Source organism: Chelonoidis abingdonii, chromosome 1 (assembly GCF_003597395.2).
Source record: "Chelonoidis abingdonii isolate Lonesome George chromosome 1, CheloAbing_2.0, whole genome shotgun sequence".
Classification (NCBI taxonomy): Eukaryota; Metazoa; Chordata; order Testudines; family Testudinidae; genus Chelonoidis; species Chelonoidis abingdonii.
Window position 1 is genome coordinate 136,380,017 of NC_133769.1, and position 71,966 is coordinate 136,451,982.

A 71,966-nucleotide genomic window follows, 5' to 3' on the forward strand; every position below is an offset into this window, starting at 1 on the left:
GGCCTCATCCTCCCTGATTGAACTAACCTCGTTATCTCTAGCTTGCTTGCTAGCATATATATACCTGCCCCTGGAAATTTCCACTACATGCATCTGACAAAGTGGATATTCACCCACGAAAGCTCATGCTCCAAAACGTCTGTTAGTCTCTAAGGTGCCACAGGATTCTCTGCTGCTTTTTCTGAGTTTTCTCCATGGATCTTTTCACCACTGTGGGGAAAGCTGGGCGGAGGAAGGAGCACAACATACACATAGAGCGTCACTCAGTTGTCACTTCAAATACTTCAAATGGCCAACTTAAGTGGATTGCCACCAGTCAGATGGGTATTTTGCAGTCAGAAATACAAGTAGTTGTTTTCTCTTTTTCAGTTCTTTTCTCGAATTAGCTATTTATTAACCAGCCACCACACCGCTACAATGTCCAGTATATAAACATTAACCAAGGAAGTGATGAACAGTTGCATAGTTGAATGCTGACTTTTCGGCTTGAAATGTTCATCATTCATACTGTATCTGCTAGGTGAAGATATACAGTATCTTCATCCTACCAAAATAAGAGCCAACCACGTAGAGTGGCAGACTTTTCCATTTTCAGTGGAACTATTCCCCTTTTTTTCTCTATAAACTTCCTAGAAAATCCTGTCTATTTTAGACAGGGAAGGTCCCATTGCTAAATCTCTAGCAGTGCTGCTATGGAAAATTCTCCTCTGACCCTCTCAGAAATGTCATTCAGAGTCTCTCAGATAGCTTTCAGCATTCTTAAGGGGGACACATTTCACCCTTTTTCCCCCTTGTAATATTTAAAGCAGACAGGTGGCAACCCAACTGGTGGCAAATTCCAAAGTATTTATATCTTTTAACTCATAAATGAAATGAAGATGTAATTGGAAATGTCATGCATTGAGTGCATGAGTAATGTGCCCACAAATCAATCATCCAAAATAAACTGGGTTATTATGTGCATTTGTTTGTAGTACACAGTAGCTATTTGCAGACAGACTAGCTGAAATCACTCGCCTGATTCTCCATTGCCCTGCTCCTTGTGTAGAGATTTAGAGCCAGATTCTTTGGTCTGCCTAGTTCACTTTGTGCCACTTACACTTTGCTCAGGCACAGTCGAAAATCTAACCCTTACACCAAACTGGGGATAAAAAGCTTCCAAGTCAGAATTCTGTACTCTATTATATCAGCATTTTACACCCACTTTGGACTCAATATAAGTGTAAATGACTATGCTAGCTACAGTGGAGAATCAGTTCCAGTGGGCCAGCTGGTGTAAACTAGCATAGCATCTGGTCCAACCTGCTTAAAGAGAGTCACGATTTTAAAAATGAAATAAAAACAAAAACAAAAAAAAAGCAACCCATGCTTGTGTTGCTAATTTAATGTTAAATTATTAAAGTAAAAAGAATTCACCAGGTGGTTTACTATTCTGCACCTCCTCAGCTTGGATAATGAAACAAGAGTTGTCAGTTGATTTTATTTCTAGTCTCTTTCACTTCCTGCACTAGGAAAGTGCCATTGCTTTGATGTTCAAAACATCAGGAATATTTTTTAAAAAATGTTTTCATTGACAATTTTAAAATATATATGCAAACATTCCTATTTATATGATGTTTTGCAAAATCCTCTTTTGTTTTCTTTTGAAACCCAAATTTGAAGTCCTTGGCCCTGTTCCCACAAACATGTACGTGCTTCACTTTAAGTACATGAGTACTGCCATTGGAAATAAATACTTAAAGTAAGTGTTTGCAGGATTGGGGCCTAAAATTGCTAGCTAATGGCTCTTTAAAACATGTAGAACAGGCTAAGTGTCTTACAAAAATCATCTTCGTTTTACATAAATATATTATTTTGTTGCTTCATGTTTAAATGTATTTAGCTTACAAAGCACACCAATAGACTGAACTCTCATTGTAAAACACTAAAGAAAGGAGCCATTTTCTAATTTTCACTAAGGCTCTTTTACACCATTCCAGCAGTGCCTTAAAGTGAATGTAAATATATAAGAATTTTATAACCATTTTAAAGCCCCTTTATACTGCCAGAGCGGTATAAAGGGGCCTTGATGTAAATGAAAATTAGGCCCAGAAACTCTTTAGATATGCTAATGATGTCTATATATTAGACTCAGTCCACTTTATACCTCTCAAACAGGGCCCTTAAAGAGGACATAAATATAATTTACTACCACTATAAGGCCCAATTATAGAACATAAGAAGTTATATTGGTCCAAAAAACCCCAGGAACTACACTACATGGTAGAGATGCCACAAAGGAAAAAAATATGGAAAAAAAAAATCTAATGTGTTTTTAAAAATCAATTTAATCTGGAACCACTAATACTAAAATGGTTCATCATTTTATGATTATTGCATAATTCACTTCACTACAGAGTTAAGGTTGTCTAGCTGGGCCTTTCTTACCTTAACTTGTTTGAATTCCATTTATGTATAGATTTAACTTTGCGCTTTCTGAGTTTATAATGCTTGGTTTGGGGATAACAACACCATCCCTCCCATATTTTTTATTGTTAAGTTACTGGTACATACCCCCAACCTTAACTCCATCTTAACATTGTTTTTTGTCTGGAGAATATGTATATATCTCCTGTAACACTGCTTTAACATTTGGTAGGTAAATATTATTCCATTTTCAGGTGGAGAAACTGAGGCATAGAGTAAAGGACTTGTCAGAGGTCACTGAGTGAGTTGGTGTCAAACGCAGGAATAGACTCAGGAATCCAGACTCCCAGTCCCCTGCTGAAATCATTAGATAAAACTTTGTTTAGGATGCCAAACTCAGTTATAACAATGAATGATTTTTTAAACTTGAAAATATGACATTGTTTGACCGTAGTTCCTTCTATAAAAACAATAAGTGATTCAACATGCACTTACTTGAAACTAATAATTAGATGAGACCACCCCAGACATTTCCATTAGAGAATTCTTTTTCCATTTACATTTTGGGAGCCAAATTATATTTACCTGACATTTACATTACTATTACTTTACCAAGTAAACTACATTTACTTTATTATTCCAACTGATTCTTACACAAACAGGATTTATCCTTATATGGGTATTCTTTGGTGCATCTGCTGACTGAGTCTAATTTTTTCAATGTCCACAGTCCCCAGTAAACACCTTAAAAAGTCCTGTTGCTCCAGCTAGAATGTCCAACCTCGCAAACTTCCCATTCCCAGTTGATTTCATAGTACTTTAATTAGGATTTTTGATAATCACAGGGATATTAGTCAACATATTTTTATCTGGAACTCATCCTCATATGGTCAGTGGGCTGAAATTAATTCTCAGTGACTGGAGAGTCAATGCGACAAATTCAGATCTGAGGTAAGCATGTGTAACCCCAGTAAAGTAATTGGAAGTCTGTGGAAGATCCAGAAATAGAAGATAGAGCTCCTAACTTCCAGTCCTGTACTTTAACCTTAGGGACATTCTTTCTCTTCTCTTTACACCCAAAACTCAAGCCAACCCTTTATAAGGGCTTTAAAATAAATAAATAAATAAATAAAGATCTACTTTTGTACCCCACTGTTTTTCATTTTTTAACACCTCTTCACTTTTTGGTTCTAGCCAGAGATGAAAATACAAGTATCAATATAAAACCAGAAAGACTTCTTTTGATATATAGATATATAGTCTAACTGGAAACAGGGAGTACTGAAAATCTCTTGATAAAGTCCATTCTTGTGGGATTTCCAACCCAGCTTTCTAGCCACTAGATAAGAGTATCTGTCTTTAATACAGAGGAGTAAAATAGTTCCTGCACATCTGAATGGCAATCAAGAAAAGAGAGTAAAAATAGATGGTCAGTCCTTCACCCCACCTCCACCTTAGATTTTTGAACTCTTGAATGTTTCTAAAATAGGCATGAGTTAGCCTTGCACCCTGACAAAAAAAATTCCAGGCTCCAAAATCTTCACAAGCTTTTTTTCCATGTAATCTGATATTTTCACCTGTCTTTCCTGACGTGCTCTACGGTCTGTTATTAGCAATTGGTCTGGCACCAAATTGAAAATGTTCTTGCTGGTACATTCACACAATGAGGTGCTCTTCAGAGAGAATAGTGACCTTTTCTTATTGTGTTTTTGCTGCTGAGGTCATAATACTGATTTTTGGGTGTTCTCTCCTTTATTGTTTATACAAATGAAAGCAAGTTACTGTTCAGAGGAATTCATGCCTTTCTTTCCCACATTAACTATGAACAGTAACTCTTTCTTTTTTTTAAAATAGATCTGAGGTTAAGTCTACACTACAAGCACTGCAGTTGCACAGCGCTCTTGTTACGGGGCTGTAGTGTGGACACTTACTACAGTAACAGAAGGGAGTTTTCCCTCACTGTAGTAAATCCACTTCCTCAAGAGGTGGTAGCTAGACTGATGGAAGAATTCTTGTATTGACCCAGTAGTGTCTCCACCAGGGCTTAGGTCTGCTTAACTATGTCTCTCAGAAATGTTAATATATTTATCAGGTGACAGTAGATTTATTTCCATAAAGTATTTGTACATGCCGTTTCTTAAGAACAATTCTTTATTATGCTGTTCTTTGTAAATAATGTTTGCTATACTCTCCACCTTCAAATGACTTTTCCAGATGCAGTTGTGCAGTAATACCTACAAGAAACTGTGATGATCAATGATTTGACTGTTCATCAGTCAGAGCAGATGATTATATTTTATTCAATTATTTCAAAATCTAAGATAATAGGGAACCATTAGAAATCCCCATAGTTAACCTATAGAATCACATGATTTTATTTTCTTTAGCCTAATCCTCCCTCCCACCTGGAGTTGTTTGTCACACTTACATGTTGTTTCTTGTCTCAGATTGGGCCCTGATCCTTCAAGTACCTGTTTAAATGTTTCATTTTATTAACAGAAGTAATCCTATCGACTTCAACAGGACTACTCATGCAAGTAAAGTAATTCTTCAGGGCACAGACTGTCTCTTACGGTGCTATAGATGCTGTTAAATATAAGTTGTTATAGTGTTTTAGATTAATGTTATTTTAAATGCCCCCAAAACACTATTAACTTAGGGTTACAGTTGGCTAGTCGTGCCTCATACCCTTCCAGGATGTGGGGAATGGCTAGACTTAAACTTCTGAAAACCAGGAAACACAAAGTTAAGCTATACACTACCTTAATTCCTCTCCTTGGAGCTGGCAGTAACCACTGGGAATGGTTCAGTAAGGAGAGTGCCACAATAAGGAGATAGAGGAAATTCTAAGAGAATGTGCCATTATTTGCATGGTGCTCCATGGGTTTGAATTCCAGTTTATTTACATGCACTCCAACTGCCTTCACTGTGTTAAGTTAGCTGTATGGAAGGGTGGAGGAATTAGTTGAAGCAGCTTATAGAGCTGTTACTGTGACATTGCAAGCAGGGTACGTGCACTTTGAAGGATTGAATATTCCTCGTTTCAGCACTGAGTTTTGTAGATCTGCCGATATGATCTTCTTGCCATGGAGATTGGTGGCAGTCTAATGGCACACAGGACAGTGGTCTTCAGGGTTCAGCGATGGGTAAGTGAAGGCAGTGTCTCAGCAGGAATCCTTTAGGCAAGGGTGAGGGGAGGATAACATTTATCAAGTCTAGGTGCTATGTGAGGAGTAGGCTCAGCATCTGAGTATAGGCCAGGTATAGGTAGCTCTCGTTCGCTATGCCTGACCTAAACCAAAGTTTTGCCTTTGCAAAGAGAAGGTGTTAGACAGTGTCCTACAGGGCTCATGTGCTCTGTTCCCAAAATGTTATGTAACATCTGTGAGAGTAGAGTGCTAGCATGTGTGTTACAGGTGTGTTGGGGACATTGCTCAAAGAGGGCAGAGTTAAGATTGTGTTGTGGAGGTGCTGTGTAAGTTAACTTTGTATTTCTTGGTTTTCAGAGGTTTAAGTTCAGCCACTTTCCACATTCTGGAAGGGCACCAAGCACCACTGGGCAACTTTAACTCTGGTTTAACAGTTTTGGGGCATTTAATTTCCTTGTTTTCTAAAAAATTATCTCTCAGCATCCCCATTTACCACAGCCCAGCTCTCCCCATCCATGGCCTCTGGCTCCTTAGCAATGATTATCCTGGTCACAGAATGAACTGGCTGCATGTAAGTCCCTTCACTCCCTGCATTATCTTCTTGTCTCCCATCTCTTTGCCTGTCAGGCACAGCCTGGTTCTCCCCCGCCCCCAGCGGTCCTCCTCACTGACAGGCAAGTGTCAATGTGGCATCCACAGACTGTGGAGGAGAGGCTGCAGGAATTGTGCAGGAAGTAGCATGGAGTCAGTGGGCACACTTTTTGAAGTGGGTGGGAGCAGACATCACAGGGGCATGAGAAGAAGGATGACCCGTAGGTAGGACCTGGGGCTTGGAAAACCTGGGTTAAATTCCGTGATCTGCAACAGACTTCCTCTGTGACCTCTGGGGATGATGGCACTTCACCTTACAGGGGTGTTGTGAGGATAAATACACTACAGAGTCAGGTGTTCAGCTCCTATGGCACTAGGGGCCAGCTGCCATAGAAAAAAGGAGTAGCTGTCATTGGTTGATGGTTGGATATGTGAGACGCAGGGAGACAGATCTGAAGCCCCTTCAACATCTCTGCACAGCTGTGACGGTACTGCCCATGGGAGCCAGCTGAGGTCACTCAATCAGGGTGAACTGCAAACAAAACAGGGCAGACAAATCCCAAATGCTGGTGGTTATTCCAACACTTAGATTTACCAACCAGACAAAACAGCTTCTATAGTACCTCACTGGTTACTTAGACGTTTAAACCACGCAATTTCCTTAAAGTGCCCACCCTCAGGCCTCCGTCCAGACACACCTGTCAAACATATGATGATGATTCCTGAAAATCTTACTTCATCATATAAAAGAAAAGGTTCTTCCAATCCCAAAGGATCAGCCACATACCCAGGTTCAATTATAACTTAGATCTTACCCACATACCGCCTTATAGACAATTCTTATTGACTAGTAAAATCTTATTAGACAAAAAAAGAGAGAGAGGTTTGGTTAAAGATCATATCCAGCATACAGACTTGATGTCAATTTCTTGAGTTAAGATACATAGCAGAGATGAGCTTGTAGTGCCAAAGTCCCGTTTTAGAAATAGTCCATAGGTTATAGTCCCAATGTCCATATTCTAGGGCGTCCAGTGAATGACTGGATCTCAATCCTGTGCTTAGGATTTCCCCCTCTTGAAATCTGAGATCTGAGATGAAGAAGTGATCGTGTCCCAGGATTCTTACATTATTCCAGCAGCCTCCAAGAGACACATTATTTGTACTGTTGTAGTCTGGAGAGTGTGACTACCCATATAGATTGTCCAGACTGGGTTGATGTGAGGTTGCAGCTGTGTTGATCGTGGATTGGAATTTTTCAAAGTCTCCTTCCATGGGCAGATTGATGAAGATGTCTTCAATGATGTGTAGTAGAGAGAGCGGCTGCTGCGCCACTCATGCCCCTTGTTACTACACTAATTGATGACATCTTCATCATCTGGAAACATGGGAAGAAGACTCTGAAAATTCCACCACGATTGTCAACAGCTTCACCCCACATCAACCTCAGTCTGGACCAATCTGTATGGAGTCCACTTCCATAGACTCCGACGTACAAATCAAGTTGACAGTCACGTTAACACCACTCTATACCGAAACCACTAGACCGCTATGGCCTACCTTATATGCCTCCAGTTCCACCCGGACACACACATGATCATGCTACAGCACAAGCACTGAGGTACACAACTGCATCTGCCCACATCTCAGACAGAGGCCACACCTACAAGATCTCCACCAAGCATTCCTCAAAACCACGATATCCACACAAGGAAATAAAGAAACAAACTCAATAGAGTCCAGAACGTGTACACAGAAGCCTACTGCTAACAAGACAAGAAAGAAGGAAATCAAGCAGAACTCCACAGCCATCACCTACATCCCTCAGCTAATTTCTCCAGGTCATCACAGATACTATACAACCCATCTGACAATGATGCCCTGTTTCCAGTACTCGGGAGGCAGGCGTCTTGCCCACAGACAGCCACAGTCCGCACCTTAAGCATATTCCACAGCAACCACACCGCAACTGTAAAAACTCTACTCAGGAACAATCCATGCAACAAACCCTCGGATGCCAACTCTGCCACATATCTACATCCAGCGACACATCAGCAGGACCCTAACCATATCAGTCACACCATCGACGGTTCATTCATAACTGCACCATCCACAATGTATATATGCCATCATTTGCCGCATGCCCTCTGCCTATAGTACACGGCCAAACTGGACAGTCACTACGGAAAAGGTATAAATGGACACAAATCAATATTAGGATGGAATATTACAAAAAGCTGTAGGAGGCACTTCAACCTCCTGGCCACAACTATGCACGACCTTAAGGTGCCATCTGGAAAAAAACTTCAGACCAGACTTCAAAGAAGAACCGTGCTGCAGCCTTCATTCATCTGCAAATTTGACACCACAGCCGGATGAAACTCAAACGTGAAATGTTGCCAACTACAGCACAGTTTCTCCTCTCTTGGTTTTCACACCTCAGCTGTTAGAACAGGGCCTCATCCTCCCTGATTGAACTAACCTCGTTATCTCTAGCTTGCTTGCTAGCATATATATACCTGCCCCTGGAAATTTCCACTACATGCATCTGACGAAGTGGGTAATCACCCATGAAAGCTCATGCTCCAAAAGGTCTGTTAGTCTCTAAGGTGCCACAGGATTCTCTGCTGCTTTTACAGATCCAGACTAATACAGCTACCCCTCTGATACTTGACACCATGCAAGGAGAAAATTCAGTGAGCTCCATTCATGGAGCATCCCCCAATTTCTGCCATCAGAGTGTGGGAGCATCCTCCAATTTCTTCCACCAGACTGTGGGTCTCAGGGGATTCTCTGGGTAAAGGGGCCATCTATGCACAGGCCCTGTGCCTCTGCACTGTCTCATGGAATCTTTTAGCTTTCTTCCAGTTCCCTATTTCCTTGTGAGGAATAATTCTGGTATTTTCATATGGGATGTGTGGTGGGGGGCAGGGAGGAGGGGCAGAAGAAGACGAGGTATGGGAATATACCATACAGAGGGGGATCCATTCAGGAGTTAGTAAAGCTTCTCCATATGCAGTTCCTGGTCCTGGACCCTCCATGGGATCCAGAGGAAATGCTATAGAGAGCCTCTTCAGCGGACAGATACACAGTGTGCAATTTAACCATGAGTTACCTGGCACACGGTGGGTGGTGTGGGTGTAATGGGCTCTGCATATTTTTGTACTTAAACTTGGACACTTTTAGGAGCTCATAGTAAGATAATTTGATGACTTTTCTGTGCCCCTTCCCACCAATAAAATGTGCCTTTCTTAAATTCTCCTGAAGTAGATGGTAAGACAGCACCAATCAAAAACTAGGCAGTTTTATTCTAATTTACATTAGTTTTTGGCAAAGCCTACTGTCTTCCTTTTGACCAAAGCTTTGGCTGAAATTTCAGTTAGGGGTATTTTAACTTTGAAAAGTCAAAAGTGATTCCACAGTTGACCCTGTGGTTTAAATATGGTCCTTTTAGATATGGAAAGAAGAAAAAAAATCAGATGGTTTATTTCACTGTTGCTTGCAAAAAAATTTTTTAATGTTGAGCGTATACCATAATTACATTTAACTCCCCAAAACTGAAAATACACCTCTAGCAAATTAGTTATGCTTTCAAGGTTCAGACAGTCTGGAGGTTAAAACCAATTAAAAAAAGAAAAAGAGAAGAAAATAAAGTTAACAGATATTTATGCACATTAATACTTCATTTTCCTTGTATCTGACCTTTTCATCTGACAATTTGGGAGCTAGAATTGACTAGTGATTTTAAATGTCAGATGCTACTTGCAATGAAATCAATACATTTTCCGGAGATGGTTGTAATACTGGGTTGATCCTGTATCGTTAAGCATATAAAATTAATCCTTGTTCACATCAGTAGCCCCATTGGTGTCAATGGATTACTCATGTCAGAAAGGCTTAATCCCATGGATGAGGACTCATCTACAATTACAGTCATGTCAGGCGACACAGTTACAGTGGGTTTGACTTCCCAAGGAAATCCTATCAAGCTTAAACATGATTGTAAGGAGTCTAGTTACACAGACCTGATGCCCATTAAGATGGACTAATCAGTGTAGACAAAGACAAGTTACGTTAAGCATAGTCTTGCTTACTCCACTCCTCACAAATAGTACAGAAACATGATAAGATTTCCTAGTGAAGGCATGCCTAATATGGCATGACCTGGTTACAACACAGTTCCATCCTGCAGTGTGGAGGGAGCCTTACTCTGTTTCCAAACTACGTAGAAATCTTGGACGTGTCCTTAGATCGGATTGCAGTATTAGACTCAGGCTTTGTAAATATTGTGAGTGTAAACACAGCCCATGTTACATAAACCGTGTTTGGGAAAACTGTGTTCAAAATAGTTTTAAACATGGTTACAATACAACTACAAGCACTACTACTGAAAGGGCCAGTTACAGACCACAATATTTCTCTGGCACTAATAGGTATGCATATGTAGGCATATTTGTCAGCGTAGGCCAAAGGAGTGAAAGCATGTTGCAAAATATCTCTAGAACAAAAAACACTGAGATGGAGCAGATTTTTAAACCTCTTGAGAATGAACAATATGCTTTTCACAAAACAAGTCACACAGAGAGATCCGTGTACACAATTTTAAAAGTGACTAATACTTCTGCTGTGAGTTCACCTCAAGTATGTCATGAATTTCACATGACCCACCCACTTTTTTCTATACCTCTGCAATTACCATATCAGCCGCAATAATTCTCTGTTGTTTGAGTGCCAGATACACATATCAACATGGCCAGGACGTTCCTGAATGTGGCATATTGTACTGCTCTGCTTGGTTTGTAGTTTCAGCAATGAGATTAATTTTTGTTCCCTTAACTACCTCATTAAGCTTCAGACCACCCTTCCCATCAATGATTTGGTTTATTCTTTGCTTTATCTCGTTATCTTTGAGTAATTTCAATTCTTAACAAAATCGACATTAGTAACATGTCTTTCTCTAACAGCTCCAAAGATGCTGGGTCTCATTCGCCACTGTCTTTTACTCAGAGTGACTGTGGTTTACACCAGCTTCACACTTGTATAAGTAAAAGTGCAAGGCAGTGGAGAGTCTGCCCTTGCTTTTTTGCTTCTGGTAGCTAGTTAGTGAGTGTGAACCAGCTAATTCCTGCTGCAGGATGCAGAGATTTTAATTTACAAGTAATTTCTCTGTTTAACAATCTACAACTTGCAACAGCCCTGTTTTTGTTGTCAGATTATCTGAGTGGACAAGAAGGCCAGCTAGTTGCAGCCCAGAAAAATCACCTCAAATGAGATCAAAGTCGTTTATTATTAAGATCCCTCAGTTTACATCACGGGGATTAAAGCCTTTACAATATACAAGATCTTTGAGCATACAACATGTAAGGCTAATGTCTAAAATTTCTCCCCATCAATAAATCCTGCCCATGAACTGACTCTGCAGGTTTGGGTAGTCAGGCGTTCTCTTAAACCCACTGCAGAACTTCTGCATTTTAGATGCTGCACTTGTTCTTCTTTGAATTTCCTGAAAATTCTCACAGTGCCTAGGGTGACTAGATGTCCCAATTTTATAGGGACATCCCTGATATTTCGGGCTTTTTCTTAAGTGCCTAATAGTGCTACTATCTTCTGGAGGTCACTGATGGTGAAGTCTTGTGGTCCTACCATGTTATTGAGCTGCTCATTCATCCCCTGGGGGATTACTCCAAGTGCTCCAGCAATCACTCGGATTGTCTCTGTTCAAGTTTTCTGTAATTGTTGCACTTCGTGGCAGAGTTCTTCATCCTTCACCATCTTCTTTTCTTGTTTTTTTTTTTTTTTTTTTTTTTTTTTTTTTTTTTTTTTTTTTTTTTTTTTGATTTTTCTGTCTGTTGATATGGCAATATCAATTAACATGGTCTTGTTTGTCTTCATTTCTACCACAACTATGCCTGGCCTGTTTGTCTGCACCATCTGGTCTGTGACAATTGCCAGATGCTATAAATCTTAGCCTTTTCATTCTCTAGAGCACTTTCAATTCAGTGGTCTTAATACCGCATGGTGTATATAAATCCAATCTTGCCATAGATGCTCCAAAGCAGACATTTGGCTACCTCATTGTTTATATATTCTTTCCCAGCCACACCCCTCCAGGTGCTCAAAATATGCTTCCCGATTTCTTCTCCTTCAGAACATGTTCTGTAGTTTGTGGAGCAGTTCTGTTGGTCAATTTTGTTTTGAACGTAATTAAGCCTTAAGGACTGCTTTTGTGAACTCATAATGAGTCTCTCTCTCTTTGAGGTATCCTTCTGCCAGCCATGAGTTTAATTTTTGATCACCAGTGGGGTAGATTTCTCTCCACCACTGTATGTGCATTGACTTCTGTGTAAGTCTTTGTAGATCCGCTTTCTCCTTTCTTTTATGCTTCTTTGGGATGCATGTTCAGCCATCACTTGTTATCGCGATCAGATGATCTTTTAGTCTGGCTATATCCTCATATATTTTGATGTTATATTCTTCACTGTGAATTGCTTCCTTCATAGATAGCAGACCATTTCCCCCATGACATAATCAGATGTACAACCTGTCCACATGTTAATTGCTATTCATTACTCTATGCATCTCCAGGAGTTTTCTTGTTTGGATGTCACATTTTTCTTCTTCTCTTGATTCGATTTGATCACTCCAGCCATGTAATGTACTACCGATATCACCCACATATTAATGACTTGGATAAAATTATTTGAGTTGAGTTTTGTCCTTAGAGTATTTATTCATCTGTAATATTTTCTCCTCACTTCTTCTTTGAATTCCTTATTTGAAATACTGGCAGTTTCCTGATTCCAAAGTATTTCCAGGGCCATGCTAAGAGACATTTTGGAAAGTACCTTTGTTAACTTGTATGCCAGCTGACTGTAGCAACTGGCTCCTTTTTACAGATGCCAGCGTACATTTATCCAAGCCAGGCCATAGCTTTGTATCCTCATCAAACTTTTCTACACATGTTCTCAATCTCTGTATTTCCCTTTGTGGCCATCCATGTATTTTCAGATCATCTATGTATAATAAATGGCTACCTGGTTGTTGCTCTTTGCTGTTATGACAATCACAATTTATCTCAAGGAGCCTCCATGTCAGCAGCAGTATCGCTACCATGAACAGTATTCGTGTTATGAAATCCCCTTGAAACATTCCTCTTCTAATTTGGACCTCAACAACAAGAGTCCCTTCCAGGTAGAGTCCAGTGTTCCAGTTAGTCATAGATTGCTGCATTAAGAAATTGTCTCTGGGTGAATCTCGTGCATTTGCAGTGTCTCAATGATCCACGAACGTGGGAAGGTGTCATATATTTTTTGGTAGTCTGTCCACGCTATCTCTGAATATTTCTTTTGGTTTTTTTTGTTTTGTAACTTCTATGATCCTCCTGTTCAACTTGAGATGATTTTTTTTTTCTGTTTCATGTTTGCTGTGAAGCATTTTTGCTCAGAAGGCACTATTCCATTGTGAGCTAGCACTATCTAGTTCTTCTTTCCCAGAATTGCTGTTAGAAGTTTCGACATAGTTGGTAACCATGTGATCTGTCTATAATTCATAGGCTCACTCTAGCCTTCTTTCTTTTATTTCGTATGAGGACCATTTTCCCTGTCATCATCCACCTTGGACTTCTGTTCTTTAAACATTTATTAAGTTATTCAAGTAAACAATTGTGGGAAGTTGTTAGGCATTTCAGCCAGAATCCCTGCACCCCATTCGGTCTATGTGCTTTCCAATTGTAACTCTATTGCCCTTGTGGGCGAGATGGAGTCTGCTCTGTGGGGCATCTCTGGACAAGAAAAGGCAAACTCAGGAACGCAGCAGGGAAAATCCCCTCGACCCCAGGAGCATCTGTTCCAACCCCCCACAGAATAAACACACATAAACCCCAGAATACTACAAATAATATAGGAGAGATAAATATGAATTTACAGATGGGTGAATGGAGCAAAACAACGGGGGGAGCAGATGGGGGAGTGGTAAAACCAGGCTACATCAACACAAGGACCCACAGGCCCAGTGATTTCACAATATAAAAGGATAGACACCGAGCACTGCATCTAGACTCAGAGTTCAGGAGGCAGAGTTCCAATCTGATAGTGAGTCTTGGGTGCTCCTAGTCATCTTTAGCACCAGTAAACTTTCCCCAGCAAACCCCTCTGGTGCCCTCTTTTGCTGCATTCTGCAAACCCACACAGAGCGACAACCTCCCACTGAGCTAGCTACAGCCTCTCTCCTTATTTCCAATGCAGAGTCACAAGACTCAGTACTCACGGCCCCACAGTTCTGTGTGGTGGTGACAGTGGGTCTAGCTCCAGTTTGTCCTTCTCAGGTGATTCTTTCCTGGCACAGTGCTCCTTCTGGCTCCCATTCTAGGGTGTCCCCCGTGGGTCGCTCTGTCCCTCCCAGGCTTCTAGTTGGTTCTCGGGGGCTTCACTACATTTGGGCCTCTTGTCTGAAGCTATAGACACTCACATGCCCCTGTCACTTCTCTCTCTCTTGACTTCCCTCTTCCAGGAACAACCAGCACTTCCTCTGCCTCAGGATGAGGTTTTAAAGGGGCTGTGCTTTCTAAACCCCAAGAGGTTAGGCAATTTTTCATCCTTCTCAGTATATCATCTATTTCTTTCTTTGATATTCCAATGTATTCCCTTACTGTGTGGTTTTTACATTTTTCTCCCACATTGTTAGTCCAGTCCACTGTCTGTTTATGTTGTACATCCTCCAACCAGGTTTCCTTCCAGTAGCACTGGAACTCTTCCACATTATTTATTGGCTCTATATTTTTTTTTATTCTGCTTTTACTGTTGATCTGATCAAAGTATCTCTTCGGATCGCTCACAAAGAGTCTGTTCTCTTGATACTGACAGCTTTCTGCTGAATATCTTTCAGTCCTCTGAGTCTGTCCCATCAGTTTCTGTTTACATTGTTGCCTTACAACTCTCACATCCCATTCATTCCATGGATATTTTATCTTCAGGGTTGTTTGCTTCTGTTCTCTCTTCAAATGATTTTTTTCAAATTCATCCAATAGGCTATACCTCGATTTAAAAGCCTAATCTTCTGGTTTAACCTTTGTTTCCATGGAGGTTCTTTGAATACAGGGAATTTTCCAATGGGTCACTTCCTCAGCTGTCTTGATGTTAAGCTGATGAGGTGTAACTGCAGGAGTCTGGGAACAATTTTTGTAATGGGGGTGCTGAAAGCCATTGAACAGAACTAAACCTTGTATATGATGGAAACCACCTCAAGACGGAGTTGTACTGCACCCAGAGCACACGTAGTTCCAGCACCCCTGTGTAACTGTTGCTATAACATAAATTATATAATCAATCTGGCTAATATTCATTAAGCTTCCTTAAGCGCTTCATTCAATGCTTGCACTGTATCATCCAGTCTTTTCTCATCTACAAATTTAATACATGGTAGCTCTGGTTGGTGCTCAATGTCTCTTACACTCTGCATGATTTCAATCAACAAATCATTTATATTTCTTGTACTTTCTTCAGGTGATGTTTCACTCAAATTTGTCCTTGATATTTGTTCCATTTGTAGCTGCTTTGCTTATCCTGTATCACTGCTTCTACCAATATGTTCACATGGGTTTCAACACCACTAACCTCCCTTTCAAACTTTCAATCTCCATTTGCGTAAATTCTCTTCTTTGGAATAAAGCTTTCTGTTATCCAGTGAGTCTATGCTCAGTCATTTCTTTCTCCATGTTATTGTTGTTTCTCTTATTCCAGTGTTAGAGTATAAGTTTCCTCCAGCCTCTCTTTTTTGATTTCGCCAAAACCCAGCATGAGGTCATTTCTTGAGTTGCACTCTGAGTCAATTTCACTCTTTGTCAAAATGATCTCTGGTTTTCTTGGGTTAGTTGGAGAGTTGCATGCTACTGACCCACCTCAACACAACACACCCTGCTAGGACCCCTTTATGCCGTTCATAATAATTATTGATTTGCTTGTATTTTCCATATTGAGTTGGGTTGGCAGAGTATGCTCCTCTGGGCACCAAACCAATATTTCTAAGCCTTGGGGTTTATAAATTATTAATATTATTTATTATTTATTTTATTATAGTAGCACCTAGGAGCCTCAGTCATGAAGTAGGTGCTTTACAAACACATAACTTAAAGATGATCCTGGTCTCAAATTGCTTACCTTCTAAGTAGAGACCCTTATTGACAGTACCAACTTGGTGCCCATCACATCACACTCTTCTCCCCCACACTGCTCCCTTCAGTATGAACTATACATGTGTTTATTTAGACTGTTAGCTCATTGGACCAGGGACCTTGTCTCCTTACTGTTGCTAAAGAGCCTGGTACCCTTTTTGCCTACTTGTATGAATACAAAAAAGTGTGTATGAATATTTTTGTGTCACTCCCGAGTGACAAGCAATATGAACCTTGAACCTTCCAACCCACGGAAATCACAGTAAATGCAAAAATTCCTCCATCTTCTCAGTGTCAATAGATTCTGAAAAGTGAAAAGGTAGATTTTCTTTTTGTTTTTGTTCAAAAATGAAACCAACATAGAGTATCAGATTTAAAGATATACAAAATTTCAACTTCTCTTCTCAGTCCCATGAAAAACAATGGCCTTGATTTTCCATTGCCTTTCAAAGAAAAGAAAGAGAGAGGCCACAAGGATTGCGTTTGTATAGTCTGTTACCACCTCTGTTCAAGGAATTAGGATCTGTGTACTTTTTGTAAAGGCCTCAAAATCTGTTTCTGCTCAACAATGGGGCATCATGAACAAGCGATTTCCATCAAGTTCAGGATGTTAACATTAATAGGTTAAAAGAATTATGCTTATTTCAGTTTCTGAGGTGAGGGACATGTGACCATCCATCTGCTCAAATTAAAAAAAAAAGAGTGAGTGAATAGTAATAATAATAATAATAAAAAAAGATGAAAAGTGTCTCTGTAGTATCCAGGCAATGCAAGCACACAGTAGCAAAGCTCCTGGTGAATTATATCTCCTTTCAGTCATGCTGACACAGGTAATGATTTTAAATGGTTGTGCCACTGCTGATCCCAACTCAATTATATACCTCAAAGTCTCTTTAGATCTGCAGTCCCAAGTGAAAAGCAGAACTCTGAATTCAGGAAATGTAATTTACTTGAACAGGGGGCTGCTGTAGCTTAACAATAATTATTGCTTATGACATTTGTGTCATTGGGATTAATGCAAAGCAATGTTTGGTATGAATCACTCCGGCTAGCTTACAAACACCATATGCAATCCATGGTGTGGAAGTAGAGAAACAACTGACAGAGATTTGAAGGTGATTTCAGATTCAAACTGTCCCCTTATGTGAGGAAGAGTCAGGCTAGCTGTAACCCTAATAACACTAGATTTGTAGACGCAAGGATTCTGCGAGTGGGAAAGAACTGTATGAGAAGTAGTTGAGACCTTGTGTTAGATGAGTATGGAATGCAGACTATAGTCTAAATTGTGGAGGAAAATAAAGATATCAGGATGACATATGTATAAACAAAATGCAGCTGTCGCCCATTATTGTATGTAACAAAAGGTATAAATGCTTGCTGTAATTGTTTACCTGGAGAGAGACCTGTTTTGCTCTCTCCCTCCATGCAGTTGCTAGAGAAAATAAAAGTATCTGACTTGCTGTACCCAACCTGAGAGTGAGAAGTTTGTTTTTCTCCGACAATTTATGCGTAATAATTCATACATAAATTTTTTTGTTAACTTGGAGCTAACGTTGCTCAAAATAAATTCTTATTAGTGCAATTGTAACCTATTGATTAGTGGATTTTATGTGTTCAATCCACACACTATGTGAGTCTGGCTGTTTAGCTCAAGCTGTAGAAACTTGTGCTTTTAGCTCTACAGTCCCTATTGAGTCCCTGGTGCACTGACCAAAATGGCACGAGTTAAGATAAAATCACAACCCAACACACACCAATCTCAATTCACATTCCATAATACCAAAACATCATAATATCCAAACCCACCTGAAAACTTCTCAGCTCCATGACAAACTCATTTTCAATTTTAATATACATGCACATCCACAACCACACTACACACATCCAGGTCTGTAAAAATCACATTGAAAAAATATCCTTACCTTTTCAACGCTGAAAAGTTTAATCATTTGAAGTTTTGACACTCAGGAAGTTTCTGCTTAGCCTGGCCTAAGGCTGGGGGCTGTGCTTCTGAGTTCTGAAGGGGGCGGTTCTTTGGCAGGGAACAGTGTAAGGGGCATGGGGTAGCCTGTTGAAGGCAACTGAACCGAGGCTGCTTTAATTTAAAGCTAGTGGCATTTATGCATCAGCACTCAATCTATGATCCTTTACCTGATCGTGCTTCAACAGAGGCTGTGTCTACCCTGCACACCGAAAGAAGTGTGCAGTACAGATGTAGGGTGGGCTAGAGCTGGGTATGTTCACTCTCTGCCACCCAGTAATTCCCCCCCATTAGGAGAATCCCCATCTGGCTTGTTACACCAACTTTCATGGTGCTTATAGAGTGGGGTAAAATGGCCAGAACAGGGCCAAGGATCTGGCTTAGTATATGTACACACAATCAGAGAGGATCAGCAAATGTATAGTCCAAATCCTTTCTCCAGGTGTGGTCAAGTGCTTGCCCTGGTGCCCCCTCAGCTGATACTCTTTTTGTTTGCCACATTGACCATCTGTTCCCTTTGAATTTCCTTAGAGTTGGGATGGTGTAAGCAGAATTTCTGGAGAGGCAAACATGGAGCATGATACAAAGCACTTGGCCTCTCACATCAGAAAAACAGTATATATGCCTGTCCTTCATGAAATAGGTCTGCAATTCAGGGGAAAATCTCCTGTTCTTAAGCCCTAACAACTGTACATGTGACATGAAGAGTTAAATTATGAGATGTTATTGTGAATAGAGTTGTGTGAAAAGTTCACAGATAAAAAGCCATCCAGCTAAATGCAACATGCCTACAGTCCATTTTGTTGCCAACTTGAAACACAGGCTACATTTGTGGAATGTGTCAGCCAAAATGTGCCCCTTTCAAGCAAGTAGAGGCCTAGTTTCTAGTGAGTCTGGGCCAATGTGTGGTTTTGGATCAAAATCACACAACATTCACCTTCCTGTGATGTTTGTACCTGAGAGGAAATGAAACTCAATATTTTCAAATTATTATTATTACTACCACTGCTACTTCAACTACAGTTCTCAAAGGCTCCACTCAGGATCTGAGTATCAGAGGGGCAGCCATGTTAGACTGTATCCACAAAAACAACAAGGAGTCCGGTGGTGCCTTAAAGACTAACAGATTAACCTGTTAGTCTTTAAGGTGCCACGGGACTCCTCATACTCAGGATTTGGGCTCCAGTGTGCTAAGTGTTTTACAAATACACGCAAGAAATGGCTTAGGTGCCTAACCTCCTGGACTCTAGAAGAGGGGTTCCCACCTGTGGATTTCAAGCAGAGACAGGTGCCTCCCTCCAGTGTGGATTTGGGCACCTAAAGCTAAGTCTCGGGAGGCAGAGGAGGGGAGACTTAGAATACACTCCTCTCTTCAGCATCTCACATTGACTAGCTCAGGCTAATCCCTGCCCAGTGTGCTGGCTTATATGGATCCCATTCTTAAGTACGTATAGGGTATGTCTATACTACAATGTAAGTCCAGGGTTTCAACTAAGATTCACGCCTAACCCCCCTTCTATCCACACACAAAACATACTAACCTAGGGCTCAGACCCAGGCTCTTAGGACCCAAGGGGGTGGAGGGGCTGAGCCTGAGGTCTGGTCTACACTACAGAATTAGTCGATGCAACTGATGTAACTGCCTTGCTATGCAGACTTTATAACTCCACGAGCAGTGTAGAGTTAAGGACAATGTAGTTAAGTTGATGCAGTATCAATGTAGACACTGCATTGCTTATGTTGACTGTTATTGGCTTTCAAGAGCCATCCCACAATGCCCCACACCAACAGTACAATTCATACAAGTGCTCATGGTGAGGACATGCACAACCAACACAAGGATCAAAGTGTAGACACGCACAAGCGATGTAATTACTGTGGTGGCTGTATGCCGACATAAATTTGGTTGACAATTTTGTAGTGTAGATATGGCCTGAGTCAAGCTGGGATCCAGGATTTAAGCCCTATTGCTTGACAATGCAGACACAGTCCCACTGGATATGTGCTCTGGGAATCTGCCAAAACTATTCCACAATCCCACAGACTGACTTTCTTTGTCGTCTGGACAGTCAAGTTTTCCCACACTGAACGACAAAGGGCTAGAGCGGCCACATTTTGAGAGGGCGTTAGGAAGTCTGAATCTAGGCACGTTTTCAGTTTATTATAACTTTGTATAACTTTAACCATTTGCGCTGAAATTTTCCATGGCAGGTATCTGCCTCCAGCTGATTTTTTTTTTTTAAGATTTGGCTAAAAAGATTCAGTCATTTCCAAGAATGAGAGGAGAGAAAAATATATTGTTTTGCCCATGTTAAATTTTTTTTATAGTCATTTTTTTGAGAAGCTGTAAATGCTCCATGTTTTGGAGCATGGACTTGAAAGTTGGCAGGCAAAATTCACTCAAATTTGATCAAGTTATGAGTCTCTGAAAATCTCATTTTACACGTGCTTGGAGTCTGGCAGCTAAATTCTCCAAAGATTCTATCTTCACTGGGCATGCTTCAACTCCTCACAGTTCCCACATGCTGACCAGACTGTGCATGTTCCAGCCATACATAGTGACTGAGCATGCTTTATCCTGGGAATGCAAGGAATGAGCAGGACTTCCTCTGTAATTGCTCCTCCCACCTGCTGCAGGCTGCTGTGACGCCAGGCATCAGAACTGGGAGCAGGATGATTCTCTGCTGATGCACAGGCAGCCTAGAGGATAAGGAAGAAATGGAATATAATGCAGAGGGGTGAGAAGCAATGTGGGGACAAGAAAAGGAGCTCAGGGTGAGTATGGGCAGGGTTCAGGGCCAAGAGCTGGGGAGGGGGATGGGAATGGATAGGACCAGAAGAAGGGAGGAGGGATAGGACTCAGAGAAGAGGGGAAATAAGAGCATAGGAGTGGGGAGGATTGATACAAGAGCTGGGGAAAACTGGAGCACTGGGGTCCCAATGTACCATGTTAATTTGTTAAAACCATGGAAAGATTGAAAGGCTTATTTTGTTCACCTTCTCACGAAAGAACTGTACTTAGGATCCCAAATGGTGGTCCCAGAGCCACACACCAAGGTACCCCTTGTGGAAAATCTCTCTCTGAAACAACAGTAGGAAGCCAGAGAGCTGGTTAGGAACTTTGCTGGTGCTTTTTCTACCAGGCCCAGGAGAACTCATTTGATTGAATATCATATTCATCTTCAACCTGGCAGCTCAGTCCGGAAGAGCTGGATGCCAGGGTGCTTAAGGGACACTGTAAAAAGGGAACTGCAGAGCATGCTCCATCTGAGGGTAACTGAAGAATCCTGTAGTGAATGGTGTAGTCAAGTTGTGCTGGTCCCAAAACCAGATTACAGTATTCAGTTTTGTATTGACTTCACCAAAATGAATGTAAATGTAAATCTAAATTTGACACATATCCTATGCCTCGGATTGATGTTGGATGGATTGAGGGAGGTCCAACACTAAAGTATATTGTCAAATTCTATTAGCCCCGGAATCCAAGGAATCAATTGCAATTGCCACACCTTATGTCATCTACCAATTTCAAACCTTTCCGTTTAGTCTCCATGGGGTCCCAGCAACATAGAATCATGGAAATGTAGGACTGGAAGGGACCTTGATAGGTGGGCTAGCCCAGTCCCCTGTAGTGAAGCAAGACTAAGTATTATCTCGACTGTCTCTGACAGGTATTTGTTTAATCTGTTCTTGAAAACCTCCAATGATGGAGATTCCACAACCTCCCTAGGTAATTTGTTCTAGTGCTTAACTACCTTGACAGTTAGGAAGTTTTTCCTAATGTCTAACCTAAATCTCCCTTGGTGCAATTTAAGCCTATTACTTCTTGTCCAGTCTTTGGTGGTTAAGGAGAACAATTTGTTACCCTCTTCTTTATAACAATTTTTTACATACATGAAGAGTACAACTATGTCCCCCACAATCTTCTCTTCTCCAGACTAACCAAACCCATTTTTTCCCCCAATCTTTCCTCATAGGTCATGTTTTCTAGACCATTTATTGTTTTTGCAGCTCTCCTCTGGACTTTCTCCAATTTGTCCTCATCTTTCCCAAAGTGTGTTGCCCAGAACTGGCTCCAGTTGAGGCCTTAACAGTGCTGATTCACAGGCTAATGGAAAAGATACTGCTATCCTACCAAGCTTATCCTAGAGCCTACCTGGGTAATATAGTGGTATACAAATACCTGGACAGAGCATCTCCAATGAATCAGAGCAGTACTCCAATCCCTCAGGGCAGCAGGCCTCACTACAAACCCCGCTAAATGGCTGATAGGCTGAGCATAAATAAAATACCTGGGATACACCTTGGGGATTGGGAGAATCAAACTGATGCTAGACAAGGTAAAGGCCATTGCAGAATCTCCAGTCCTCACCACTAAGTGACAAATGCAATCCTTTTGGGGCTGGCTGAATACTTTTAGTAGTTTATACCCCAGTTCTCAAAAATCACAGCTCCTTATAATGGATCTTCTGCTCAACAAGATACCTCAGCAGGTATATTGGACTTCCATGTGCGGAGATGCATTTGGAGAAATAAAGCAAATCCTTTGCAGCACACTGTTTTTACATAGGGCCAGGCTTTTCTAGTGACTTCATCCTATAGGTTGGATGCCTCTGAATGGGTGCTTGGGAGCTGTTGACTCTCAGGTGTCTGAGGATGGGGAGCACCCCATATTATATGTGAGTAGAGCAGAGAATTTCTAACCCATGAACAAAACTATAAGGTGATTGAAAAGGAGTGCCTGGCAATAAAGTGGGCCAATGAGGCCCTGAATATTATTTACTTGGGGCACCCTTCACCCTTATCACCGACCATGCCCCACTGCAGTGACTGCATACCATGTGGGAGACGAAGCACAGGCTGACACAATGGTACCTAGCCCTGCAGCTACATATGTTTACAGTTCACCACCAGCCTGAAACCACCCATGGGAATGTGGACTTTTTTTTTCCACAGGATTGGGGGCGGGGGGGGGGGGGGATTTGGTATACCTGATTCCATGCTTGGGGTAGAGGTGTGTAACATGGCAATCTGACCCTTTAATAGTCCAGTGGGGGGAACAGGAAGCAGACAACCCAGTGAAGCCCAGCAGACAGGTACTGGGAATCAGCTGACAGTGATAGCTGATCAGCACCTCACGGATTGGCTCAGAATTTCAGCTGGACAATATAACAAAGACCTCAGCTTCACAAAGGAGTGGAGGGAAGACTCAGCTTGATTTGCCATTTAGGGAACTGGGGTAAAAATCTGTCTGTCGATTGGTTCTGGTTTGAGCAGGGGACTAGACTAGATGACCTCCTGAGATCCCTTCCAACCCTGATATTCTATGATTTGTATCTCTAATGAAGTGTGGTGCAGGACTATTACCTCCTGTGTCTTACATACAAAATTCCTGTTAACACACCACATGAATGATATTAGCCCTTTTTGCAACTGCATTACACTATTGGCTCATGTTCAATTTGTGGTCCACTATAAATTCCAGATCCTTTTCAGATGTCAGTTCCCATTTTGTAGTACTTTGCACTTGGCTTTATTGAATTTCATCTGGTTGTTTTCCGTTCTTTAATTTGTCAAGGTTATTTTGACTTCTAATCCTGTCTTCCAAAGTACTTGCAACCCCTCCCAGTTTGGTATCATCAGCCAATTTTATAAACCCTCCTGTACTCCTTTATCTCTTAGATTTTCTTCCCATGGGACCTTACCTATCAGTTTTCTGAATTTGTTTAAGTCTGCTTTTTTGAAGTCCATTGTACTTATTCTTCTGCTCTCACTTCTTCCTTTCCCTTGAATCATGAAATTTCACCCAAATTGCTGTCCACCTTCAGAGTCACAGTCAATTCCTTCCAGCTGGTCAGAATAAAGTCTAAATGGCTATGCCTCTGGTTACTTCCTAAACTTTCTGAAACAAGATTGTCCCCAATATCTTTCAAGAACTTATTGGAAATTTTGTGTTTTGCTATATTATTATTTCCAACAGATGTCTGGGGAATTAAAGTTCCCCATTACTACCAGGTCTTGTTTTTTGGATATTTTTGTTATTTGTTTTAGAAATGCCTCATCCACCTCCTCTTCCTGATTTGTTGGTCTATCATAGACCTCTACCATGACATCACTCCTAGTTTTTCTCCTTTTATTTTCACCTGGAGACATTCAACTGCCTCTCACCTGCTTCTGGACCCCAGAACAATCATATATATTCTTGATGTACAAGAAAACACTTCCTCCCTTTCCCCCCCACCTGTCCTTGTTAACAAGCGATACACCTCTGGACCAATACTCCAGTCATGAGATTTATTCCAGGTCTCTATGATGCCAGTTATAGGTCATAATTTAGTTTACATATTAATACATAATCCATACATTCAGCGAGAATAGAAAGGAATATTTCTCTAAACTTTATACTGATGTGAATTGTGATTAGTTTAAATTATTTAAATCACCTATTATTATTAGTTTTATTACATTTACATTTTATTGCACCACCACGAGCCAGTCTCCTAGTGTAAATAGTTCTGTGTGTGGCACTACAGCAGTCTAGTTGACTGTTGTTTTGTTCTTCCTAAAGAGTCAAACCGTGGTATGACTGCCAGTGTTGCTCTAGCATTGCAATTGGTTTTTGGTTTTCGGTGGGGATGTTTGCTCTCCCCTGGCCAGGAGGTTAGTGTCATTGTGTGTGTGAGAGAGATTGCTGGAGAGCAAGGGATGTGGTTTGCAGTGTCATAGCTTCGCTTGGATTTAATTTGATTCCCAGGTGCTCTGTGGTACAGGGAGTGTTTGCTGCCTTGGCGGAGGTGACGCCAGGAGATGCCACCCATTAGCTCATCCCAGTGGTGTTCTGCAGCCATTCCTGCTGGAGGCCCCTCCTCTTCACCAGCCATGAGCCAGAATTGCTACTGCTGCTGACGACATACAGCAATCTGGTATCTGAACGATTCAGACCCGAAAGCCCTGTACGGGCCGGTCCCCTTCACTGCCTTCTGGGAAACGTAGTTTTTCATTCAGGCGGCTCCTCCTAACCTATCATCTCCTCAATGGTACAAAACTACCATTACCAGGGTGCACCGCGCCAAGCAGCGTCCCTCGCAGCGCCTGGCTCTATGGGAGCTGTAGTTCTTTGACCTCGATGTCTGCGCAGACTGCGGAGGCTGCCGACGGAAAACAAAACTCCAATTCCCACGATGCACCAGCCAAGCTCTCACCCCGCCCGCCGCTGAGGGGAGAACGGGAGGGGCTGTAAACAGGCCGCGCAGCGCGCTATGGAGCGGACCGGGGCTTGTTCCTGGGCGGGGCGAGTAGCTGTGTCGGGTGCCCGGGTGTCGCTGTGACCGGCTGGCGGGGGCCGCGGCTGTTCGTGCGGCGTGTGCCTGGGCCGCGGACGGGCGGCTGCTGCGGGGCCAGGCCTGGCGGCTCCCATGGATGACAGCAAGGTGGGCCGGGCGCGGCCGGCGTGTGGCGGTGTGAGCCTGGGACCCCAGGCCCCAGCCCTCTGCCCGCTCCCTCCCGCCACCCTGGGTCGGCCGCCGGAGCCCTGCCTCCTGCGCGGTTCGCGTGACTGTTCAGTGGGTTTGGCCACACGTAGGTGTGACGGTGCAGTGCTCCCCCTCGCCCCCACGGGCCCTGAATCTATGCCCGGCCCGAGGGGGACACGCCGTGGGGGCGTGACGCAGCATCACGCGGGGACTGCGGGTGGGATTGACCTGGTTTGCTGTTTTGTCGCTGTCTCTAGGCATTTTCAGTGCTGTGAGTATTGGGGAAAGGGCAGGGTTTTGGAGCAGAGCCTGGAGCATGGACCAGTAGGTTTTTGCCCGGAGTTGGAGAGGAGCAATTTAAAAATTTGATTGTTCTAAATCCTTGGAAAAAGGGGTGGATCGCTCCTGCTTGGCATGCTCACCCTCACTGTAGGTGTGAGGAGGGCCTCCCCCTTTCTCCACCCCACACACCATGTGCTGCAGTGCACAATTCTTGCTTTCTAATCTACCTGTAAGGCTTCGGATATGAGCCACTGGTACAGACAAATGGCCTGATGTGGTATGGTTAATTCTGTGTTCCTGTGATGATCTGTCTTTTTCAGTGTAAATAAATTATAATAAAGGTGAGGTACTGTAGTAGCAAATTTTAAAGATGATGGAGGTGTCAAAAAGTAGGGAGAACTGTTATTCCCTTCCCTTTCTGTGTGACACACTCATAAAAACATGATGACGACTCTGGAGAGTGAGATCCTTCAGTCACACAGCAGATATCACAAATTTGTCCATCACTTGCTAGTACCACTGTGCCTCAGATCTGAGCTAGAGATCCATTGCTGGGATGAGAGACTAGTTCCCATTCAATCCTTAGCTTTTCACCTGAGATGGCCAGCAGAGTGTTGGTATTTTGATTCATTTGTGTGCTGGCTGTATTAGTTTTGGGCTGCTGTGACGTTATTGATATAAACTGGGACCATATAGACCGTGGGTTGCAACCAAGGTTCTATAGTGGCACCAAATCCTATGTAAAGGGGGTCATATAAGGTGTCTAACACCAGGTTACGGGTTACTGGTTATGATTGTGCTGTCTGTATCATTTTGTAGTTGAAGTTATAAGTATTGGCTGTATACTGTCTGTATTTTAAATTGGTGCTGCAGTTCTGGGTGACACTCCAGACTAGTTGGTGTCAGCTCAGCTTAGCCTGCTTGATGGCCCATTAAGGACCGTCACCTACACAATTGACCCATCGAGAGAAGGCGGATACGCCCTGTGACTCAGCAGAGTATGCAGAAACTGGCCCATGTGACTGCAAACTCCATTTTGCTGTAACTTTCCACAGTAGGAACAAAGGAGTGTTCTTATACCTGGAAAAGTCTATATAAGGCGAAGGCCTCATCTCCAATTGTTGTCTTTCAATCCTGCTTTTACCTCCGGGAGGACTTTGCACGACAAGCTGAAAGCTCTATCCACAAGGACTGATGGACCCATCCCAGGGGGATGTTTCCCAGAGACTCGATTTGAACCTGCAGTTTACTTCCATCACTGCTACAAGCCTGAACTAAGAACTTTGCCATCTACTGTATTGTAATTGATGCCATTTAACCAATTCTAGTCTCATCTTTATTCTTTTTCCACTTTATGAATTAAACCTTTAGATTTTAGATTCTAAAGGATTGGCAACAGGCGTGATTTGTGGTTAAGATCTGATGTGTGATAGGGGGAGGGGGAAAATCCTTACACCCCCCCATACTAAACTACATCCCTGAGTCCTGAACCACCGCATCTGGATTTCCACCACGGTGAGGGTCACCCTGTCCCCATTACCCGGCCCGCTTTGCTCTAATCATGACTATGTGTTAACCCTTAGATGAGCAAATGGACCCTCACTGCTGCCCTACTATATTTTGACCCACCCACCGTACACCCCGCATTGGGGACATTACAGACTGTATGTACTATATACTAACCCATAACAAATACCCAGCGTCCCCCTATACCTCTGTATGTTGCCCCGATGACTAATGCTGACATGCCAAACTGACTGTGTATCATTTTATTAAAATATTCTCTAATAAACATTGTGACTGGGTCTGGGGCTTTGGTCCTTGGGCGATCGAGAAAACGTTTCTTTTACTGGGTGTTTGGTTTTCATAACCATTTCATCCCCTAGACGTGTGGAACTGGTGGGTGATACGGGAGCGACTGGCGTGTCTAAGGAAATGTGCTTTTGTGACTGCGCGTTAGCCAGCATGGGGTGACACCCGAAGTCTTTTGTCTGGCTGGTTTGGTTTGCCTTAGAGGTGGAAAAACCCCAGCCTTGGGCTGTGACTGCCCTGTTTGAGCAATTGGTCCTGATTTGGCACTCTCAGTTGGGTCCCGCCAGAACCGCATCGTCACAGCTGCGGACACTTGTTCTCTAGGAACTGGGCTGAGATCAGCAACACAGTTTCTGTTAGGCTACCAAGATGCTGTCAGGCACTTGCTAAACTCTGCCCTGGGTTGGGTTAAGACTAGTAATGTAGAAATGAAAGGCACATATCCCAAACGAATTCTGAGACTGTTCAGTTCTCTTTTTCTTTTATTACTACCTGTGCTAATCTGTCTTAATTGCATAAGAAAACAGCATAGCATCACTTCTTTTATAAACACATACTTCTAATATAAGATACATTTGTGATGTTCTGATCAGGACAGCCAGAACTGTAAGCCATTGTGTTACCAGGTGAGAGCTTTGCTGGGGATTAGACTGTGTGTTCGCTGCCACACCATTCTGTCTGCTTCACCACCAAACTCCTGCCAGTCTAAACCTTGCCTTGCAGGTAACATACAGTGAACCCAAATTCCCCCAGAGATGTATCTCTGAAGTGTCTAGTCCCTCTCACTGAACACACACAAATTACTAAATTTGCCGCTACCAGAGAGACAAAGTGATATGTGACTCTTCAGCTAGCCCTAATACCTAGCATGAAGGCAGTTTATAACAAAACAAGAATAATTTATTAATAAAGAGCAGAGATTTAAGTGATATTAAGCACAAGAAAAAGAGACAAGTATAGTTACAAACAAAACAAAACAAAATGCTTTCTCATGACTAAAATTTAATTGTAGCAAGTTACAATCTTTGTCTCAGCAATTTTCTTTCTTATCAACTTACCAGCATTTCTAGCCCTACAAGCGGGGGGGGGTGGGGGTCCAAGTTTCACAGGTTCAGAGGTTGCTGTACCCAATGTCCCCTGAGTGATGGATAACAAAAATATCTTTTTGCTCCTCTTATAGTACCCAAATACCGTTGTCTCGGCCTCAAGAGACAGAGGCAATTCCTGGGTGCAAATTCTGGGCCTCCTTGTACTTGCTAAGCTGCTGCTTGTCTACTTGAATGCTTTGTTTACTTTGTATGTGAATGTACTTTCGCTGTCCCCTGCCTGTAATGAAGCTGGTTACACAGATGAATCCACATTCCTATGTCTAGGACAGACTGGATTTATGCACTGCCTCCAGCCCTCATTTTAAGAACATATTTCCAGCACATACACATTGTTTTTCATTAGGGCTGTCAATTGCAGTTAACTCATATGATTAACTAAAAAAAATTAATCACGATTAATAAAATTATTTATGATTTATCACAGTTTTAATTGTGCTGTTAAGCAATAGAATCCCAGTTGAAATTTATTAAATGTTTTTAGATATTTTTCTACATTTTTCAATATATTGACTTCAGTTACAGAATACAAAGTGTACAGTGCTCACTATTTTATTATTTTTATTACAGATATTTGCACTGTAAAAATAAGATATTTTTCAATTAACCTCATACAGGTACTGTAGTGCAATCTCTTTATTGTGAAAGTGCAACTTAAAAATGTTGATTTTTGTTTTTGTTGCATAACTGCGCTCAAAAACAAAACAATGTAGAACGTTATAGCCTACAAGTCCACTCAGTCCTACTTCTTGTTCAGCCAATAGCTAAGACAAACAAGTTTTTTTACATTTATGGGAGATAATGCTGCCAGCTACTCATTTACAATGTCACCTGAAAATGTACATGGCACTTTTGTAGCTGGCATTGCAAGGTATTTACGTGCCAGATATGCTAAACATTCGTATGCCCCTTCATGCTTCAGCCACCATTTCAAAAGACTTGCTTCCATGCAAATGATGCTCGTTAAAAAAAGATGCGTTAATTAAATTTGTGAATGAATTCCTTGGGGGAGAATCATATGCCTCCTGCTCCATTTTACCCGCATTCTTCTCCATATATTTCATGTTATATCAGTGTCGGGTGATGACCCAGCACATGTTGTTCCATTTTAAGAACACTTTCACTGCAGATTTGACAAAATGCAAAGAAGGTACCATGTGAGATTTCTAAGGACAGATACAGCACTCAACCCCAGGTTTAAGAATCTGAAGTGCCTTCCAAAATCTGAGAGGGATGAGAGGTGTTGGAGAATGCTTTCAGATCTCTTAAAAGAGCAACACTCTGAAACAGAAACTACAGAACCCAAACCACCAAAAAAGAAAATCCATCTTCTGCAGGTGGTATCTGACTCAAATCAACATGCATTGGTCCGCACTGTTTTGAATCGTTATCGAGCAGAATCCGTCATCAGCATGGATGCATGTCCTCTGGAATAGTGATTGAAGCATGAAGGGACATTTGAATCTTTAGCACGTCTGGGATGTAAATACTGTGCAACGCTAGTTACGACAGTGCCATGTGAATACCTGTTTTCGCTTTCAGGTGACATTGTAAACAAGAAGCAGACAGCGTTATTTCCTCTAAATATAAACAAACTTGTTTGTCTGAGCGATTGGCTGAATAATAAATAGGACTGAATGAACGTGTAGACTCCTAACGTTTTACACTGTTTTATTTTTTAATGCAGCTTTTTTTTGTACATAATTCTACATTTGTAAATTCAACTTTCATGTTAAAGAGATTGCACTACAGTACTGGTAATGGGTGAATTGGAAAATACTATTTTTTTTTGGTTTTTTTACAATCCAAATATTTGTAATAAAAAATAAATATAAAGTGAGCACTGTACATTTTGTATTCTCTGTAATTAAAATCAATATATTTGAAAATGTAGGAAACTTCAAAAAAATTAAATGGTATTCTATTATTAACAGTGTGATTAATTGCAATTTTTTTAATTGCACGATTAATCGCGATTAATTTTAATCGTTTGACAGCCCTATTTTTATACATAACTAGTACATATATCAAGCGATGGTTTTCAAAACCAGTGTGTCACCAGTTTACATATGAATTCCTTACAAGATGCCTTTTAGGCCTTGGCTACACTTGCAAGTGTGCAGCGCTGGGAGTTACAGCTGTCTTCGTACAGCTGTGTAGGAAGAGCGCTGCAGTGTGGCCACATTTGCAGCAGTGTTGGGAGTGGTGCATTATGGGCAGCTATTCCACAGAGCATCTCATCCCATTTTGGCGGCGTGGGTTGTGGGAAGGAGGCGGAGGGTGGGGGTCATTCTGCTTCCGGTCCCAACGTCCTGTGATGCATCGCTTTACATCCCAGCAATCCCTGTTTTTCTGTTCACGTTTGGCGCCATCTTGACTCTCTTAATGGTTTCTGTGCAGTGCGATTTCTTGGGGAAATGGACCCGAACTGTGAAGTAAGTGCTGTGATTCTCAGCCAGCAATCACGTTTGCAGTTGAGCTATTCTCTTAAGATCCAAAAGTTGATGAGGAGTCCGACAAATGATAGCAGTCGCTGACGCTACGGACACGAATTGGTTCTGGCTTTCACGGAAATGCTTAGCACCATTGGAACGCGCTTTGGGCTCGGGAAAAACAGCACTGAGTGGTGGGATCACATTATGCATGGAGTCTCGGGATGACGAGCAGTGGCTGCAGAAACTTTTCGGATGAGAGAAAAGCCGCCTTTCATTGGACTGTGTGCTGAGCTCGCCCCCACCCTGGCAGCGCAAGACACGGATTGAGAAGCTGGCCCTGCCTGTGGAGAAGCAGGTGGCTCTGCAATCTGGAAAGTGCAACTCCAGGACAGCTACTATTAGTCGGGAAACCAGTTTGGAGTGGAAAAGAACCGTTGGGATTGTTTGAATGCAATTTGCAGGGCCATTATCGCAATCCTGCTAAGAAGAAACATGGACTCTGGGGAACGTGAGTGACATTGTGGATGGCTTGCCACAAATGGTTTCCCTTAAACGTGGAGGGGCGAAGATGGGCGCATATTCCTATTCTGGTTGCCACCCCCACCTAGCATCCGAGTACGTTAATCGGAAGGGCGTTTTCTATGTGGTTCTTCAGGCGCTTGGGATTACTGTGCGGCATTTCATTGACCATTAGCACAGGCTGGCCTGAAAGGTGCCATGAAACCGCATCTTATGGAACTCCCAATAAACTTGTGCAAGCACATTGCCCATGCTCTGGCTGAAACTTTTGAAAGAGATACCGATGCCGATTACCGCGACATGATAGACCACATCAATGGGGCTAATTCCACATCCTAGGCATCAAGCATGCAGCCCTAACACCTCCCTCCTCTCCTGAAACATTTCCATCCTGAAATACAACCGCTTACCGGGAACACTGCTCCTCTGCTTGTCCTTCACCAAGTACGGCTGCTGCGACTGGCTTGCCTTCCTCCTGGCTTTGAAGGAAGAGCTTCCTGGCTGCATGCTTCCGGGACTTCCGGGGTCTCCCCCATCCCAGTACCCTCACTCTTGGTTTCCTCCTACCCCGCTCTGAAGTGTCACAAATTGTGGTCCTCGGATGGGGGGGTCACCCTCAGTATCGCGTCCAGCTCTTTGTAAAAACGGCAGGTCGTTGAGGGCAGCAACCAGAGCGGCAGTTTCCCTCATGGGCTTTGCAATAGGCACTACCGCAGTCCCTTCACTTTAACCTGGACTGCAGCCGTCCGGTATGGCCCCTTTCATCATATCCCTGATATTGCCCATAGTGTATCAATAATTCCTACGGCTGGAGTGCAGCTGGGACCTGCACAGCTTCCTCCCTCCAACCTGATGAGGTCCAGCAATCTGCATTGCTCTAAGCTTGGGGTCGTTTGGTGCATGGAGGCATGGCAGATCCACTGGAAAGATTCACTGATTGCACTCCACACCTGGCTGAGCAAACAGGAAGGGGATTTTTAAAATTCCTGGGGCATTTAAAGGGTGGGTCACCTGAGGCCAGGGCAGTAGAGTTCGAACTGATGAGCAGAGTGGCAGATCAGGCATTCTGGGATACTTCTGAATATCTCTGGAGGCCAGTAACAGCGCTTTTGGTGGCCACACTGGCAGAGCAATGCTGCATCACCAGCGCTGCAGTTGTTATTCCCCAGACAGAGGTAGAGTACAGCCAGCGCTGTATCCAGGGAGAGACAGCGCTGAATGTGCCTTGCAAGTGTGGACGGTGTGTTAGTTGCAGCGCTGTAAAGCCACCACCTGCGCTACAACTCTCCAGTGTAGCCAAGCCCATAGGTTCATATAACAACAACATGTTAGGGGAAATGAGTGTGTCAGGCCTTGAGAGCTACAGTATGGTAGGCCCTCTGCCAGTGGGCATTCAGGGACTCTTAGGGTCACAACTACAGCTAAGTTATTGTAGAAGTCGATGAATATGTTGTTTCACTAAGGGTTTCATGTTAAGCTGTTAGATCTTGATTTTGCAATCTACTCCGCATGGGTGCACTGTCATTGAAATCAGCAGGGTTCTGTGTGGGTGCAAGGGTCTGCCTGTGTGAAACTGCTTATGGGATCAGGACTGTAGTTGTGAAGGGTCAGAAGGGTCATGGGGGTTTGGGTCCTTGAGGCATTTAAGGCAAAATGGTGTTGCCTGAATTATTTATTTATTTCCTGGAAAATCTTTTCTTCTGTCCTGCCACAGAATTAACTCTCAAAGGCTTGAAGATCTTTCAGATTTGTGGCATATTTAAAATTTTTAGCTTTAAGTGTATTTTGTGAGGTGTCAAGATTGTCACACGATAAACAACATATACATTCATCTGTTTTCTTTGGAAGGGGTATAGCCCATATTCACTGAACAAACTGAGTTTTAGCACCCCATAAGTAAGAAGGTCTTAGCTGAAGTTAAATGCATCCAGAATTTTCCTGGAAGGAATTTCTGCTTGTGGAGGATGAAAGCAAATATTTGGTGGCTTTCCTACCACTCCTACCTTCAGATTAAAATACACTTTCCTGGTATTACTTTTCTATGTAAACATGTAAATACTTGCAGTGGGGATGTTTAACAATTTTGAATGGAAGGGGAAGAGATTATCTCTAGGATCTAATCCTGGGAGGTGTCAGGCACCAACAACTTCATCTGAAAAGGCTAAGAATTGAATGAGATCAGACATTAAACGAGTATTTTCAGGCATTACTGGTATTACTGAATTTGTACACCCTACTTAGAAAGGTTTTATTGTCTATAACGATCTTAAAGGGCTCTGACACCCTTAGCAACAACTCTTCACACTGCGGGTTAGCCAGAATCATTGGTGGCTAAATTCAGTGGCTCCCATCTTGTGTTTGGGAGGGTTCTCACTGAATTGTACAGCAGGAGACTGCTGTATCAGTGTGGGGCAGGCACTGTAACAGTACCTGATCATATTAGGTGTGCAGTTTGATGTGGTTCAAGTCCACCATAGTTTGATCTCTGTAATCTGCTAAAAGTTCCACTAACTCACGTTTTGCTACTTCTTGCAGGGGCTGAATTAGGCGATCTTAGAGGTTCACTTCCAGCCTTATCTGTGGTTTGAACAACTGTGCCTGGGGAAGGAATTTCCTTATAAAAGCTGAGATGATAAAGTTGCATTAGCATGAGAGTAGTCATGTTATAGCTGCATCCACAAGAGTTCAGTCATTCTGTTTGATAAATTTTGTTTTCAGTGCCCTGACTCTGTGTGTAATAGGGATGTAAAAGATTAAGTGGCCGTAACCGTTAACCCTGGAGGGACCTGGCCAGAGGGATCCCGGCCCCGGCCGCGCTGTGTCAGCCGGCCAGAGGGATCCCAGCTAGTCAGCCACGGGGACCCCAGTCCCGGCCTTGCTGTGCCAGGTGGGTTGGCAGCCCTCCATCCCTGGCTACCTGGAGGGACTTCAGGTAACGGTTAACCGGTTAAATAACTTTTTTTAATCAATATTTACATTTCTAATGTGTGTGTGTGTATGTGTATATAATAGAATTTATGTATATAGGCTCAAATTCTGGAGTTCAGCAAAAATACTCCCTTAGTTTACAGTTGTATTTATAAATTATAAAAGATTAAAAGCAATAATACCTTAAGATGTATTTTATGCTTCTATGTTTGACAGTATATATGATTTAAAATAGGAAGCTCTGGAAGTAATGAAAGGGAGAGGCATAGTGGTCTAAATATAAAGTCTGGAAAATGTATGCTCCATGGCATCTCCTGTTCAGAGGCAAGTCAGTGTTCAGTGTATAACAATGGTATTCAGTTACATTTTCTGGAGGGCAGATAACGCAGTATCCAAATGTTGATGGGCCAAAGGGCTCTTCAGGTGTTTGCTGTCTAGTGATCCTTCCACTGAAGAGGTTGCAACCTTGCAAGAGTGGTGTGCCAGATTGTATTTAATAATCTCAAAATATTCCATTGAAATCCTGTAAGCAAATAACTATGCTAATACACTGCAATGCTTGTATAACAGCACGCTGTTAGTATTAATTGTATAAAACTATTACATTAAAATTAGAAGTGAAACTCATGAGAAATGAATGGACATCTAATCTGCCTTTTTTTATTGCCTGAACTTTCGACGTTAGATCTCTTTGTGTCGCCCCCCACCCCCCTGAAAAGTACTGTGCAGCATGCAATCAAGATAACTAATGAAAGCATGTCAATTACTGATTGGTTTATGTTGTGTAAGAGTCTAATTAAATGTATACCACTGTAAGTTGAAGTGTATCAACATATTCTAGCTCCATCGCATTTAAATGCAAATGAAAATTTTCTAAATTAAATACATGGCATGTTAGTAAATAGAGGGAAACTAAACTGAAGTGTCTCTGTCAGGGTCGATTTGATTTAAATCATGATTTAAATCACTAGTCAGGAAGACTCAAATTAATCATGGTTTTCTACATAAATGTGCATTCTTGTTTGCTGTTATAACCTTAATACATATTCTTCACAACTCAGAGATAGATGTAGGATTTCATTTTTAGAAGGTGCACACTATACATTTTTAAACAGTGATTTATTCTGAAAACTTTTCAGATTAGTTTTACAGCTATATCAGAAAATGAATGATTGTTTGGTTATTTCATTTATCAAAGGTAATTGAAGCAGATATTTTGAAGTAATTGGAAGGTAAACTATTTCCAGTTCAACAGGTTAATCATTAATATTTGGAGGATTTTCTTGCCATGCTGTATTAGGAGAACATCACCAGATAGACTTTTAAATGTTAAGTATTCTGGATTTTTTTCTTCATGAGCAAACATATAATATTTTAACAAAACAAGCATATGTTCCTTGCTTTTCACATTTATCTCCAGACTTCTGCTTGTCCAGCTCTATTCCGTCCCCAGCAATCTTCTATTCATTGAACTTTTTTGAAACTTTGCACTTTTAGAGAGAGTTAAGGGGTTGACTCTGTGTACACAAATTTGCAGAGGGACAATAGAGCTGAGGTCTGTTATTTCTCACCTCTATATGTTGTTCATTTATTTAAAAACATTTTTCCTGTTTAACAAGCATGTTGCCTGTGGGGAGACAAATCCACAGTTTGAGAACTGCAAAATTAAGCATCTCTGCTGGTATCTTCTAGACTGAGCACTGAGTCCCATTGGGTAGATAGAAAGATTAACCTAAATAATCTATACAGAAGCCTGTGGAACCCCATAAAGTTGGGTCCCTAATCCATGAACTATTGGAACTCATATACAAAACTTTTGTTAAACATTGCATGACTATATTGTCTCATAGATAGCATTAGAATTTATAATCCCCATTCCATGATGAGATATCTTTGAGCTATAATGTATCTTAATTAATACTGTCTTTTAGATAGGTTTTCTCTTCAAAAAGCATTTTATTAAAAAAATCTGATTTTTTTTTAATTAAAAAAAAAATCATTGATTTTTATCCAACCTGGTCTCTGTCCAGTCCCCATCAATTCACCCCCCATCCGCTGTGGCCCTCGGCCTCACTTCTGTGGCTGATGGAGTTCTACATCCCCCTCTCCCAGGCTGGAGAGTGGCGGGGAAGGGGCCTTCAGTGAGGTCCCCCTTCCCCTGCCAGGCTACTGGGGGTTCTTCACTCTCCTTCCCGGCTGGATGTGACAGGGAGCAGAGGCGGTATCCCTGCACACAGAGGGGAGGGGGGCAGAACAATGGAGGAGCGCTGAGCTGCAGAGTTCTTTCTGGTCCCTCCTCTGCCTCTCTCCCGTCCTGTGATCGGGGACTGCTCCTTCTCCCCCCACCCCCTCTTCTTGTGAGGCTAGGCTGGGCTCCTGAGGAGCAGGGCAGAGAACTTTCTGCTGCTTCCTGAGCAGCTCTGGTTGGCTGCTGATTCCCAGGAGGCATGAAGGAAGAGCTGATGCCTATTGCCTCTAGATGGCCAAAAGGCCCTCATGGCTGGAGCTGGCCTGCAAGCTGCCAACTGAAGAACAGTAATGTATAGTTTTTGCCAGTGGAACCTTAAAAACCAAAATCTTGTTTACTTCGCATAGACATTAGTTCCTGTGATGCTTCTATTAAATTAGGTTTTGTTCCAGTATTCAAGTGCAGCACTGCTTGATTGCTGCCTTATTACCCCAGAGTTGGCTGTGTTTCTGTATGTAAATCCTGCAGGCCCCTATCCTGCAAAAGGGAACATAGGCGTGGACCTGTGCAGAGTACCATTAATTTTTGTGACCTTACCTGTTTTTTAAATCTGCGTAGCACACTGTGTAATATAATTGATGACAAAGCTGAGTTCAGTGGAAGTCTGTACAGGAAGAAGGATCTTAGTAGGTGCTTACTTATATAGTCACCATCACTGCAGAATCTATGTGCCTTCTAAGTATTTACAAATAGGAATTACAATGATATTTGCCTCTCTTGGTGAAATAGCTTGATTCATTTATAGGATTTTTTTCTTTATGCTTGGGTATGAACAGATGTGAAGAATTTGAGGGAAAACAAAATTGGTTAAATTAATTTTGTGCTTATCTCTATATAATGAAGCCTGCAGTCATCCATATCTCTAGTGGAAATGGGTTACATAGTCTAGTTCAAGCTCCTATGAAAATTTGGTCTTGGTCACTCATGAGACTCCCTCTTACAATTTCTCTGTTGCTGTGGTACCTAGCTGTTGTGGGAGACTGTGGTCACTGAGAGAGAGGTGATCTCCCAAGCAATTAAGGCCAGTCCTATGAAGTACTTAGAGGTAGCTGTTGTGTGACATTCAAACTGGACTCTTGTTCATTGAGCAGTCAGTGTGGGGAGTGAAGCATTGGGAAGTGGATTCTTAGTGACCTGTGTTAAGGAGATGGGCTGCTGTGTTCCCTACCAGTTGGAGCTTTTTCAGGGTATGTGGTTTAAGCTTTGGGGCCATAGTAAATTAAGTCCCTTTTGCTGTTTGAGATGAAAGGAACCTATAGCAACATAAAATATTCTTCTTGTTTACATTTTGGTATTAATCTCAAAGCAAATATCAAGTAGCTTTGACTTGCGGTTTTAAAAAAATGCCTGGCCTTGTTTAGAATAGATATGCAATTAAATCAGTATGTACTTTCCATAATGTAACATATGATGATGTCAGGTCACAGTTTCTTAGTGGACAGAATGCGGCTGCTGACTTTTGAGCAATGGGAAGCACTCAGGATAATGCTGGACAGTTTAGATAGTGGTACTGAAATTGAACCTACTGCATTTCCTGATGGGCAGTACAGAACACTAAGGCTTTGTGTCTACACTACGCAGTTTTAGCAACACGGCTGTGCCACTAAAAGGTGTGCAGTGTAGCTGCTGTTTGTCGGCAGGAGAGAGCTTTCCCACTAACAAAAAACTTCCATCCCCAACGAACAGCAGTAGCTTTGTTGGCAGGAGAGTGCTCTTACCAACAAAACACTGTTCACACCAGCACTTTGTCTCTAAAAAAAACTTTTGTCTTTTGAGGGAGTGTTTTTTTAACACCTCTGAACGATGAAAGTTTTGTCGTTCACTTGTCAGTGTAGACAAAGCGTAACACTGTAGCGCTTGGCCCAAGTTTTTAACTTTTTAAATATCCTTTGTCTTTTAATATAAATCCTTTATTTTTTTTAATAGGTGTCTCTGAAAGCATGCTGGGTAGAATTGGGGGTTCTGTGTGAATATATACTATAAAGGTTTTTACATTATAAAAATGCTTAAACTTCGTAGGGAATCATTGGTACTAGGTATTATGCTATTTAAAATTCAATAAAAGTATGTTCACTAACTGAAAATTTATATTTTTGAATAGCTGTCAATTTCAGTCTAGATAGCCTTCTTGTTGTGATTTGGGAAACTGGGCCTACTAGTGAAGACAGAAGTTTAAGCACTGATGGCTCAGGTCCCAGAATTAGATGGAAGTCAGTTAATCAATGTGAAACATGAAATGTACCATAATATCAGAATCTCCTGCATTGTGTGCAGTTGGGTTATATTGTATTAATGTAAGAGAGATACTGAAATTTGGTAGGTATCATCATTTTTATTTTAGGGCTTGTGGCTTATTACATTTTTGATTACCACTACAGAGAGAGAGCTTGCAAACATGGATAGAATTTTTTTCCTGCCGTTACAAATGTTGTATGTTTAGTCTTTATAGATATAGATATAAAATATACCATATATACTCGATCATAAGCCAGTTCGTTTATAAGCCGACTCCTCTAAGATGCATAAGTAAAAATGGAAAATTTTTATAACCCATTCATAAGCCAACCCTATAATTCAAGGGCCAGCAAACTTTGGCTCCCAGGCCATGAGGATAAGCTGCTGGGGGGCCGAGATGGTTTGTTTACCTCGAGCGTCCGGAGGCATGGAGGTAAACCTAAGTAAACAAAAGTGTCCCAGCGTGCCAGCTGCTTACCCTGACAATCCGGGACAGCAACTAGTGGGGTCATTTTTTTGGTAGGAGAAGCTGGGAGTCAGCAGAGTAACTCCTGTGACCACTGCCCACATGACCCCACCCCTAGCCTGGGAACCCTACACTCTCCCCATCCCATCCCTTTCCACCTTATCTGTGGAGGACCAGGGGAGGATGTCTCTGACCTGGCTGGAGCTGCTCTGGCAGGCTGGGCAGCACGGCCGTAGCCTGCTCCAGTGGGCCTGACTGGGCGGCACGGCCGCAGTATGTTCCAGCATGTTCCGCAATAGCCTGCTCTGGGGGGCGGGTCCAAGCAGCACTGGAGCTGCAGCTGCTTCGGAGGCTGTGGGGAGAGCAGCGTGGCCAGAAGCGGAGAGACTCTGGCCCTGCCTCTTCCCTTCTGGTTTTGCTGGCTGTGCTGCTCTTCTTGCTCCCTCTGTTGGGGCTAGGGGCTGTGTCCCACCTCTCCCTCTCTATACCTGTTCATAAGCTGATCCCCGTCTCTGGTTCTTCCCTTTTTTACTAAAAAAATTCGGCCAATGAACAAGTATATACGGTAATCTGTAGATGAATAATCGGTGCCTTACTATATGTTAGTGCTGTTAATGTGGTACAGTGTGGCAAGGATCATGAAACCAAAGTTATGTTCTCCCATAAACATTGTCTCTCAGAGGGCCAAATTGTGCCCGTTTAGATAGATCTGCAAAAGGGAGGATAAGGAGGTACATCTCACCTTCACTCGCAAACCTAATGGTAGTGCCCGTTTAAAGCATGATGGGGGCCCCGGTGAACTGATAGAAAAAGTGTAACACAGGGGTCGGCAACCTACGGCACGAGTGCCAAACATGGCAAGTGAGCCGATTTTTGAGCAGCACGCAGTTGCCTGCCACGGTCCCGGCCCCCAGCCCCCTCCCCCCCTGCCGACCGCCCTCCCCTGCGGGGGCAGGAGGCAGAAACTTGGTTCTGTGGCCGCCAAGCTTCCGCCTCCCCCTGCTTCTTCCCCCTGCTTCTTCCCCCAGCATGGTGCTTCCCTGCCCCGCCCTCTCTCCATCCCTGAGCCAATCAGTTGATGGCCCTAGCCAGGGGGAGGGGGAAGCATGGCAGCGTGCACACAGCTCCGTAGAGGAGACAGAGAGAGGTAGGGATGGGGCCTTGGGGAAGGGGGTGGAACAGGGCACATCCCTTCCAGCCCACTGCCATGAGCGACTCAGGGCAGGGGGCTGGGAGCACCCCTATGGGCCGAGCACCCCAGTCCTCTGCCCTGACCCCCGCCACATACTCAACATTCTGCCCTGACCCCCCCCCCCCAACACACACACTCAGCATTCTGCTCTTCACCTCCCATACCCCCCGGCCCTCTGCCCCTCCCCCCCTCAGCATTTGGGGTTGGGGAGGTATAAATGAAGACTCGGCACACCACTTCTGAAAGGTTGCCGACCCCTGTTCTAGACTGAGTACTGAGTCCCATAAAGAGTGAAGAATATCTATTAAGGTTATAACAACAAACAAGAGTGCACTTTTACGTAGAAAACCATGATTAAATCGAGTCTTCCTGACTAGTGATTTAAATCAGAAAGTCATATTTCTGCAGGGATGCAAAGAAATCTGCAGGGGGCATGAATTCCTCACCAAAGGTAATTGACTTCATAAATATTTATGTGATTTATTTTGAAAACTTTTCAGATTAGTTTTACAACTGTATCAGAAAATGAATGATTGTTTGGTTATTTCATTTACCAAAGGCAATTGACTTCATAAATATCTGCTTCATTGGGAGGTGAACTATCTCCAATTCAACAGGCTAATCGTTAATATTTGGAGGATTTTCTTGCCATGCTGTATTAGGAGGAGAACATCACCAGACAGACATTTAAATTGTTGTATTTAACTAAAAGAACAATGTTAAGTATTCTGGATTTTTTTTTCAAGAGCAAACATATAATATTTTAACAAAACAAGCATATGTCCCTGGCTTCTCACATTTATCTCCAGACTTCTCCTTGTCCAGATCTGTTCCACGCCTAACAATCTTCTATTCATTGAACTTCTTGAAACTTTGCACTTTTAAAGAGAGGTAAGGGATGGACTCTGTGTACACAAATTGGCAGAGGGACAATAGAGTTGAGGTTTGTTTCCTTCCTTCTTTCCCCAAGTAGCTATGGCCTGAACTCAGATACCTTGCATGATCAAGAGTGATATGAAGATCTCGGTATGGTGTTAGAAAGGGGAGAAGACATTTTCCCTTGGTTTCTGAAATCTGCAAAAAAAATTAATTAAAACAAAAACTCTTTTGGATTTCTGACACACAGATAAGGTGGATGAGGTAATATCTTTTTATTGGGCCAACTTCTATTGGTGAGAGAGTTACACAGAGCTCTTCTCCAGCTCTATCCAATCTTGGAAGCTTGTCTGTAACCAACAGAAGTTAATCTAATAAAAGATATTACCTCACCACACCTTGTGTGTCTCTATTATCCTGTGACCAACACGGCTACAACAACACTGCATATGACAAATAGATATTTCTCTTTTGGCTCTTGATCACATATCACTGTTTAAAAAGACAGTTGCTAAATGATAATAATTCCAGTGCAAATAGAAAGGGAGTTTAGGAATTATTTTTTTCTCTCATCCATGCCTGGATTCAGTTTGCAGTACTGCCTTATGTCTTTCTCTGCTGTCATATCAACATAGCAACCAACTAAGCAAACATGACTGGAAGTCAAGGAAGAGACAGTAATATGAAGGATTTAACCAAGATTTTTTTTTCTAGCCATGTTGCTCAAATTTACAGTAAAGAACAAAAGGCCCACGTTCCCAAGAAAAATACCTGTTGTGGTAGCTGGACTGTATTAAATCACCTGGTTATGTGCAAAGTGGAGCAGAATCATGTGAGAACCTGTGGTTTAAACCTTGAGACTCTTCCTGGGCTGTGTGGAGATTAGAATATTGTGGAATTGTTGATATCAGTCTCAAATCAGATGAGAGGATGCTTCACATTTAAATTACCACAGTCATGGTGGTTAACTCATTGAGGAGTAGTGACCTTAAAGATGTAGCCTGCTGCCCTCCCATCTGTGGATAGAGCCCTGTGTATAGGGCGGCTCAAGTAATCAGAGAACTTGGAAGGGAAGGCAAATATTGTACCGAAATATAAGAAGTGTTGTGTAGCATGGGTAGAGGTCCGTCAAGGTGAAAGTATAAGCTAACTGCTTCATAAACTGTAAATGTACAGGAGGGGTCGGCAACCTTTCAGAAGTGGTGTGCAAAGTCTTCATTTTTTCACTCTAATTTAAGGTTTCACGTGCCACTAATACATTTTAACTTTTTTAGAAGGTCTTTCTATAAGTCTATAATATATAACTAAACTATTGTTGTATGTAAAGTAAATAAGGTTTTTAAAATGTTTAAGAAGCTTCATTTAAAATTAAATTAAACTGCAGAGCCCCCCCCCCGACCAGTGGCCAGGACCCGGACAGTGTGAGTGCCACTGAAAATCAACTTGCGTGCCGCCTTCTTACACTGTGTGCAGAAAGGAATAATTTTTCTACCATTTACTCCTCAGTTCCCCTCCCAATATATTTTGCTTCTAATGCAGAAGGTGGCACCTTCTTATCTCTGTTCTTATGGAAAGAATCAGGGGCTCCTTAATGTTCACTCAGAGCAGACAGGACCTTGGATTTAAGAGCGAGAGAGACACACTCTCTCTCTCTCTCTCAACTTTGCAGTGATCTAAATGCATGGTTCCATAGAGTCTGAAGTGTTTCAGACCTGATGCTTAGATCATTAAGATGTGATCTCTGGGATAATGTAATATCCAGAAACTGTGGAACCTCCTTTGGGAAGATTAATGTACCAATCCCCTGATCGTGTTTCGGATGATGGATAAAAAAGATAATGTACTCTGAGTGCCTGGGGCCCTTTTTATTTATTTATATAATATAATATATAACTCCTGTAGCACTTTAAATGTATAAATCATTATACAAGTAACCCATATTGGAATACACAACCAAGCCTTAGTTACTGCAGTAAAGCAAAACATTTAGTTTGCATGGAAACGAGCCAGTTATTACAAATGTGTCTGACAAGGTGCTTACAAAACTTCATAAGCCTTGGGCCAAATTTACCACATGTATAGCCTAGTGAGATTATGTAGGATTGTGAGAATGAATTTTGTTCCACTGGTATTTTTTTATTTGAATTTAAAATAGGAAATCTTAAATAATGTGCTTTGGAGTCTTCTGTCATAGGACAGGTGCAGGGAATTTACAATTAAAATAACACTCTCTGCAGCTGAAACTTGACAAAGGGTTTGAATTTTCTTCTGATCTTATGACTTCATTATATTTGTTTCAAAATCAATAGAAGTTCATGAAGTACGCTGTGTTCCCCTGTTTGCTCAGGGCAGGCAGCCACTTCTGAATAAATTAGAAAAGGCAATATATGAGGGGATAGGATTAGGCTGCCAAGTGATCACTGAACCATTTCACTACATAAAGAATGAGTTCTATTGTCTAATCCACTTTTCATTATAGAACCTGAGTTCACTTAGTGATAAATTGTTTTTACTGTATGATGCTACAAAACAAACTTGCTTTGATAATCACAGATATCACTTGTTCTACAATGCTTGCGTTGTGCAGTAAAAACGTGCTGTAACATTTGAACACTTGCCTGTAAGAAAAATACAGTGCATGCGTAAGTTGCTACGTCTGAATCGCAAGCTAAAGTTGCAGTACTAACTGGTGTATTCATCACAGGTTTTTGAAATCTGGGAAAATCAAACCAGTGATCCATGAAGGTATTGGGTGTAGAGGAAAGCCCCAGTGCTCTGCTCATCAAACTGAAGGATTCTAATCACCCTACAGTGAGAGTTTCTTTTTGGTTGATAGCGTGGGCTATCTGCCTAGCAAAACATTTGCAGGGCAACTCCACGTAATAGCACCAATATCGGGTTTGAAAGAAATCTAGGTGCTGCCTCTGCATTAGAAGCAAAATATGTTGGGAGGGGAAGTGAGTAAATGGTAGAAAAATTATTCCTTTCTGCACACTGCGTTTTTTTTAAATGTACATTTTAAAGTAGATTCTCCTAATTCAGTAATGGTAGCTGGGTACTTTACATGGAGTACGCATTCAGTTCCTCTGGAGGTGGCAGTGCTGGGACAGGAGAGAGAGTGGAATAGAAAGGAAGGACATTGAGAATGGAAATGTAACTAAATTACCAGTTAACTAAAATCTGTCATAGATTCCTTTGGAAATGACTCAGAATTAATAGGATGCAGGTGGAATGGACTAGGGTTAGAATAGACTCCCTGGAACCATGATTTCAAATCCCATCAGAGTCAACTTGGCCCTTCATTCTTCTGTGGCACATAAATAGAATGTCACATAATTTGCTGTGGGCGTGCATGTGTGTGTGCTTTCAGGTATGAAACTTTAACATCTGAGGGGTTCTGCCTGATTTGCAAGGACATCAACAATTCTGTGGTACTCTTTGAAAGAAATAGAGCTTTGTTCTGGTATCCATGGCCAACATTTACTACTTCTCACTGTCGTGTACCATAACCTGTATCACTGTGGTGGCTGCACTTTGGTGGTACTGCATGATTACTATTTTTTATTAATTTTTTATTGCCATAACATTTAGAAACCCCAACTCGCCATGATAGATATTGTGGAAACACATAACAAAAAGACCGTGCCTGCTCCAAAGAGCGTAAGTGTATATACTTTGAGATGGAAGATGCTACAGTATACAGTTGTAAAATTAAGAATATGCTGTAGCTCTATACAATTATTTCAAGTTGCTGTATGTAACGTTATAGTGAGGCAATGGTTAGAGGGCTTTTTGGTTTAGAATGTATTTTAGATTTTGAGGTGCAAGCCTTATGTGTTGCCTTAGGTAACTGACAGTCATTACCACTATTGTCTTTTTAATGAAGATCTATAGAATAAAACATACAGTTAGATGGACTGGTAAAAGCCTAAGGGGGGAGAGAGGAGTCAAGATTATAGAGAAACTGTAACATGAAATATTTCTTAATTTATTAACTTTTACTGTATTGCTGTTCTGTGTATCAATAAAGCATTTAAGATCAGCCTTGCAAAATCATGAAAATTTACCAAAACAGACAATCTACTGTACCTGCCTATCTCCATGTAGACAATACTTTTGTCATTTATCGAAAAAACAAAAAAAAATTTTAGGGGTGAATCTGACTTTGCAGTGCTGATCTTAAGATGCACAAGTCTCTGTATATAGATTTAGATTCCTTTTGTAAAGTGTATTTTGAAACAAGAAGTGCTTCTGTCTCATTGATGAATAGATTTTTTTTATATTTATATTTTTTTATTTTTTTTTTGACTTATGTCTACATGAGATCCTAGAAAGCTTGGCTGCAGCCATGATTTGTATATGATTTTTTTTTTTCTGTCTAGTACTTTTAATTTGTGAATTTTCTCTTTTGTGAATTTGGAAATCAATCTTGTAATTTTATTAAACAAAATAATGTTAGAATTATTATATAATCATAAACGCCAATTTAAGATGCTAAACTCCATACTGCCTTTGGGGTTCTGTGACATTCCTAGTGGACAGGATTCCTCACTGCATGTAATGGTTTGTAATGGCAGTTGATGCTCACACAGGCTCTCAGACTTGGCTGATGAGCTGACTGATCTTTTTGTGCTTCTGCAAAATGGTTCTCCAGGTCATATAGGGGTAGCTCACAGTACAGCTGCCTGAGCAGTGACTTCACATTAAGAAGTCCTTGCTGCTGCTGCTGTTTTATAACTTCTTTCATCAGCCCCCCAAAATAAAAAGTAAACTCTTCTTCCTCTGTTATCCAGTATCAACTAAAATAGCTAAGTTTTATGCTTGAGGCATCATATAATTTGATGGAATATTGCTGCTTTGATTTTATATATCATTTTTATTCCTTCACGATAAATTTCCCTGTAGTAGGCTCCCCTCCCCACAACAGGAGGAGGTTCATGCTTATTCCCCCCTGCCCCAGCTGAATGGAAGTTTAATTTACTCTCACCTTATAGGTGGTCGGAGGCAAAGTAAAGAAACCAGGCAAACGAGGTCGTAAACCAGCCAAAATAGATTTGAAGGCAAAACTTGAGAGAAGTCGTCAGAGTGCGAGAGAATGCAGAGCGAGAAAGAAGCTGAGATACCAGTATCTGGAAGAGCTGGTATCAAGCAGAGAGAGAGCAATCTGTGCACTTAGAGAAGAGCTGGAAATGGTAAGGAATTTTCTTCTAACCTAAACCTGGGTTTGGGCTAGATCCTGCTCTTATGAGGATCTTATGAAGTCATTGAGAGTTTTGCTGTTGACTTAAATGAGAGCATGATTAGGTCATATGATGTCAAAATCACAAGAACAAATATGTTAAGTGCTTGCTTGGTTTGCATGTTGAATATGATCCTGGTATAAGAAGAGGTTTACAAGATTAGTCATATTTGTACTAGATATAGGTAAGCAAGGTGACTGCTGTGCATGAGTATGTCATCTTAAAGTCTTATTTCTTATCTGGGAAAGTGTCTGATTTCAAAGGCTGAGAAGGGGTGTACTGAAATATTGATATGTAGAGTCATCTGTAGTTTATAGACATGTTCAGCCAGCCTTTGCTTTTGTGCATGTGGCTGAGTCTCCATGCTCAGAATAGTATTTGTATGTGTAGATTGCAGTTGGTTGCTCAGCTGTCCAGTTCTCATTGTGTGCACAAAATGAGTGTATGTACAGTTTCGCAGGCACAGTAAGTTGGTGGGCAAAAGTGAGCTTGAAAAATTGAGGTTTTGGTTGGAAATTTAATCTTTGTTAGGCTGTGTTCTGAGCTACCCGAAATAATCAACTTTGTTTAAGAATCAGTTGATAGTCAAACAATCCTTTACTTTCTCTTCTTTGATTGGTAGCTTTTATTTATAGTTTAACCAGTAGAGGTTAGGTTGGTAACGTCTATTTTCCCACCCCTCTGTCCCTCAAAACCAAAAAAGTTTGTATGTGTTATAGCCCATTAATGAGGAAGTTTTAATCAGTTATGATGTGGCTGAAAGGAAGGGAAGCTTCCCATAATTCTGGCTTGCAAAGTACCGGAAAAGAACTCCTGAGTATCTGCCAGCATTAGATTGATGTGAAATCATTGTTTTAGAAGGTGGTGAACTGGAAGAGTATTCTGCCTATTGACATGCCAGTAAATGCACACAGTGTTCCTTGCAGTTAAATAATTACTGTATTGTTGTATGTAGCACTGCCACCAGTAGTAGTTTTATTAACTGAAGCAAGATTTACTCAGGCCAGGTATGCAATCACGAACACATGCTTGACTCATCAGCAATCATGTAAAAGGCTCCAGCCTAGTAAATTCAGACCTTAAATGAAGATACCAGAAGGTAAAGATTATAGCTCTGTTTTGTCTGCTAATGTGATCTTAGCAGTTTGCTAATGCTTAATGTGTTTGCGTATTTCAGTACAAGCAGTGGTGCATGGCAATGGACCAAGGGAAAATCCCCTCTGAAATAAAAGCCTTGCTAACTGGAGAGGAGCAAAGCAAATCACATCAGAACTCAACCAAACATGCCAAGGCTGGGAAGACAGAAACACACAGTAACAATCCCTGTGAGTATCATGCCTGCGATAACAAAATAGGAACTGAGTCTTTCTTCATGTAGGAGTGCCGTGGTGGTAGGCAGATGCCTAAGGAGTGTTCTCATACACAAATGATCAATTGTAGCATTGAGACAAAGGGTTTAGTGGGATGTATAAAGACTTTGTGATATTTACATAAACAAGTACAACACGTGCTCTTGCAGTAGCTGCAAAGCTGGGTGATAATTTTCAAGAGAAATTGACACATGTTTCAGAGCAGAAGATGTTTTCCTTATGATGAAATATTGAACGTTTGACCTGTTCTGTAGAATGCAAGCAAGAGAAGGGAAACTGCAACTTTTAACAATTTATATCTTAGCAAAAGTTCAATGGAATTTCATGGGCCAAAGAAAAGGTACTTTATAAGTGTGAAGGCTTTTCCCTGCTGAATATCAAAGGCCTGCTGCAAACAGTGGAGTTGTGAGAACTTCCCAAAGAAAAGATAGTGAGAATTCTTTCTAATGAATCATTTTAGGCTGTCTAAGTAAAAGGGCCATTATCAGCAGCCCCCATAATACTATGCATGTGCATGCATGTGCACACACTTTTTGTGTACTGAGGTTATCAAGACATAAGAACATAAAAATAGCTCTACTGCGTCAGACCAAAGGTTCATGTAGCCCAGTATCCTGTCTTCTGACAGTGGCGAATGGCAGGTGCCCCAGAGGGAATTAACAGAACAGATAATCTTCAAGTGATCCATCCCCTGTCTCTCATTCCCAGCTTCTGGCAAACAGAGGCTAGGGACACCATTCCTGCCCATCCTGGCTAATAGCCATTGATGGACCTATCCTCCATTAATTTATCTAGTTCTTTTTTAAACCCTGTTATAGTCTTGGCCTTCACAACATCCCTTGCAAGGAGTTCCACAGGCTGACAGTGCATTGTGTGAAGAAATATTTCCTTTATTTTAAACCTGCTGCTTATTAATTTAATTTGGTGACCCCTAGTTCATTGTGTTATGAGAATTAGTAAACAACACTTCCTTATCTACTTTCTCTACACCAGTCATGATTTTATAGACCTCAATCATATCTCCCCTTAGCCGTCTCTTCCAAGGTGAAAAGTTCCAGTCTTATTAATCTCTCCTCATAAGGAGCTGCTCCGTACCCCTAATCATTTTTGTTGCCTTTTGTAAACTTTTCCAATTCCAATAACTTTTTTGAGATGGGCGGACCACATCTGCACACAGTATTCAAGATGTGGGTGTTCCTTGAGGCAACATGATATTTTCTGTCCTATTATCTATCCCTTTCTTAATTATTCCAGCATTCTGTTCGCTGTTTTTACTGCCCTGCATATTGAGTGGATGTTTTCAGAGAACTATCCCCAATGACTCCAAGATTTCTTTCTTGAGTGGTAACAGCTAATTTAGACTCCGTCATTTTATATGTGTAGTTCGGATTATATTTCCAATGTGCATTACTTGCATTTATCAGCATCTGCCTTTTGTTGGCCCAGTTTTGAGAGATCCTTTTTGTAGTTTTCATAGTCTGCCTGGTCTTACTATCTTTTTTGTATCATCTGCAAATTTTGCCACTTCACTGTGTTACCCCTTTTTCCGAGTCTATTTGAATATGTTGAATAGGACGGTTCCCAGAACAGACCCTGGGGGACACCACTATTTACCTCTCTCCATTCTGAAAACTGACCATTTATACCTATCCGTTGTTTCCTATCTTTTAACCAGTTACCAATCCATGAGAGCATCTTCCCTCTTATCCAGTGGCAACTTACTTTGCGTTATTGCCTTTGGTGAGGGACCTTGACAAAGGCTTTCTGAAAATCTAAGTGCACTATATCCACTGGATCTCCTTGGTTCACAGGCTTGTTGATCTGCTCAAAGAATTCTAGTAGATTGGTGAGGCACGATTTCCCTTTACTAAAACCATGTTGACTCTTCCTCATCAAATTATGTTCATCTATATGTCTGACAATGTTGTTCTTTATTATAGTTTCAACCAGTTTGCCCGGTACTGAAGTCAGGCTTAAAGGCCTGTAATTGCTGGATCACCCCTGGAGCCCTTTTTAAAAATTGGCAAGTATTTTTCTTTCATTCAGAACCTGCACCCCCCCCCTTTGCTGCAGTTTTCTTTCTCTCCCTTTCCATAACTGAAACATGTCTACACTCCTACCCCCAACAGTGGGGCAACTGCCTCCCAATCCCACTTGCCATGTACTGCTTCCTTTATATCCCACTCACTTGCCCTGTGCTTCTATATTCTGGGACCTTGTCAAAGGCTTTCTGAAAATCTAAGTACACTATATCCACTGGATCCCCTTGGTCCGCATGCTTGTTGACCCCCTCAAAGAATTCTAGTAGATTGGTGAGGCATAATTTCCCTTTACTAAAACCATGTTGACTCTTCCTCAACAAATTATGTTCATCTATATGTCTGACAATCTTTATTATAGTTTCAACCAGTTTCAGGCACCCCTCTCACAAGACTATACTGAGACAAGAAGTGCACTATCGTCTTCATTTAGGAGCAGTAAAGCCCGTCCATCTCCTCTCATGGGGAAAGGGTTTTACTCAAAGTATTTCCTCGTGCCATAGGAGGACATAGGGTGGAGATGGATCTTGGATCTAAGACTACTGAACAAATTCGTAAAGTCTCAGAAGTTCAGGATAGTGCCTCTGGCAGCTATAATTCCTTATCTAGGGGCTGGAGATTGTTTTTTGGCCCTCGACTTACAGGTTACCTATTTCCATATAGTGATACACCACCCTCCCCACAGGAAATACCTGCATTTTACCATAGGTCAGGATAATTTTCAATACTGAGTACATCCCTGTTCTCAAAGATTCTAGCTGCTTACCTTTGGTGGGAAACTATTTTAGTCTTCCTATATTTGAACAATTGGCTACTCAGGGCTGACCTTATGAAGCAGTACAGACTGGTATCCTGATGGCCCTTTCTCTCTTCCAGGAATTGAGTCTTCAGCTAAATATTAAAAAAAAATAAATCCATATTAGCACCTGTACAGAGAATACAGTTCATAGGTGTGTACTTGGATTAGTCGGCAGCCAGGGCTTACCTTCCCACAGACAGATTCATAACTGTGTCTGATCTGGTTGGTCGGGACAGTTCAAGAAAGCCCCTGTACAATAAGGAACTGTTTGCAGCTCTTAGATCATATGGCTGATTGCACCTTTGTGACTGAGCATGCAAGACTACATCTCTGCTGCTTCCAGGGATATCTTAGAAGGACCTATTCATCAGCCTGACACAGCCTGGACAAACAGGTCACGGTTCCCCGCCAGTTGAAGAACTCCTTAGATTGGCACAAAAATCAACTCGGTGTCTGTGCAGACATCCCTTTCATTGTCCTGGCCCAACAATAATTGTGAATGGATGCATCACTATTGGGTTGGAGAGCATACCTGAATGGCCTGAGAAACCAGTCTCCATATCAACCTGTTGGAATTCTGGGCAGTCAGGGATGCCTGCCTTCAGTTCCTACCCCTCATCGGGGCAAATCAATGAGGATCATGACAGACAATGTGGCTTGTATATTTTATATCGGCAAACAGGGAGGAGCAAGATCCCCCACCATGTGTGCTGATGCTGATCGCTGATGCTGTAAATTTATGGAACTGGTATATAGTCCATCAGATTCAGATCTCAGCCATTTACTCTACTGGAGTCCAGAATGTCACAGCCCATGTGCTCAGAGGAGCTTCTCCCAAGACTATGAATGGGAGTTGGACTTCCACGCATTCGCTCCAATACTGCTAATATTAAAAGTGGTGAGCAAGATCAGACAACAAGACTAGCCTTATTTTTGTAGTACTGACATGGATGAGACAAGCTTGGTATCCTTACCTGCTTCACCTGTGTGTCCATCTGGTGTTCAAGCTTCCAACCACTCCTCATCTCCTCTCCCAGGATGCAAGTCATGCGCTTCAACTCAACCTAGGAGCCCTCCATCTCTGATCATGGTTTCTCCCATGGTTTATAGGATTGGAGTCCACCTGCTCAACAGAGATACCATAAATATTACTAAACAGCAGAATGGAGTCAACTTGAATAACTTATTTTCAGAAATGGAAAAGATCCAACCAGTGGTGTCACCGTCGCTGACTTGTGCCTACATCCACCTTGTTCACAGCCAAACTGGATTACCTGCTGGACCTAAAGAAATTAGGGTTATCAGTTAGCTGGATTAAGCTTCACCTGGTCTCAATATCAGCATTTCATTCTTCACTAGAAAGACTTTCTATATTTGCCCACCTTATGCCCTCAAGATTTTGAGGAGCTTCTACCTCCAGATTAAGGATCCCACTCCAACTTGGTTTCTCAGCCTGGTACTCAAATATCTCATAAGACCTCCATTGAACCTATGGCAACCTACTCCTTACTTCATTTATCTATGAAGAAGGTCTTTTCTAGTAGCTACCGTGTTGGCCTGTAGGGTTGGGGAAATTGCGGCCTTCATGGCCCTCCGTCCCCATTTATGGTATCTTTCAAGGTCTTACCTAAAGTGCTATTGGGTTTTCATCTTACCCAGTCCATTCATCAGCTGGTGTTTTTCCCAAAACCATGTAAGTCTCAGCTGGAGACCTGCTTTCATACCTTAGAGGTTAGATGGGCATTAGCCTTCTATCTAAGTAGGAGCTAGCAGTTTTGAAAAACACCTAGACTGTTTGTCTCCATTGCCATAGGTCCAAGGGATTCTCATTCTCCACCGAGACTTTCAAGATGGATCTCTGGGTGTATTGTAACTTGCTGTGACACAGCAGGTGGTCCGTCCACCCTGGGGATAATAGCGCACTCTGCGAGATCAGAAGCAATATCCATAGCTTTATTCAAAATCATTCTAGTGTCTGAGATATGTAGAGCTGCAACATGGGCCTCAGTGCATGCTTTTTCTAAGTATTATGCCTTGATACATGCTGCCAGATTGGATGTGGCGCTTGTAGTGCGGTACTGTCTTCAGTTGTGGACTCCATTCTGAAGCTCACTTCCTCCTCCCTCTGGGGATACTACTTGGGAGTCACCTGAAGTGAAGCATCCACAGAGACATTACTTGAAGAAGAGGCAACTCAACCTGTACAGTAATTGTAGTTCTTCCACTACCTGCCCTCCTCCTCTGATTTGGACAGTCTTTGTTTGATGTACGGATAGAGAAGGAATTGCTGAGGGTGGTTTGCCTGGTCAGCCCTGTATATCCTCATTGTCCAGCATGAGGTTGTGTGGATAGCTGAATAGACACTGCTCAGGGTGAATAAAAATCAATGATTCTTTAAAAAAACAAAAACAAAAAAAATATTTTCTTTAAATTGGATTTTTTTCTTTAAATTGGATTTTTTTGATAAAATACTTTTTGAGGAAAAAACCTATCTAAAGATAGATACATTATAGCTCAAAGATATCTCATAATGGAAAGGGATTATAAAATCTAATTCTATAGTATCAGATAATATATTCAAGTAATGTTTAAGAAAAGTTTTATAAATGGGTTCCAATAGTTCATGGATTAGGGACCTAATCTTATGGGGTTCCATGGGCTTCTATATAGATTATTTAGATTAATCTTTCTATCTACGTAATGGGACTCAGTGCTCAGTCTAGAAGGTACCATCAGAGATGCTTAGTTTTGCAGTTCTCAAACTGTGGATTTGTGTCTCCAGAGATAACGTGGTCATTAACAGCAAAAATGTTTTAAAATAAATAAATATATAGAAGTGAGAAATAAAAGATCTCAACTCTCTTGTCCCTCTGCAAATTTGTGTACACAGAGTTACTCCCTTATCTCTCTAAAAGTGCAAAGTTTCAGGAAGTTCAATGAACAGAAGATTGTTGGGGGCGGAACAGATCTGGACAAGAAGAAGAAGTCTGGAGACAAATGTGAGAAGGGAGGGACAGGCATTAGAATCAAAAGTGAAACTGTTTGAGCAGCATATTCCAGAAGTCTTGAGATCTTTCTGAGTGTAGCCTTCATTGATTTGAGATCTACCATACCATTCTCTCACTAGAAGGGAAAACCTATAATGGCAGTAAAAGAGACGCAGTTTGGGAATAAGAACCATTCAAGAAATACGTTTGCTGCTGATGTTTTAGAGAGAGTCACACCAGTGAACTGGTGGAAGTCACTTAAACACTTGGATTCAGAGACTGTCGAAGTGATGATCTCACTTTTAACAGCAGTAGCTTCTTCTGCCAGTGTAGAAAGAATATTTTCTTCCTTTGAACTAATTCATCCTAAATTGAGAAATCGTTTGGGATCTGAAAAAGTAGGAAAGCTTGTTTTTCTTTTCCAGATTATGAACAAACAGGAAAATGAAGGTGAAGACGACTGAGTTAGCTGCAGTAGCCAGTATTTTAAGTTTCTCATGTTGACCAGGCTGACAGAGTCAATTTAATTTTTTTTAAATACTTCATTATACTTCCTTCTCTCCCTCCCTCTATTTTTAATTATTTCATTATGATAGCTCATTTGAAGGTTTCTTGCACAATAAATTTGTTTTATGGGGGGGAAACAGGAGTTGCAATTTCCACCCTGTCATAAATATAGAGGGAAGAGTAGCATAAAATCCCTCTTTGGCAGCTGTACTGAAATCACCTTACTATAAGAGGTTAAGCAGTTCAAATAACTTAGTTGGCACCTGACCAGAAGATCCAATGAGGAAAGAAGATACTTTCAAATGGAGGGGAGGAAAGAAGGATTTGTTTGTTGTTCTCTTTTGTTGTTTCTTCTCTGGACAGAGGGAGCAGCCACGCAGGTACAGTATCTCCTGAAAATATACCTGGACTAATCCATCTAAAACCACAGAAATTGTAAGTAGGGCAAGGAAATGCATTAGGTTATCTTTCATTTTGGGCTTGTGAGTTTTTCTATGCTACAAAGGCAGTTTTATTCCTATTTTTGTAACTGTGAAGCTGAGTCCAGAGGGGAATCCTCTATGTTTTAAATCTTTTTATTACCCTATAAAGTTACCTTCCATCTTGATTTTGCAGGTGTGATTCTTTTACTTTTTTCTTTATAATAAAGTTCTTTTAAGAACCTGTTTGATTTCAGTGTCCTGAAGACAAAGGGTCTTGTCTGTGCTCACCGTGCTAAGGCAATTAGTTGGTATATTATTCTCAAGCATCCCCAGGAAAGGGGGTGAAGAGGCTTGGGGGGATAGGGATTCTAAGTGACCCTTCCCTGAATTTTTGTGTAAATCACTTGGTGGTTGTAGCAGTACCATCCAAGAACAAGGAAAGGAATTTGTTCCTTGGGGAAGTTTTAACCTAAACTGGTAGCATACAAGTTTAGGGGGTCTTTCATGAGGGTCCCCACATCTGCACCCCAGAGTTCAGGGTGTGTGTGTGTGTGTGTGTGTGTGTGTGTGTGTGTAAACCCTGACACACCCGCACCTTAAATTTCCCATCATGGTGAGCAACGGCTTTTGCATTTGCTGCCCTTCACCTCATTAATGGGTGTGGCTTTCTGGATTAGCCAGCCATTGGTCTTCTAGGAACCTGTCTAAGATGTATTTGTGTTCTCATACCGTTGTTTTGGGTGGGATAAAATGATTATAGAGTTAGGTAAAGGAAATATGTTATAGCCTATGTCATGACCATGATCTGTAATCGAGTTGTCTATGCTGCAAATCAAAAAAGCGTCAGCACACAGGTGCTGCTGTCTGTATCAGACAGCTGTATGCTAGCATAGCTAGACAGTTAGTAAAGATGGTCCAAACAGCAGTCTATTTGGTATCCTCCTGGTTTGCCTCAGATGCTCTAGTTCAATAACAAGTCATTGAACTTGATTCAGGAATCACTGTATGAAATTCTATGGTCTGTGTTATGCAGGAAGTCAAACTAGATTATAAATGTTTCTCTCACCTTAAACTCTGTTAATCTTCATGAGCTCTTCGTTTTGGGGCTCATTAAATTCATCAGCTCCACTTGGAAACTGATGTTTTAAAACTAATCTTATTATTGCACACACACAGTACCCTTTGCCTGTGGATCTTGTCTGTACACAAGGCAGCTCCCAGTAAAGAACAAATCTGGTCCTTCAAATCGGGATGCCATCCGGTACACTAGATAATAAAGTGACTTTCCTCCATAATTCCTGTCAGTGAAAGAGGTGTTTGACCCTCCCTCCCTGTCCCCCTTCCCTTTCTACCATTTTAGCTATAGCCATGCAGGCTGCTGGCTATCTCCTAGAGAGACCGAAGGAGAAGGGGAGAGCATCTCAGATCTCCACCTATCACAAAATAAATGTATAAGTCAGTTAGGACTTTAGGCCCGTTGGGGGGAGTGTGGGTATGGGGATAGAAATTATCCAGAGATTTCCCAAAACCTTGTTAGGTGAACCCTAGCACTTAATTTCTGTGCACGCTGTTCTGCCGTGTTTTGTATGTGCATGAAGTAGACAGGAAGGACCTGATTCTCTATTACATTCCACCAGTATTATACTAATGAACTCAGATGATTCTAATGGAATTATGCAGGTGTTCCGTTGGAGTAAAGCAGTGTTGAATCAGGTCCAAGAAGTTCTGAGATAATTGTAAGAAAAAAATCCACTGTAAATCTTTCCCTTTTTCATCCCAGGTGTTTATTTGATGTATACAATCATGAAAAATGTGAGGGGATGGATTTTGTATATCTGCCACTTCACAGAGAATGTTTTGACTAATTATATATTTTTTAAGACCCATCAGTCATGGTTTGCTTTCATAATTGGATAATAAGTGTTCACCGATGAATCTGGATTTCATGAAGTGCTTTTCAAAAGAATTTTATAACCTATGCGTAGTTATTAAAATGTATTAGATTTCAAAAGGGTTTTCGTTTTCTTGACAGCTGAAACCGTGACTATGTGTAGAACAGTCCTTGTTATTATGATTGATTTTCTTTTTCAGGGTGAAATTGTTCAGCTGATATGGAAGTCAGCGGTGAATCCAATCCTGTTTGGCATCTCGTGAAAGAATGGAGAAAATTTTGCTTCAGAGTTCTGTTTGCTGTCTGTTCTGTGTGATCTTTTCAATTGTTACACCTCAAAAATCAGTGTTAATATCACCATAAAGAGGTTGACACTAGCCCACAAATGTATAGAAATTCAGAGGTAAGGCTGAAATTTGACTTTAACCAACGCATGCTTAAGTATTGTAGCATAAGTGACATGTAAGATCATCTGATATCGATACCCCTTCTGTAGGGAGGGGGAAGACACAATTTCAGCCTTAACACTAAATTTCCCTCATGTTAATACTATGTAATGTTCTCTTAGTTTTGGCTTTTTGTATAATTTAATTTGTTTATTACTTTTTATGGTGGTTACTTGGGGGTGGGGAGGGTGCTTTTAATCTGCAGGCCTCATGCTCCTGATATTGCATCAGCAGACCAAGATCAAGTTGAATTTGTGTTTGTCCTATGCATATGTGGCATACATTGTAACATCTCCCTTTAACCATTCTCCCAGAAGTTGTTAATATGTATTAGTGATACTGATACTTGCATTGCTGTTCTCTGTCTTGTCTCCTTTCAGTTGTGACTAGAAAATATTAAGGGCCTTATTTCTTTACTAATGAATTGCAGCAACACCTCATTTTTTAAAAAAGAAACACTGGTTTTCAATTACTTTTGAAGTCACTGAACTTACAGTGGGCCTGATCTCTAGTCAATGAAAGCTTTTCCTAGGTACAGTGAAGCAGTGTACCTACTTGGTCTTATGTTCCCCTTTAACTCAACACTAGCTTTAATTAATTACAGTGTTAATGATGGCTTCAAGCCATAGTTTTTGCATACATAGGCTTGGCAGAATTTGATTATTTTTTTTAATATAATTGATGTTTATTTGTAAGTGTTTTTTCCCTACTTTAGTGATATTTTTACAGGTGCACAAAATTATGGATTTTAAGCATTTTTTTGATTTCTGTAGATTTAAATATTGACAATTGCAGGAAATTATGGGGGTGGGTCAGAAAATGGTGCAAAGGGAGACAATAATCAAGAGTAGACATAGAGATTCGAAAAGTTAAAGCTTCATAGCCATTAAAACAAATTGTCAACATCATATGTTGAAATATACAAAAAAAAAGTCCTTAAATCAAACCCTGATAAGAAAATGCTACTTGAGAACTTTGCTTATCTGTAAATTTCAGTTATCAATGGAAATATTTTTTTCATATGTTTGTGTATGGTAAAATTGACATTTACAGACATTGACCAATAAAAATCAAATCCTTCCAAGTGTATGTATATGCCATGTTGTCTTTGGGTGGGGGAATCTAACAAAATGAGGGTGGAAAATGTTGACCAACCGTTAGCAACTGTGGAGCTAAGTGGCGTTCTGGTGATAAAGTAAGATTCCATTCTGGGATCAGAGGCTATAAGTGGATTGCAAAACGTATGTTTCAGTGAACCAGCATGTTGGATGATGGTTTCTCCATTCAATCCTTCTTCCCTGGAAGCGGGCAAATAATTTGATTTAAAAATACGTGGTGCTGGCCACAGCAGTGGTTTACCATTGGTGTCCTTTTGCCATCTAGTTTGATGGGCAAAGCTATGGAATATTCCTAATACCTGCTGTTGTGAGAGTGCTTCTCTCTGACCCTTTTCTCCACATACAGATCCTTCTGTCTATGTCTAGGCTGCCGGATTGGTTTTCAGTTTTTGTTTGTTTGTTGGGCAGTACTTGGAAATTCCCCTGTGCCTTATCCCTGCCCCCAGGGCCGTCCCTAGCCATTTTGGTGCCCTATGCAGCCCCTGCCACGGGTGTATGTGTGGCCCCAGGCCTCCATGGAGGGAGGAGGGGCTGGCCTCAGGCCTCTGTGGTGGGGGGGGAAGACCACCCACCAGCATGAGCCAGTGGTGTGGGTTGGGGCCGGGTCGCTCCACTTCCTGCCGTCTGCTGATTGCAGGCGGGCCCGACCCCACACTCATGGGGTGGCGGGAAGTGGAGTGACCTGGCCCCAGCCCGCTCTGCTCTGCTTCGCTGGTTCCCAGCCTTGGAGCTTGGGGGGTTGGGAGGGAACCGCCCCCCCAGCACTCACTGGCGGCGCAGCTGGGAGCTGGCAATGTGGAGCGGGTTGAGGCCGATTCGCTCCACTTACCACTGCCCCCTGAGTGCAGGCTCAACCCCTGCGCAGTCCTCAGGGGATGGGGTGCAGTGCGGGCAGGGCTGGGGCCAAGTGGGGGTGGGGCAGGGGCAGGGGCTATGGGGAAGCAGCGCGGGGGCTGGAGCAGTGCACAGCTGCGTACTTTGCGTATGGGTAAGGACAGCTTTGCCCCCCCACCCAAAGCCCTTCTGTAACACTTCCCTGGCTATGACACTCCTTGCCACTTTGACTGAGTAGGCCTGATCTTAGCTCCCATCAGAAGCTGTCATGTCTCTCTGAATGTCAGTTCTCTGGCATTACTTCAAAACACTTGGCTTACTGACTACACTTTGAGGAAGGTAGAACACCACTACCCTATAATAACAATGTACAGAAGTTAAAAGCATTATTAGGTGTTTGAAATCTGCTGGGCACACTTTAAACACTTCTGTCTCTTGCAAATTTGTGGGTCTTTTTTAGCATTCTAGGATTTGGATTATGCTGGTTTACGTGTTCCTTAAACTCTTGCATTGCCCACTTCAAGCTTTGTCAGCAGTGAAAAGCGTTAGCAAGGCCTTGTATACACTGTCACTTTACAGTGCTGCAACTTTCTCGCTCATGGGTGTGAAAAAACACCCCCCGAGTGCAGCAAGTTTCAGCACTGTAAGGCGCCAGTGTAGACAGTGCCCCAGCGCTGGGAGCCATGCCCCTCGCAGAGGTGGTTTTTTGTTTTTTTTTAGAGCTCTCTCCCAGTGCTCTGGCATGACTACACTAGCAACACTAAAGCACTGTCACGACAGTGCTTTAGCATTGCTAGTGAAGACGTGCCCTAAGAAGGCTAAATTTTAGTCTGATCTGTATTGATAAAACTCCTGTTGAAGCCAAAGGAAAATGCACTTGTGTGAGAAATATTTGGTCACAAGGGCCTAATTCACCTGTCTTATCAGCAATAATATAAGTAATACTTAGCTCTTACATAGTGCTTTACATCCATACAGCTCAAAACACTTTACAAAGGGGGGCAGTATCAACCCATTTTACAGAGAGAGGAAAGTGAGAGACAGTGGGCAAAGTAACATGCCCACTGTCACCCAGCAGGCTGGTGGAAGAGCCAGAAATAGAGCTCAGGTCTCCTGAGTGAGTCTGTGTAGATAAGCCTTAAGTGTAATGTGTTCTATATACATATATACTCCAGTCCTGGAGCAGTGATGGTCACAAACAGCATGGAGAACAATCCCCTTTTTCAGGAATTTCAGCCAAAACCATGGCCCAGTTTCCAGGGAGCAACTCTGCTTCAAATAGTGACTTCAAGCAGAGCCCAAGGGAGAGAGAAAATGCTCAGGCTGCTCACACAGCTCCCCCTAGCCAGAACCTTGCACAACAAAACTAACATCACACACGTCTTCCCAAAACTGAACATTTACTCGCACACTGGAAGATGATCTTGTAAGATTCTGTGTAACAGCACCATCTGGTGATAATGGCCAGAATGTTTTATTCCAGGAGGGTCTAGTGCTCTGTCTGCTAGCCTACACTGTGCCTCAGTGTAAACAAGAGTAACTTCATGCAAGTAAACAAAATTACAATATTAATTTGGTTTGAGATCAGAATCACTTCCAGATACTTTAAAACAGAAAAGGGTGGAAATGGGTGGTACACATCTGGGACAAGCTATATTCTGAAGACGAGTATTTTCTTCTCAAATTGTGAGGTTTTAGAGAGTCGCTTGTGCTTTCCAAAATACATCTCTGCACTGTAATATCTTTATCACTTCCTTCATTTCACACAGCTTGTTCTTTGAGTCTGATCTGTCAGCTCTTGAAGTAAAACAGTAATTTGCCTTTTAATAGTACTGAATAAACTGAAAAGTTTTGGACATCCATTGTTTTGTGTTTGTTTAAAGTGTGCAGTTGATGTTGTCATCGATTAAAACCAACACAATCATTCCCTTAGCCTCTACAGGAATGGTATTGTAATGGATCTGAAGTTTCCTACCCACCTGGACAAATAACAAAGAGCTGAGTGGCAGCAGCAGGAGGAGATAAGTGGTTTGTCTAATCCCTCTGACAGTCACTCCTCTTACTGAATGAGCACAGTGACAGTTTTGTAAACATATTAATGAAAAAAAGTTTGTACGCAGAGTGATGAATGGACTCTTGTGAGTGGTGAATTCATCCCAGTTTTTCTCTGCATCACGCTGGTTGCATGAAATAAGTCGTACAAACCAAAATGTAAAGAACTAATTATCACCTTTGCTGTTGTCAGAGAGGCAGAACCTTGCTGTCACAAACTGCAACCTGAAACACCACCACTAACCAGTATATAGAAAATATACATTGTAAGACCGGATTTTCTCTCCCCCTCCCTCATATTATGTGGCATATACTTTACTTCAAACATCTTTGTCTCTTTTATTATAAAGGGGTTCTGCCCGGCTGCAGATTATACACAGTATTATTGCCTCTGGAATTTATGTAGCCAATGAAAGCGTGGAGGGTGCTCCTGCCCTATGGCATCTTTTCTTCCACACAGGCTGTCTTTCCCTGGGACTCTGAGGCTCCCCGCTGAAATGCTGGGGACAGAGCTGGGGATCAGGCCTGTTGTGCTCGGTCAGTTATGGAGATCCAGTAGGCACAGGCAGCACGTGAACTCCCCCGTTTGGGAAGGCTAGCCCCTGGCCCCACCCCTTCTGCCTGAGGCCCTTCCAATTCCATACCCCTTTCCTGTCAGAGCCCCAAGTCCCCCCGCCCTCCCTCCCAATGGCCAGAGAAGCCCTGGCTGCTGGCTGGCCCAAGCACCAGCGGCCCGGGTCCTGGTCCTCCAGCCCCAGCCACCTCAGTCTGCCCGCTCTAGGCACCAGCAGCTTCTGGGGAGAGGCTGAGGGAGGGTGGGAAGAGGAGCAAGGTGGGTGAGGCCCCAGGGGAAGAGTGGGAAGCCAGGGAGGGGGGAAGAGGGGCTCAGGGTGGACCCGTGACCTGGCTCTTTGGGGAGCCATAGCCTCACCTGGCCTACTATAACCACCACCCATGCCAGTAGGTAGTTAATACAGTCCCAAGATCCATCAATTCCTTTTATGGCTGCTACCTTTCAACCACAGGAGGACCCAGCCAAGAACAGCAATGGCTTGGGCAGAAATCAGGCTGGCAGAGAAGGTGACAGGCTAGAATACAGGCTAGGGACCATAAGTTCTGTCTGAAAGAGCCTGAAGTTTAGAAGTCTTGTTCCCTGCAAGCTCTGCATCTCCCAACCTCCACTCATCCTCTTCTCCCCTCCCACCTTCCCCCCCCCCCCCCCAAAAGCTTGAGATGTTTCTACAACTTAACCTCTGAGTTTTCAGTCTCTCTGCCTGCCTGCTCTTCCCCCACTATCACCCTGCCTACCCAGAGAGATTCTTTTTGGGAGAAGGTGATATAGCCTTCTATTTTAAAAAATCATCATAAAAATATCCTTACTTGTGTTAATCAACACTGTAGACTAAAACTATCACTCTGGTAGTTTTATTAACCTAATTTATGTGCAGAAAAAAATTAAAATTCTAATTTACTATTCACTTTTGTTAGCTTCCTTTTTTATTTTTTTTCTCTTAGCTTGAACAATGAAAACATCCTTTTTAGTTTCATGCTTTTTCTATTCAATTTCATTTCATGTTCTTGTTCACTGACACAATGCTGCGTAGTTTGCATTGTTGGCATTGAATTTTAAGGCATTTGAATTATCATCTGAATTTTAAAAAATAAAAAAATTCCATTAAACTCTTTTTTTGGCCTCAGACTTTGTTAAAGATTTGTTACAAAATCTACATTTTGGATCCAGTTTGACCTCGCAGTGTCCTCTTAAAATCAAATCAAAGATTTATAGATAATGGAAGACAACCATACTCATGACTGAATATGAATATTCATCTTCTGTGAATGTGAAATTAACAGGTGAGTTGCATTAGAACTTCTGCTATTTTAAAATAGGAAACCACAGTGGATTTGTCTTTCAATTACAGAAATATAATGCTGGTGTATGGAGCAATTCCCCCCTGTAGAACATTGTATATTAAATATAAAATAAAATGCTGAGCAAAAGGAAAGATCTTTTTATTTCTTAAAATTGCACTTTAAAGAAATCCTTTAAATATCTTTACAGAAGAAGTTGTTTCTTGAAATAGTAATAGTTAATACTCAGTATTTGAGTTGGGTCAGTGTTTGGATTCTCATGTACAGTTCCAACCAATTCACCTTAGAACCTTTACATTCATGCTGTAGCTAGTTGCATTTTTTGGTCGAACTGGGATATAAATATAGAAGGTTTTGGCTTAATTGTGGCAATCTCTTCCATTCATATCATACACAGTTCTTTTCCCCAGATAGTTTGAACCATTCTCAGCTGGTGCATGCTGGTATGCTGATTTACATCAGGTAAAGATCTGGTCCTGCATGGTGTATAAGCTAAAATCGCAAGTGTGACTAGTGTTCATAAAATCTCTTCACATGGGCTCCGATGCTGCAAAATGTGAAGGTTTGTATATGCATATGTATTTGCAGAATTGGGACCCTGCATATGTTTGGAGGGCTATCCTGCAAGATACTGAGGGCCCTCTGTGACTGTCTGTGATTGGTTGCTAGGATTTCCCAAGGTAAATGGTGTCATAGTTCTTTTGATGATTATATGTTACTTCAAACCGACTTTTCATTTTTTTCTTTTTTCTTTCCTTATTGCCCCTTTCCATATGACATATTATGCCCCCCGTGTTTAATTTAAGATATCCATGAAAAATAGAGAGGCTTTCTATTTGTCATGGGGAACTCGGAGAAAATCCAGTGAATGTACCATGGCAACAAAGTTACCCATTCTGGAAATTATATAAAATCAGACCTGGGGGATGAGATAGATCAGAGGCTTCATAATAGGATATAGAAGCTTTTGCCTCTAAGTCAGTGCTTTAGGTAGATGAACTGTTGTGTCCTAATAGGTGTGTTTGATCTTATGTGACCTTACTTTGTTTACATCACTGTTGCTGTGTTTGCTAGCTAGGAGATCACTCAGCTTTCTTACCCAGCCATTTGAAGCCAAATGGAACAGTGGGGGATCATTAGTACAGTAGAACCTTAGAGTTACAAACACCTTGGGAACGGAGGCTGTTCGGAACCCTGAAATGTTTGTAGCTTTGAACAAAACGTTCTGGTTGTTCATTCAAAAGTTTACAACTGAACATTGACTGAATACAGCTTTGGAACTTTACTGCAGAAGAAAACTGTGGCTTTTAATGTCTTAATTTAAATGAGACAAGCAGAGAAAGTTTCCTTATCTTGTTAATTTTTTTAACTTTATTTTTTAGTAGTTTACATTTATCACAGTACTGTGCTGTACACTATTTGCCTTTTTTAAATTTATTTTTATTTTTTATTTTTTTCTCGTCTCTGCAGCCTGATTGTATACTTCTGGTTCCAAACAAGGTGTCTGGTTGACCAGTCAGTTTGTAAATGTGGTGTTCATAACTCTGAGTTTCTACCATACATCATACCACAAAAACCAGTGCACAAAGTACATCTTTTAAGCCCTTGCAACTCAGCCAAATCAAAATGGATTTCACTGGATCAGTGAAAGGGATATCGGTGATCAAGAAACTATATTCCTTGCTGTCTTTCAAGGTTCTCACAAAAGGAAACCTTCTAATTCTCCGAACATATTTTAATTAAATACTAAATACTGCTACATTAATTGAATACATTTTTAACATTGGAAAGATAAAACTCTTGCATCTTCCTCAGAGTAAAAAACATCCATTTTGTTGAAAAGGAAAAACCTCGCTTATAAAAAATGTTCAGGTCATAAACAGGAAATGAAACACTAGATAATCATTTGCTACCAACTGATGCCATTCATTTATCTTGTTGGAGCAGGATTTAACAGCATTAAATGAAATGCGGCTGAAGGTCTATCCTGTGCTGCATGTGCTGCATTCAGCAACTTCAACTGAAACCATTGCGAACCACCATTGTGAGTCACTGTTTTATTTTACACTGTAGACAAAACCTTACCTCTCAACCTACCAACGGAGGTGGATTAAGGTTTCCTGGGGCCCTGGGCCAGAGCAAGTGGGGGCCCCTCTCCACCCCTTCTGCCTGCTGTTCTGCTCCTGTTCCTCGCTTTCTGACTGCAGCCCTGTCCACAGCCCCACCTCATTTTGACCCTTCCCCCATGGCCCCACCCCTGTTCCATCCTTGGTCTCGCTCCATTCCACCACCACCCCAACTGCGGCCCACAGCCCATTTGCCCTTTTCTGCCCCCTCCTGTGGCCTCAAGACTGGAGAAGCTCTGTTCCCCTGCCACAGTCCCAGGGCCAAAGCAGGAAGTGAGAGCCCCTCCAGCCCTGAGGCTGTGGCAGGGAATAAGAGCTCTTCCAGTTCTAGGGCCACAGCAGAGTCTGGGTGCTGGGGATTCCCCTGCTGCCCTGCACTTCTGTGGGGGACTAGGGTCGGAGTGCTGGGGCTTTTCCCGCCCCGGTGCTTCTGCTGGGGACTGGGGTTCAGGCAAGGGGGGGAGGCTTTGCCCACCTGCCCTGTTTTGCTCGGGACTTCTGCTGGGGTCGGGCAATGGGGCTTCTCCCATCCCACCCTGCCCAGCACTTCTACCGGGGTCCCGGGTCAAAGCATTGGTGCTACCCCTATCCACCCCATTGACTCTGCCAGGGCTCCGGGCTTCCGCTGTTCTGCAGTGGATTTCTGCTGGGGCTTCCTAGTTGGCTAGGGCCCCTGGGCACGGGCCCTGTTGGCTCATTGGATAATCAGCCACTGCCTACCAAGGCCCAAGTGTGGGGCAGAACATGTGACAAAGACCAAATAGAAGGGCCACAAAGAAATGAATCATGTAGGACAATTTCAAATGCTGTGGGAACTATTCCTTTGGTGTAAGTGAGTCTTCTGTCACCTCAACAACATGATTATTTGTGATTTAAACAATGTTCAGCAATAAAAGTGAGGAGACATCAAATTTGTGTGGAACTGGAGGTAACTTTAGGACTTGACAAGTGATAATAAATCCCTTGCAGTGTGCTCACTGCACTTGAGAGTTATGGATAAGCTGTGGTAGTCTGCTTTACTTCAAAAATGTACATCCTCTCAGGTACTTACATTTATAATGGAGCCATAGAAAGGGAAGGGACCTCAAAAGGTCATCTAGTCCAGCCCCTTGTGCTGAAGTAGAACCAAGTATACCCAGAGCAGTGGTTCTCAATCTGTTTGGGCTCGGGACCCATTTGTAAATGTTTATGGCCTGTTGCAACTCAGTAAATAATCTGTGGGTGGAGGCCCTGGGGCAGAGCTGTAACTAGGCATTTTAGTGCCTGGGACAAGTAAGCATATGTGCACCCCCTACCAGAGGCAACACATGAGGGGGAGAAGCATGTAGAGTCACATATCCCCCTAGATATTTTGGTTGCCCCCCCGCCCCAACCCAGACAGGCTGGGTGGCCCGTTGAAGTGAGTCAGGGTGGGGATGGCGTTCCCTCCCCGAGCCCTGCCATGTGGGGCTGGCCTGAGCTGCCCCTGCGGCTTTGTTTCCTGGATGGCTGCCCTGCTTGTCCTACCCCAGTTACAGTCCTGCCCTGGGGTGGTTTCAGTTGGATCCTAACTCTTTGGCACTCACCCACAGAGGTGGCTCCTGCAGCTCCTATGCTGTGGAGCTGGCTGGGCTTGGCTCTCTGCTTGGGGCATTGCACCCTCTGGGGTTGCAGCACTGCTCAGATTTAGCCCCTCCCCCATGACTTGACCAAATTTGTGTGAGTGGAGTTGTGACCTAGCTCATGGGATTCCAGTGCCACTCACTCAAATTTGGCTTATTTGCACTCCTGTCATCATGAAGATTGGGTCAAACCTGTGTGGTGCTGGGACCCTAGAGGTTGCTGTGCTTGGAGCAGAGACGTGAACCCAGCCAGCATCATGGGACAGGAGCCATAGGAGCTGCCACACGACCCTTTGAAACATTCTGGTGATGAATCATGGATTGAGAAACCCTGACCTAGATCATCCCTGGCAGATGTTTGTCCAACCTGTTTTTAAAAACCTCCAGTGATGAGAATTCCACAACCTCCCTTGGTAACCTGTCCCAGTGCTTAACAAGCCTTATAGTTAGAAAGGTTTTCCTAATATCGAACCTAACTCTCCCTTGCTGTGGATTAAGCTGATTTGTCCTACCTTCTGTAGACATGGGGAACAATTCATCACAGTTCTCTTTATCAAGTTCCCCCCTCAATCTTTTCTCAAGATTAAACATGCCACGATTTTTTAATCTTTCCTCAGAAGTCATGTTTTCTAAATCTTTTTATATTTTTTGTTGTTTGCCTTGCACTCTTTCGAGTTTGTCTATGTTTGTTAGTGTGGTGTCTGAAACCAGACACGATACTCCAGCTGAGGCCTCATCAGTGCTAAGTAGAACAGAGCATTACCTCTTGTATCTTACATACGTTTCTGTTAATACACCTCGGAATGATGTTATCTTTTTTTGGAACTGCATCACATTGTTGGCTCATATTCAATTTGTAATCCACTATAACCCCCAGATCTTTTTCTGCTGTACTGTTACGCAGCCAGTTATTCCCCATTTTCTGGTGTGCATTTGATTTTTCCTTCTGAATTGTAGTACTTTGCACTGGTCTGTATGGAATTTTATCTTGTTGATTTCAGACCAATTCAATCAGCTGTGCACCGACTTTATAGCAATTTCATCTAGTCTGCATTTCCCTAGTTTGCATATGAGAATTTCGTGTGGCACAGTAAAGGCCTTACTAAAATCAAAATATATCACATCCACTACTTTCCCCCTTGGCCAATAACCCCATCAAGGAAAGAAATTAGACTGGTTCATGTCTTATAGTGTAAGAATCTTATTGTGGTATAACGGGCATTTTGCTGTTTGAGGGCATAGATTAATGCCTAATGAAAATTGCCCAGAGTTTTAAAGATATTTAGACATTTCTGTGCTCAGAATTGCAATGCCTAACTGATTTAGGAGCCGAAATCTCATTTTCAAAAGGGATAGGAACATAGGACCTTAAATCCCAATGGGATTTTGACTCCTATATGCAGTGGCGGATTAGCCACTGGGCCAACAGGGCCTGTGCCTGGGGGCCCCGGCCTATTGGGGGCCCTGGAAAATGGGTGCCCCCGACCTGCTCCGCCCACCCAACACTTCTGTCAGGGAGTGGGGTTGGGGTGCAGGGACTTGCCCTGCTCCCCGGCAGGAGAGCTGGGTGTGGGACAACTGCAGGCAGAAGGGGTGGGGATGGGTCCACACTTGCTCTGGCCCAGGGCCCCATAAAACAATTATCCACCTCTACCATGGCCTAACTTTCTTTTGAAAATGAAACTGAGTGGAGAAATGCTAGGGTGACCAGACAGCAGATATGAAAAATTGGGATGGGGGTGGGGGGTAATAGGAGCTTATATAAGAAAAAAACCCAAAATCAGGACTGTCCCTATAAAATTGAGACATTTGGTCACCCTAAGCAATGCCTAAGTACGTTTAAAAATATGGGCCTAAACTCATAAACCTTTCGTTCTAATGGTTACTCGACACGAAACTTTGTAGTTATATAAGCTTCTCAGCTAAAGGGAAATATTTCTTATTTAAGAGGAGATGATTACCCTGTGTTGTGAACAATCCTGGTATTACAGTAGCAAAGGCGACAGTGCTAATCAGTTCCTATTATATAGTGCTGTGAGGAAAGAAAATCCATTACAGTGAACTATGGGAAACAATACTAAATCTTTGGCTGTGCCAGTGGAGGCTGATGCGGCAGGGATTTTTGTTAAATGCTGCTGCTGGCCAGGTCTTCCCATTTCTCTGGAGTTTTGTGGATCAGAGGACTCCAAGGGCCTGCTCCTCCTTCCCCTTCCCAAAGACGCCAGAATCCACAAAGGGACTAAAGCACTGCAATGTCTAACTGCAATGGAAAATCACTGCAAAAACTCTGGGGTTCACAAATCCTGAGTTAGGCCCCTAAGCTCCCTAGACAATGAAAGGGGACTGATAGGGTGCCTTACAGGGTGATCCATGAACCCAGCATGCTGGTTGGCTCCTTGCCTAAGTTAGCCAATGAGAGGTGCCTATCTCTGCTTGTGACCACAGCCACGCACACTTCTCCTGCAGTCAGGTGGCTTAGGCACCTAAGTCCTTTCTTGTGAAGCTGAGTTAGGTGCCTGCCTCACGACACACAAAATGGCCTCAGGCAGCAGTGGTGTCCACTTTATAACTTCTAACCCAGTGGTTAGAAGACCTGCCCAGGATGAGCACCCCAGTTCAATTCCCCCCTTTGCCTTAGGGAAAGAAAGGATTGTGAACAGCGGGTGCTAGCTCCCAGCAGAGTGCTCTAGCTACTGAGCTATGGGAAATTCTGAGGTGTGGCTCCCTCAGTCTTTCCTGCTGAAGCTGTTCCACTGCAGATAAATAATTATTAAAGTTAAGATTTTTTTATTTTTAGTAAAAGTCACAGACAGGTTGTGAACAAAAAACAAAAATGTACTGGAGCCTATGACCTATCTGCAACTCTTACTAAAAATAACTGGGGCAGGGACTGACAGCCCAAGCCCTACTGTGGGGGGGGCTGACAGCCTGAGCCCCATCACCACGGGCGAGGGCACAGCCCTTTTCTCTGGCCCCAGCTGTAGCCACTGACAGCAAAAGCCGAAAAAGTCACAGAGGTCTCGTAAAGTCCCGGAATCTGTGACCTCTGTGACTAAATCGAATCCTTAATAATTATAGAATAACTGGGCCAAAGAAATAATGACTCTATAGCCTAGTGGTTAGCACACCACAAGAGAGGTGGGAGATCCAGAGTCCAGTCCCCCTGCTCCAATGACTTATTAATTAATGTGGGAGATCCTTATTCAAATCCCTTCTCCCTCCATTACCCTGAAAGTTAAGGTGCCTAGTAAGTTTGGGCACCACAGTTAGGTAGCAGCTGAGTAGGAGTTTTGTGGATCAGAGTGGAGCCTAAAACTAGGACTGGGCCTAAAACTGGGGTTTAGGTGGCTAAGTACCTCTGTGGATCTGGGATAGGGTTACCACCTAGCTGGTATTTGACCAACCTGGCTGTTTTTTTTATGTATATGCCAGTTGCCAGAAAAATAATTTAATCTGCCTTATTTTTTTTTACATGAGTCTAAAGATTTGCATTTTTATCACAATATACATTGGGATATCTAATGTTAAAAGTTTCTGTGCTCAGCTAAAGATGCTGCGGTGTTCCCACTTCCACAACTTAAGTAAGAAAACTATGTCATCAATCTTATATGTGTTATCTTTGTAGATACTATAAGTGGCTGTTGAAGGTGGGAGGGGGAAAGGTATTGCAGAGTTGGCCTGTGGTTGGGGGTTGAGGTTATGGCAGGCTTGCCTTGTGTGTGGGAGGGAGGGGGGAGGAGAGGTGCCATGTTTTTCACATTTGAACAGTGGTAACCCTAATCTGGGCCCAAGTTCATAGTGTTAGGAACCTGATTACTTGGTTACTCTCTCCAGACTGAGCTGGATTGGGCCTCAGTCCATTCTGGGAGGGAAAGGAGCCATTTCAGAATCTGGCCTGTAGAGGGCTCCATGATGCCTGTTGAACTAGAAAATGAAGTGACTGTCATGCAGGGGGGCTTGGGTGTATGTGTCTGAGGCCTGGTCTACACTACGGGTTTAAACCGATTTTAGCAGCCTTAAACCGATTTAACACTGCACCCGTCCAAACAACGAGGGCCTTTATATCGATATAGAGGGCTCTTTAAACCGGTTTCTGTACTCCCCCCCGACGAGAGGAGTAGCCTTGAAATCGGTATTACCATATCGGATTAGGGTTAGTGTGGCCGCAAATCGACGGTATTGGCCTCCGGGCGGTATCCCACAGTGCACCACTGTGACCGCTCTGGACAGGAATCTGAACTCGGAGGCACTGGCCAGGTAGACAGGAAAAGCCCCGCGAACTTTTGAATTGCATTTCCTGTTTGCCGCCGCGTGAGCTCTGATCAGCAACGGGTGGCTGATAGCAATCCCAATGCCAAAAAGAGCTCGCATGCGGCCATACAGGAGATACTGGATTCTGATGCAGATAATGCGGGAGACAATCTGTCTCTATAGCGGCTCTTTACAGAGATGAAAATGAGAGAGCATTTGTGAAAAATCTCCAGGCTATGAACACAGAGATCCACAGCAAGTGCGCGTACCCATCAACAGAGAGCCAAAGAATCAAAAATGGATCGGCTCATGTTGAGGGAGGGAGGGGTAACTGGAAGACGCTCCCAGTTGGTACACGGCATACCGCAGTCTTCGGAAGTATTGCTTGGGCTGAGCTCCCAATGCTTAACGATCAAACACATATGTCCCGACGCTGGTTCAGATGTATAGCTTATGTTAACTACGCAGGATGCGCCCTTGCACCCGACCGAGCTGCCGTCGAACACAAAGCACGCAAAAAGAAGTACGTCATCTTCGGATTTTGTCAA

The 71,966-nt window shown here is 42.3% G+C and overlaps 1 protein-coding gene across 6 annotated transcripts; it reads left to right on the top strand.

Annotated features, from left to right (window-relative positions):
- Positions 1-25,523: 25,523 nt before the first annotated feature.
- On the top strand, positions 25,524-58,653 carry CREBL2 (cAMP responsive element binding protein like 2). Of its 6 annotated transcripts, XM_075070589.1 has the most exons (5): positions 25,524-25,722; positions 46,858-47,055; positions 48,281-48,428; positions 50,414-50,496; positions 57,319-58,653. In XM_075070589.1, exons 1-4 carry the CDS (start codon positions 25,708-25,710, stop codon positions 50,458-50,460), a joined length of 408 nt encoding a protein of 135 aa, XP_074926690.1. In that variant the 5' UTR covers positions 25,524-25,707; the 3' UTR covers positions 50,461-50,496; positions 57,319-58,653. The 6 variants fall into 6 exon arrangements, with proteins under 6 accessions (XP_074926690.1, XP_032658896.1, XP_074926684.1 ...); XM_032803005.2 differs by lacking the exon at positions 50,414-50,496; XM_075070583.1 differs by lacking the exons at positions 50,414-50,496; positions 57,319-58,653 and adding an exon at positions 56,404-56,516.
- Positions 58,654-71,966: the final 13,313 nt, after the last annotated feature.

Excerpts from the sequence above, each read along its gene's own strand:
- CREBL2 (XM_075070583.1), top strand. Across the intron at positions 47,056-48,280 it reads TTAGAGAAGAGCTGGAAATG|TACAAGCAGTGGTGCATGGC; the intron begins GTAAGGAATTTT and ends TGCGTATTTCAG. Across the intron at positions 48,429-56,403 it reads AACACACAGTAACAATCCCT|TACCCTTTGCCTGTGGATCT; the intron begins GTGAGTATCATG and ends GCACACACACAG.